General features: G+C 57.3%; 3 protein-coding genes across 4 annotated transcripts; all 3 read left to right on the plus strand.

Moving 5' to 3' along the window:
* Nucleotides 1-324: 324 nt before the first annotated feature.
* DTX2 (deltex E3 ubiquitin ligase 2) lies at nt 325-33,863 on the plus strand. Of its 2 annotated transcripts, XM_043455688.1 has the most exons (10): nt 325-475; nt 12,037-12,391; nt 14,869-15,505; nt 21,426-21,526; nt 26,035-26,175; nt 28,740-28,813; nt 30,004-30,162; nt 30,841-31,002; nt 32,214-32,303; nt 33,272-33,863. In XM_043455688.1, exons 2-10 carry the CDS (start codon nt 12,124-12,126, stop codon nt 33,497-33,499), a joined length of 1,860 nt encoding a protein of 619 aa, XP_043311623.1. In that variant the 5' UTR covers nt 325-475; nt 12,037-12,123; the 3' UTR covers nt 33,500-33,863. The 2 variants fall into 2 exon arrangements, with proteins under 2 accessions (XP_043311623.1, XP_043311624.1); XM_043455689.1 differs by lacking the exon at nt 26,035-26,175.
* Nucleotides 33,864-36,231: 2,368 nt separating this feature from the next.
* Nucleotides 36,232-41,731, plus strand: UPK3B (uroplakin 3B). The gene is made up of 6 exons (XM_043456420.1): nt 36,232-36,958; nt 37,118-37,267; nt 37,469-37,706; nt 38,816-38,895; nt 39,689-39,818; nt 40,267-41,731. The coding sequence occupies exons 1-6, from the start codon at nt 36,475-36,477 to the stop codon at nt 40,424-40,426; spliced, it is 1,242 nt and encodes a 413-aa protein (XP_043312355.1). The 5' UTR covers nt 36,232-36,474; the 3' UTR covers nt 40,427-41,731.
* Nucleotides 41,732-49,576: 7,845 nt separating this feature from the next.
* UPK3BL2 (uroplakin 3B like 2) lies at nt 49,577-56,232 on the plus strand. The gene is made up of 6 exons (XM_043456421.1): nt 49,577-52,031; nt 53,650-53,802; nt 53,920-54,139; nt 54,673-54,749; nt 54,999-55,119; nt 55,961-56,232. The coding sequence occupies exons 1-6, from the start codon at nt 51,950-51,952 to the stop codon at nt 56,067-56,069; spliced, it is 762 nt and encodes a 253-aa protein (XP_043312356.1). The 5' UTR covers nt 49,577-51,949; the 3' UTR covers nt 56,070-56,232.
* Nucleotides 56,233-63,315: the final 7,083 nt, after the last annotated feature.

A 63,315-nucleotide genomic window follows, 5' to 3' on the forward strand; every position in this document is an offset into this window, starting at 1 on the left:
AATACTCTGGCCACCTGATACGAAGAGCCGACTCATTGGAAAAGACACAGATGCTGGGAAAGATTGAGGACAGGAGAAGAGGCCGACAGAGGATGAGATGGTTGGATGGCATCACCGACTCGAAGGACATGTGTTTGAGCAAGCTTCGGGAGCAGGTGATGGACAGGGAAGCCTGGAGCGCTGCAGTCCGTGGAGTCGCCAAGAGTCGGACAGGACTGAACTGAACTGAACTGAACAGGTGCACGTCGGGCTGGGCCCCGCCCCCCTGCTGCCCCGCCGGAACTACGTTTCCCAGAAGGCTGAGCGTCTTGGGCACGCGCACTGGAATCCGAGGAAGCTGCGACGCCGAGTTTCACTCAGGCTGCCTCTTCGTTAGAGTGGGAGCTACAGCCGGAGCAGTGCCCAGGCCGAAGCGGAGCTGCAGTCTGAGCGCGGCGGTGTCCTCCGCCCGCCTGCCTCGCTCTCTTCAGTCTCGGTGAGAGGGGCGGGCCGGGCCACCTGCTCGTCGCCTAGGGCTGGGGTCCCGGGGACGCGGGGGAGACCGAGCCGAGCTGGGACCGGAAGGGGGCGGGCGTGGGCGTGAGGGAGGGTTGGGCCAGGCTGGAGGGGCGCTCCGGGGTGAGGTCCCGGGGGGATTGCGGGGACCGGCCTCCGGGTGGAGGTCCCCGGGGGCGGGAGTTGAGGGGATTGAGAGACACCCGCAGAGCTTTAGGACCGGACGGGTGGGGAGCGGGAACGCCGAGGTGGAAGCCGAAGGGCTGGCAAGGGAGGGGCGCAGACCCTGAGAGTTTGGCCCGTCGGGAGGAGAGTACCCTTTCCCACAGAACCCGGAGGCGGCGGCGGCGGCGGGGCCACCGGGCTGCCCTAGTGAGGGTGTGGGTCCTGCTGGGGTCTGCCTCCCGGTGGACGGCTCCTTGGAGTCGGGGGCTGTACTTCTGAGGAGTTCGCTTAACTAACTCCGCTTTCTTCTTCTCAAGAAAGGTCCGCCTTCCAGGAAGTGCCTCTTCTCTGGAACCCTGGCTCTCTTCTGCGGGGTGCCAGTAGCTTACGCTGTGAAGAGGACTTACAAGACTTCCCTCCCCCTTTGCCCCCGAAACTACCCTATCTCAAGTCAGCTACTGTCCTCCACACTGGTTCCTCTCCCCTAAGTGCCAGTAGCAGTGGAAATAGTGTGTGCATAGACGCTTGGCCGCTTAAAAAACTCGAAATATTTCTGCATGCCATCGTAGCTCGTCTAGAGTTCTGGAAAGTGGTCTTTCTGGTAATCAGGCTTTACTTAAACCATCAGGGTAACTGTAGCTAGGCGTCTTGTTCATTTAGTGTGCGACCTTGACAAACTTTTACGTTCTCTAGTTTGTTGATTCCTTGGATGCTCACAAAGCAAACTGGCTTACAAAATCCTTTCGGCCTTTCTGTGGAAGGGCTTTTTTTTTTCCCTTCCCCTAAGTAGCCCCTTGATTATTGAGTGGGCAGAGGGAGACTACTGTACCTTCTGCTCTGCCCAGGCTGTTGGAAAATAAATCTGGTGGTTTCCAGTCCCCAGCCGCAGCACACAGACCCAACATCTGTGCAGTCGTTTTCACTAACTGCTGTTTCCCAATTTAAAACCCGATCGTCGTCTTCCTTGTTGGCAAAGGTGCCTTGGAATTTGTGTCGCTGAGTCAGCAAGCCTTTCAGATTTGCCCGGTTTTTGTTTGCGTTTTCTATCGAGATGGGAATCTACACAAGTCATTCCTCCTAAGGATCTGGTATCTCCATCAAGAAGGCACCGTTTGTGCCAGCTCTCCACAGAGAAAAGATGAGAGCCACGGGAACTTCCCATCGCTGCCTTCCCAATCTGGTTTTCAGTAGAGAAAGTGCGAACTGGGGAGGGGGAAATTTGAGGTCCCCAGGATGAAAGTGAGCCTTGCGAGTAGATTGTTGATTGCCTCCTGTCTCAGATAAATTCAGGTGGCTTCTTGCCAACAGCTTCTCCTGTTTAACCAGTCTTAGAAACTACTTTCTGTTTTCACACATGCATTATGAGATGAAGGACACGAGTCAGGATTTCTGCATTGGAAATTTTAATTTCTTTGGTCACTTGAACCTTTACTGGGTGCTTCGTTTTTGTCAGGCCCCCTGCTCGGTGCTGAGGGTGCAGTGACCAGCCACGAAAACTCTGTTTTCCAGGAGCTCATCGTTTGGTGGGAAAGATAAACCATAGACAGTGACAAGGTGTTGTCGGTGTGATACATATCAAGGAGTGGGTAATCACAGGGCAGAGCCCACCCCACCCCACCCTTGCCCAGGAGGGAAGGTCTAGAAGGCTTCCAGAACGTGAGAGCCAAAGTGAATTGTGAAGAAGGTGTAGGAGCCAGGAAGTGGGGGACAAAGCCTGGCAGAGGAATCAGTAAATGCAAAGTTGTGAAGAGACCCGGCATGTCTGGGTCACTGTAAGTGTGGCTTCAGTGTGGCTGGGGCAACCAGATGGGCACAGGGCCGAGAAGCCTTGAAAGGTAGGCAGAGGGCTGAGTGTGGGGGCTTTTACATGTCATGCCAAGACTTGGGGGATTTTAGCAGGAGAATTCCAGGAAGGGCCTTATTAAATGAGCACCCTGGCTAGAAAGCGTGGAATGGATTGGATTGGGTCATTCTCCTTGTGACTGTTTCCTTACATCACGCCAGCTTCTAGTAGAGGGAGGTAGACAGGGAAGTTTGTACTCTGGCTGTTCCTGGGCTTGTTCAAGAGATAGAATGGCCGGAGAGAGCTGTGGAGGACCGATGCAGTGCCATAGAAGCTGATGAGAGGGGATTTTCTTGCAAGAGGGCACCTGGCAGCATCCCGGAGGTGTTTTAACTGATTGGCCAAGTGGGTGGGGTTCCAGGTAAAGTTGAAGCACAGAGTTGGGGAAACCAGATGTATATGGGGTAGTGGGTCATCACTTTCTGGAAGGAGTTGGGGAGGGGGAAGTGTAGACGGAAGAGGGGTACTGAAGAGAGGTGTGCCACAGATAGTGTTGATAGGGAGGGACCTGGCTGATGGACTTTCACCGTGAGCCACGGAATGTGAACAATGTTTCTAGACCTCAAAGGGAGGTGTGGAAGAGAGAGGGGGGCAGGACTGTACTCCAGGAAGCTCCGCCTTGCCCCTGTCTCTGAGGTGGGTGAGGAGGAGAGACAGTTGGAGAATCCAGGTGGGAGAGTGTGCTCCTCCAGGTGAGAGGCGGAAAGGTCCCAGCCTGGTGCTCACAGTGGGGGCTGAGGCAGCGAGAGAGCAAGCCAGGGCAGCTGCTGGGCTGTGGGGAGAAGCTGGCGGAGGGGCAGCCCAGAGCCAGGGAATCCAGGAGGAAAGGGAGAGAAGCAGGGAGGGTGAGTTTGCCTTCAGGCGTGTTGGAGGTACCTAAGAGATGGCAGGAATGGGGCCACGGGCGGAGCGCCCCTCCTTCATTCCGTGTGTGCCCCGGGAGTTGTGTGCTAGGGTTTGTGCTTAGCACTCGGAGGGGAATTAAACAGTCACCTCTGTGGGTTTGTTTTAATATTCATCTCAGATAAACAGAGAACTGGATTGCTCCACACTGATCACCTGTTTCACACATGGCCTACTTTTATTTGTTTCCTAAGTTTTTTTTAATGAGTGTTGTAAGTTCCTGCATTTCATCCATCCACAACAAAAGCCAGAATCTTGAGACAGAATACATATCCAGTTTTTGATCTTTCTTCCCGTTCCCATCCTGAGATATCCATTATCCCTTTGCTTTCATTTTTATCTATTTTATGGTTCCTGGGTATTCCTAAGGAACCTAAAAAATATTGCTACAATTTGTCCGTAGTATTGCATGTCACTTGGTTCATTTGTCTTGAATATTGAATAATAGTCCATGGTGTGAACAAACCAGTTTCTGCATCTGATCTTCCACTGATGGGCGCTTGGTTGTTTCCAGGTTTTTGCTGCTGAGAGAGGGCTGTTCTGAACACTTCTATACATGTTCCCTGTTGCACCTACTCAGGTTTTCTTGGGTGTGAACTGAGGGTTGGTGTTTTGCTGGATCATTGGGTAAATAAATATTCAATTTCCATAGCTGTTGCCAGACTCTCTGAAGTGGTTGTATGAGTTTGCCCTCGTACACTTCCACACTTGCTCCACACTCTTGCCAACACTTGATATAGGCTGATTTTTTTTTTTTTGCCAATGGAATGGATATAAAATGGGATCTTTGGGATCATGGTTTCTATGTCACCAAACCCTAATGTCAAGCATCTCTACATAAGTTTATTGGCATGTGTGTTTCTGTAAATTTTATATCTTCTGCCAATTTTTCTGTGGGGTTCTTGGCATTTTTTTTTTTAAAATTGATTTGTAAGAGTTTTCTTATGTATGCTTGATTTTAATCCTTTGTGCTTATTGCACATATCTTTTTCCAGCTTGTGACTTTCTGTTTTCTTTAAGGCACATTTTGTTGAACAACCATTCTTGATTTTAACACAGTGAAATGTATCTTTTCATTTATAGTCAGCGTTCTGTGTCTCCTTTGAAAAATCTTTTCCTAACCGTAATCCTTGCCTGTAAGGAGCCCATGCCCTGGTGGAGGGGGCAAGTAGATAATTGCACTGAGATGTCACATGGACATTGGCGGTTAGATGTGGCCACTTCTCCCTGCAGGGCAGGAGTGTGTATAGGAAAGATTTCACAGGGAATTAAGAGAGGAGTGAATGGACAGGTGGAGTGGACACTCTGGGTGGCGGGGGCGCGGGGCATGAAACAGCCTGATCGGTTCTGGGCCGTCCCTGGGGTTGCTGATGGCTGGACCAGTGATGCGGGCAGGGTATCTGAAGACAGATCTGGATGATCAACGTGCATGGGGTTACTGAAGCCGTGGGAACAGATAAGAGAGTCACTGGGGAGTGCAGAGAGGAGAGGCCGGCCGGGCCTGATGGCCCACTGCAGGAAAGCTGTGGCTCTGGGCAGCAGCTGGGCTTTCCCGGCCGGTCCGCACGACGCCTGCTGTGCTCTCGCGTGCTGTGTTCCATCCTCAGGTGTTGGGCGAAGACCGACGTGTCTGCAGAGTGCAGGCATGCCACGGGGGAGGCTCGCCGGAGCCGTAAGCACTCTCCCAGTTTTTAATAGAGAAATGGGTTCCGAGAAGTGCTTCTCAACTATCCGGACAGCGAGAGCACAGTGTGGCTGGCAAACCACAGCTCACGGGCCAAGTCAGCCCACAGCCTGTTTTTGTAAATAAAGTTTTATTGGGACACAACCACACGAGTTAGTTTACACGTGGCCCGTTACTGTTTTCACACTGCAGAGTTGAGTAGTTGCAACAGACACCCTATGTTCTGCCAAGTCTACAATAGGTACCTTCTGACCCTTTACAGAAAAGGTTTGCTGGCCCCGCCCTGGGGAGTCATGGTAACTGGGGTAGCCTTGAGAGCGGCAGCGGCCACCGCAGTGGTGCAGCTTGTTGTCGCTGGCTGGATGATGAATCTGGGTCAGGCCTGCAAATGTTGCCAGGTTTTCTGGTTTTCAAGAAAAGCTGGAAATCTGGATTGATTGATTTATCCTAATTTTAAAACATTGGCTCAATCTGTAAAATTTACAAACTGTGGTAGGCTGAGCAGACACATCTGGCAGGCTGATTTGCCCACATCAACTTCTCCCTCTGCAGACTAATTTGGGAAACCTGTGACTGGGTTTCCCACGTAGCTCAGCTGGTAAAGAATCCTCCTGCAATGCAGGAGACCCGGTTCGATTCCTGAGTTGGGAAGTTCCCCTGGAGAAGGGATCAGCTACCCACTCCAGTATTCTTGGGCTTCCCTGGTGGCTCGGATGGTAAAGAATCCACCTGCAATGCGAGAGACCTGGGATTGATCCCTGGGTTGGGAAGATCCCCTGGAGGAGGGCATGGCAACCCAGTCCAGTACTCTTGCCTGGAGAATCCCCATGGATGAAGGAGCCTTGTGGGCTACAGTCTATGGGGTCACAGAGTCGGATGCAACTGAGCTACTGAACACAGCACAGCACATACCTGTGACTTCTCAGGCAACTTGCTTATCGTTTGCCTGAGTTTTCTCATTTATAAAACAGAGATAATACCCTGTCCAGGATTGTAAAGATTAAGTGAGAACAGTTAGAAGATACTTAGCACTGTGCCCGGTAATACATAGTAAGCTCTTGTTGCTGGCCACTGTGCCTGCCATTGCTTCCTCGGCTCCCACATTCTGGCCTCAGGGTAGGCCTGGGAACCAGGGCTCAGCCCTCTGATGACCTGTGGGTGGTCAGTTTGCTCCTGGCCAAAGAAGGGGCAGCCGGTTCTTGGTGCTGGTAGAGGAGGTTGTCCATGGAGCAACTGTCGGTCACCAGGGCCCACCCCCTGGATACTGTGTGGCTTTCTGAACCCGAATTGGGATAGTCTGCTCTGACCTGCCCTTGGAGGCCCCAGACAGGCACCAGCCAGGACAGGAGTTGTCATTTCCTATCTTGCAGCCCCAGTGTGCAAGGGACAACTCAAGTGTTAGTCCTTCCATCCCTCAGAAGCGCAGTAAGGTCTGAGTGGCACTTGCTGGAGCCATCTCTTGTCTAAACCAAAGTCTTACCTTGTAGTGCTCCTGTTGTAATAATCCAGGCCCTTGGATGGTGTGTTTTTTGCACTTTCTGGTAACTCAGGGGTGGGGCGTGTGTCTCTTGGCAAGGAGGCACCATGGTGCTTTGACAGGCCTGTTAATGAAACCCCATTGGGATGGGAGTGGCTGTCTAAAATCAGGATGGTAGGCTACAGCGGTGGGGGTTTGGTTCCTATTTACGATCTTTTGAAAGTTGTGGGCGTTGTAGAGGTTTGTTTCTGATAACAGAAGTAAAACTTTCCCACTTTTAAAAATGGGAAAAGTTCAGAAGTTAAACAAAAGGTCTTCTGCAGTTTCTCTACTCAAAGGCGGCTGTTAGCACTTGGGTACATTGCTACTGAGTTTTCTCTCTGCTTCTCTTTTACCAGGTTAAAGTAGTGCTATTGGGAATAGCTTTATGTTGACATTTTCCTCTAATCTCCTTAGATAGATTTCTTAATGATTGGGTCAAAGCAAGTGAGTATATATATATATATTTTTTTCTTTTGGTTTGGCCTTGCCATGGGGCATCCAGGATTTTAGTTTCCTGATCAGGAATTGAATTTGCACTCTCTGCAGTGGAAGCATGGAGTCTTAACCACTGGACGCCAGGGAAGTCCCCTGAGTGAACATTTTTAAACCTCTTGATACATATTACCAGACTGTTTTCTGGAAGGGGTTTATCCCTTCCAGCAGTGTGACTTCTCACTGTACTCTTGCTGGACTGTGTATTGATATTAAGTTATTTTTATGGCTTTGAGAGGCAGAAAAATAATACTCTATTGTGTTAAAAACAACACGTCTAGCAAAGTAGCACATTTCTTTGATATGTCTCTGCACAGGATCTGACTTTCCCAGGTCCATGGGAACGCTTTCTGACAGTGCTCGGGTGGTCAGCTGCCCATAGCAGGTCTTTCAAGGTCATGCTCTGGTTACTGGTCATGCTTACCGTGTCAGCTGGTGGGGTGTGGAGTTGCAGGCCCGTGCTTCTGGGAAAGCACCCGAAAGAGAGGCAGCTTAGAAAATAGAGCTTAAGGTCACCCAGTCTCACTGGTCTCCAGCCCGTGCCCCTCAGACGCCTCTGTCCTGCATAGCAGCTTCCTGGGCCTCTTGGAGTCGGAAATGGAGGGTGCCCTCTGTGGCAGAGCACCCCACATTTTTACATTTTGCGTATCGATGGGAGGTGTACGATCACATTTGGAAAAGGGTTCTGCAGTTTAAGAGGCTCGAAAACCCATCCAACCCCCTGAGCAGTTGAGCCCGGGAGAGGGGCTGTGACTGTCCCAGGATCATTGTGTGTGAACCTAGGGGTGAACTGCCCAGCTCAGGCTTGGGCCAGGCCGCTTCATATTTCAGTGGGATTCAAGGGGGAGGAAATGGGTCCTCACGTGTTGGCACATTGATGGTCCTCAGTCTGGGCACCAGTTTAAAACCACGCTCGGGGACTTCTTCCTGGAGGCCTCAACTGTAAGGGGATCCACTTGTGTGGTTCCCCGACTTGGAGGCCCACAATTAGGCGGGATGAGTTTCACTGGATTCCTGTGTCAGCTCAGATCTTGTTCTAAAGCTTTCCTAAATCCCCTGGGAATAGAAGGACTCTCAGACACATGTAACTCTTTTGTGTCAAACACCTCTCTGGTGGAACAGCAAGGTCCCGCTGTGCCTTGGGGCCGGGGGCTGGGAAAGGGTTGGTTGTGGCTAAATCTGAGGGAAGAATGCAAGGGAAGGCAGGATGGTTTTTCTTGTGGTCAAGTTGTTGATACATTTTTTAGAGATAATTTTGGTCCGACCATCATAAGTAATATGATCTTGTAGAACATCTGCCAGTCTAGAGAGAAATAAAGAACGTATGTCCCGTACGTAACTCCACTGCCCCCAGTAACGTGTCAAGAGTTGTTCCTTCCAGCCTTTTAAAAATTCGCTTATATAAGGTAGAAAGAACCTGGGCTTCATGGTGTCACAGACCAGCCACCTGACCTTGAATAAACTTTTTACTTCTTTTGGCCTCAGTTCCTGCGTGTGTAGTTTGGGGATAATTTCTACCTTTGGGGGCGATTGAGGGTAGAGAGAGCAGGATGACAGGAGCGCTGGGCAGAGTGCCTGCCTCGTAGTAGACGTTCAGTAAGGGGCGCACCTGCCTACCTGAGAGCACGGCGTGTGTTTTTAATTTGTCCTGAGAATTATGCTAGGTCTGAGAGCCTTTTAAAGACTCACATTCCATCACAGGGATGTACCATAATTTACTTCAGAATCCCCTTATTCCATTATTATAAAGTATTTAGGTTGCCCCCAGACTGAGGCTTTTTTCCCATGGTCAATTAGAATAATAGTTTTCATAATTAAGAACACCCTAAATAGCCCCATCATTAAGAGCCAAAACAAATTAGGTTTTTGAACTGCGGCTTGGGGATGGTTGAGGCTGTAGCAGAGAATGGGTGCCTTGACTGGCTGCTGCGCGTGCGTAATTGCTGCCTTTGAGGGAGAACAGCAGTGGGCATTCTGGGCCTCGCCCCGGGCCTCTGGAGGGAAAGGTGCTCCTCCCCTGTCATGTGTGTTTCAGCCCCTCTGGGATTTGAGGCGTTTGAAGAACTGCAGCTCCAGCGTTGGGTCAGCCTCAGCTCTGCCCTCTGGGAGTTCCCGTTGTGGGGGGTGTGGGAGGGGGGACAGATGCTGAAACCAATAAATGTAGTCCGGTTCGGATAAGCGGGATATGCAGTGAGGACGCACAGGAGGGTGGAGTCAGCACTTTCTGGTGAGGGCCTGGTCAGAGGGCTCGGAAGGGATGCTCTGGCTGAGTCCGGAAAGATGGGCACATTTGCTGGGGGCTCAGATGCGGAGAGGATGGGAATCCGGACACGGGCAGCAGGATCCACGGCTGGGAGGTGGGAAACAGTGCCGAATGTTCTGGCACTTGCTAGGATTTGATGCAGCTGGACAAAAAGTGGAGGCCTTGGTATTAGTGGGGACAGTGGCCAGTCACGGAGGGGCTGTGTGCCGGGTCTTTCTCATCTCTGGGTCTCCAGGACCCTGGCAGCCTGGACCGTGGTGTGCCTGCAGTCTGCAGCTCTAGCTGAAGTTCTCAAGCGGAGTTCTCAGGCTGTTTGGCAGAGTTCTCCAAGTCGGTTCACCTGGGGATGTGTGGGCATGCTGGAGCGTACCACGTGTGCTGGTAACTGGGAGGCTCCCCCCTCCGGCTGAGAGATGAGTGATGCCTGTCAGGAGGTGCCGGGGGAAAGTCTGGGCTCAGGAGTAATTGGCCCCGAAACCAGTCCTGTGATTTGTACCTGGATGTCATTCCAGGGACCTCTAATTGCAGGCGCTGAGCTAATAAACCCTCCAGCCATCTCAAGGGCATCCCGGGCCTGGTTCTCCAGGGTGGGAGGCGTGCTTTTGTTGAAGTGGTTACAGCTCAGGGGCGGGCCTGGCTCCCCCGGGTGTGCTCAGAGTTATCTCGGCCTGACTCACCACCTGTGCTCTCAGGTAGCACGGAGCCGCCCTGGGCCACCGCTCCTCCCCCAGACTCGGGGGGAGGCAGGGGTGGGATGGAGGGGGCAGGGAGAGGGAGGGAGGCCCAGGTCTGCTGATGGCTGCTGCGTGCCTGACGCGGGTCTGAGTCCCCGAGGAGAGCACTGAGAGTCGAAGGTGACGTGGCCGTGTCCAAGTGAAGTCAGGCTGGGAGCGCCTGGCCACTTTCATCAGAAGACAGAGCGAGTTGAGCGCTGTGTGGACGCCGGAGCCCACGCCCCTTCCTTTTCACGTGCTGCTCCAGGTCTGCCTTCCTCGTGGGGCAGACGGTCTCAGCCTTCTTACGGAAACCCTGCTGGAGTGCAGTCTCAGGGACAGCAGCGAAAGCCCAGGGCACCGGCCTCATTAGTGGCCATGTTAGCAAGTCACTGAAACTTCCAGGGCCTCAGTTTCCTCGTCTGCAAAGTGGGAACAAAATTCGATGCCTGTGCTTAAGGGGGTTGTGTGGGAACTGGAGCAGGTGCCGTGACTGGGACCCTCTTGGCACCAGGGCCCTCCATGGACATCACAGCTCAGGGTGCTCACGGCTTGAGACGCAGGCTTCTCTTCCCTCCCCCTCTTGCCCCCTTCTCTCCCCGCTAAGCGGGGCCTGGAAGTGGAGCTCAAAGCAGAGCCCAGACCGAGCCTTCCCTGCTAAGAGAAAGCGCATGAGCTAGGGTTGACCTGGGTTTGCGCTCGTGCTGTCACTCAGCAGTGTGTGTGTGGCCTTCTGTAATGCCTTGACTTCTTGGAGCTTTGGTTTCCTGTCCATAAAGGGAGAAATACCGCCTGGACAGTCTGTTCCGCCTAACTGAGACAAGTCCCTCTGGTGTTTGTCACTGAACATCGGCCCGGTTCCCCTCGCACCCCCGGAGCTGGTGCTCTGGGCACTGTGTCCACAGCCCCCCTCTCTCCTTCAGACACTTGCAGGTGCTGGAATCGTCATCTGCTCCTGAATTCAGCCGTGCTCAGAGCTAATCCCTGTCAAACTCATGCTGCATGACATGGTCTGTGCTGAGGCTGGTGATGCGGCTGTAGACAAGGCTGACTTGTGGGGTGTCTGCCATCTGAAGGGGACAGAAAGAGAGGGACCGCCATCACCCCTGTATATGTTCCATGGTACTGGGGAGGAGAAGTTCATGTGACAGGTGGCCTGGGAACACCCTGAATGATGCCACTAGGCGGGGGTGACTGGGAGAGGAAGGTCTTGGGAGATGGGTATAAAGTCTCTGGAACTGGCCACTGGTCAGCGAGACCCAGGCCCTGGGAGTGGGGCTCAGAGAGGCTGGAGAGAGAGGACCTCAGCATCCAGGGGATTTGAATGTCCATCTCAGGCTCCATGCTCCGTGGTTAATGGTGCGGGAGGCCAAGGTGGCCTGGAGGCCTGGGTGGGGCTAGGAGCCACCCCAGCTTTGAGTCCCTGCCCTGCCGTTGACCCCCGGCTGCCCTTGAGCCCCGAGTCCTTCCTGAGACCCAGTTCTGTTTTTTCCAGTCTGTAACAGCACAGGTATTATTTTGTGTCTTACAAACCTACTTTGGAAACTGGCATCCTCACAGTCTCCTCACTTTATACCTCACAGAGGTATAAAGGGTCCTCATGGCCAGTCCATGAAGGATTTGAGGTGACTCGTGAAGATACACTGTAAAAAGATACACTTAGTAGCTGGGCCAGAGGGAAAGTATTGGTAAAAGGACAGAAGCAGGGCTGATGGTTAGCACCCAGAATTCAGTCACTGTGTCTTCCTGGACATTTGTAGAGGTAAGAGCGCTGCTTGATTGACGCTGAATTCTTGCTGGCTGCCTGAGCAAGGAGCCAGGATGAGGTATTTGGTTCACGAAGCTTTTAAGGTATTGGGGGAAAGTGACTGGAAAAGCATGATCTTTTTCGCTGCACCCAGACCGACTCCAGCAGTGCCACTGTGTGCGTGGGTAACCGCTTGTCTGTCTTGTTTGCAGGTCTCCTGGCAGCACTGGGCAATGAACCCGAGACTCCAGCCCAGCGTGGTCTGAAGCCGTTGGAGACGACAGGGCGTCCTGGGGAAGATGGCCATGGCGCCGAGCCCTTCCCTGGCTCAGGTGTATGCCAGCCCGGTGGCAGTGGCCGTGTGGGAGTGGCAGGACGGGCTGGGCACCTGGCACCCCTACAGCGCCGCCGTCTGCAGCTACATCGAGCAGCAGTTTGTGCAGCAGAAGGGCCAGCGCTTCGGGCTGGGGAGCCTGGCCCACAGCATCCCCTTAGGCCAAGCCGATCCCTCGCTGGCTCCTTACATCATCGACCTCCCCAGCTGGACGCAGTTCCGCCAGGACACTGGTAAGACCCTTCCTGCTTCTAGCGTGTGTCTAGGTGCCTCCTTCGGGCTGGGCATTGTGCTCTGTGTTCGGGTCAGAGAGTTGACTCTCGGCGTCATCCTGCCTCTGAAACACACAGGGTCAGGAGGCAGACGCTGAGGGATAGCAGGTACCACACTGTGTGAGGTACCACTTCGTGGTACAGGGTGCCTTGAAACACAGCGCGGAGGTCGTCCCAGCCCCTTCCCCTTGTCTCCCAAAGCAGAACTGCCTGCTTCCACCTGTAGAGATTCGAGGGTCTCGTGAGCAGCAGGCAAGCAGGCCAGCCAGCACGGGGGTGGCACGCCGTGCTAGTGAAGAGGGCCTGGTGGTGAGTTCTGGCTCCTGAAGGACAGTTGTGGCACCCGGGCCGGTTACTTCACTCTCCTGTGCACTCAGGTTTCTTTTGTATGTGCCTATCAATAGTGTGGGCTTCCCCGGTGGCTCAGTGGTAAGGAATCCATCTGCAGTGCAGGAGACCTGGGTGTGATCCCTGGGTCGGGAAGATCCCCGGGAGGAGGGCATGGCAACCCACTCCAGTGTCCTTGCGTGGAGAGTTCTATGAACAGAGGAGCCTGGCGGGCTACAGTCCATGGGGTTGCCAAGAGTTGGACACGGCTGAGTGACTGAGCAGCAGCAGCCTTGACCAGTGTTACCGAGAATGGGGCCACCAGCTTCTTCCCGGAGCTATGCCCTGTCCCTCCAGATCAGTGGTTCTCAGCCGAGGGTGACTGTCTCCTGGTACATTGGGCAACGTGTGGGGACATTTTTGACTGTCAGGACTGTGGGGTGGGTGCTACCGGCATCTAGTGGATAGAGGCCTGGGATGCTACAAAGTAAACATCCTACAGTGTACAGGACCGGCCCCACAACAAGGAACTGTCAGCCCCAAATGCACTGGTGCCCAGCCTGAAGAATCCAGCTCTGATCCCATAGCAGCCTCTTCGGGGGTGTGAGGACTCAGGCTTCCAGGCAGCGGATGCAGATAAAAGTCCCGGCCCTCATGACATTTGCAGTCACCGAGAAAGGCAGCGAGCAAGATAAATAACTCATGACCCATGTATGGTTGGGTCAGTGAGTGTTTATGAGGGTGTGTAAAGTGTAGGGAGAGGTTATTCTGAAGTTTGAGCTCGCGTGGCCTGGTCACCAGGAAGGACCAGGCACAGACCAGGGGAGGGGCAGCTGGTGCAGGGCTTTTCTGTCCCTTGAAGGGACTTCAGTTTTTCTTCTGAAAGGAGGAGGCCCTGGAGGGCTTGGGCAGAAGAGTGACATCATCTGATTTGGGGGTTAAGTGTATTGCTCTGGCTGCTGAGGTCAAGAGACCAGATAGAGGGTAATCGCAGTGATCATCTTTTGGCCAGTGCTGTTAGAAGCATGGCCCAAATTGATTTTTTCCTTTCTCCTTTCCTTAATCATGCGATTTGGTTTATTCATATAAACTAACCACAGATGTTTCCTAATAGTTGCTACCTGAGAAGTCCAAGGGAATCCAGGTACATCCATGTAAGAGAAGTCTGTAAAAGTTAATGAGTTTCTGGGACTTCTCTGGCCGTACAGTGGTTAAGACTCTGCGCTTCTACTTTGCCAGGGGTCACAGGTTTCATCCCTGGTTGGGGAACTAAGATCCCACATGCCATGGGGCCAAAAAAAAAAAATATATATATATATATAACAAAAAAAGTTAATGAGTTTCACAGAGTCTTAGACACCTAAAAACTACTTACGGCATCAGTTCAGTTCAGTTCAGTCACTCAGTCATGTCCGACTCTTTGCGACCATATGAATCGCAGCATGCCAGGCCTCCCTGTCCATCACCAACTCCCGGAGTTTACTCAAACTTATGTGCATCGAGAAGTGATGCCATCCAACCATCTCATCCTCTGTCGTCCCCTTCTCCTCCTGCCCCCAATCCCTCTTACTGCGTAGTATATGGAAATGGGAAAGGTTTTCATTATGATTGTCAGCTGCAGCTAAACATATGTGCTTAAACGACTGGATGGGTCGGAATATATTGCAGTATATGAAGTGTGCTTTCCGCTCAGTGGTTGGATTGTGGATGATTTCATCTCCTTCAGGCGTTTTTGTTTTGGTTCCTTCGGTAAGCCCACACAGGTTTCATCATTAGGAATATTTTGAGAAGCCTCATCAAGTCTGAGCCACAGCTGATCTTTGACCCAGTCCCCTAGTCCAGCTGAGAAAGGCCAGTTCCCCTCTGCCACTTCGTCCGTTGGGTCCACAGTTTCTCTGCACAGAGCGCACTCTACCTTTCATCCCAAATTTGGAGAGAGTCATTAGTGTCAGCCTTTAGGTCAAACAGCAGCATGACCCATGTGTATATACTGTGACCACATTATCTTATGTTGGTTGTAAGGGAAAAAAAGAATTTTAAACTCCCTTGGTTTGAGGGCGGTGAGGGGCCGGCAGATGAGCTGTTTACATGCATCCTTCCATTTAACACAGGCACCATGCGGGCCGTGCGGAGACACCTGTTCCCGCAGCACTCGGCCCCCGGCCGGGGCATCGTCTGGGAGTGGCTGGGTGACGACAACTCCTGGACGGCCTACGAGGCCAGCGTCTGCGACTACCTGGAGCAGCAGGTGGCCCGGGGCAACCAGCTCGTGGACTTGGCGCCCCTGGGGTACAACTACACCATCAACTACGCCACCCACACGCAGACCAACAAGACTTCCAACTTCTGCCGGAGCGTGCGGCGCCAGGCGGGGCCCCCGTACCCGGTGACCACCATCATTGCTCCGCCGGGCCACGCGGGGGTGGCCTGCTCTTGCCATCAGTGCCTCAGCGGTGGTACCACCGGCCCCGTGTCAGGCCGCTACCGCCACTCCATGACCAGCCTCCCTGCCTACCCCGTCCCCCAGCCCCCCCACAGGACCGCCATTGTTTGGGGGACCCACCAGGCCTTTGCTCCATACAACAAGCCCTCCCTCTCCGGGGCCAGGTCGGCGCCCAGGCTGAACACCACCAACCCCTGGGCCGGGGCGCCGTCCTCCCTGGGGAACCCGCCCCTCTACCGCTCCAGCCTCTCCCACCTGGCATCGCAGCACCAGTCCTCAGGACTGTCCGCCACCAGCACAGCCAGGTAGCTTGTGTTTCCAACAGCTGTTGTGTACAGCCGCGTGCCTTGTCAGGGCCTTGGGTTTCCGCCTTTGTTTAGCTGGGAAGGCTTCCCCAGGGCCTTGCAGACCCGGCACCTGCCTCCTTGGCGGTCCCTGCTACTTCGTCATCTCCTTTGCATGCGTCACGTGGTGCCAAGGGACCATGGCCATCCACAGCCTTGTGTCCCAGCGAGCCTCCGTGACCTCTGACACACGAGTGCTGGTAGTTGCCACGTGGGTTAAAAACCAGTGATCCGTTCATTTCCTCAGGAGAATCGGGCTCTCTGCGCAGTTAAAGGTTCTTTGGCTGTGCGTGTGTGTCCATAGCTGGGTACGTGAGGACGTTTCACTGACTCCCGCTATGTGCCCGGCCCTGAAATCAGACATGGAAGGTTCAGTCCTCTCCCTAAGCCCATGGCCTCGTCCAGGGGAAGGCTGGAGCCCAGTTTTGGTGTTTAACAGTTGGTTGAGGAAAGAGCAAAATGCTGAGCAGGTGGGGGTGGCAGCAGGTGGTGTGGGCTGACCGCTGTGCTGTCCCTCGGGCACCCTGGGAAAGTGATAAGATAGGCCCCATCTAAGTTAGGTGACACTTTAAAGTGGGAAAACCCTGGAGTGGCCAGTGGTGGATGCTTCCGGGGTGCTGACACCTGTTCCTGACCAGGGGCCTCGGTGTTGATCGTTATTGAGAGTCGGGCCTGCAGAACGTTTTGAGGATTCGTAGTGATGGCCGGGATGGGGGCAGATTTTTCTTTTCTGAGAGAGGGTGACCTGGGCGGGCGGTGACTGGACGTGGGAACCTGTGGCTGCCCTGTTTCCCAGAAAGTCGGCATCTTGGTTCCACCTTGCTCACCCAGACCATCCCAGCCCTCCTGACCACGAGGAGGGCTGAAGCTTCCTAGTATGGCTGAGACCTCCTTGGCAGCTTCTGGGGCCTCTAGTGTTCTCCGGAGGACCTGTCTGGCTTCAATAAGACAATGACGGCTTCACTCACTGAGCACCCATTACAACCAGGCTTGGTTTTCCCGGATCCTCCCAGTGGCCTGTAGTGGGTGGTGTCCCCAGATTCCAGGGGAGCATGTTGAGGCTGGCGGGATTAGCAGCACAGCCAGGACGTGGCAGAGCTGGGCTCAAACCCAGGCCCTTGCGGGCTGCGTGGGGCACGTGGAGCTCTGAAAGCCATCTGAAAGATGGAGTGAGAGGAAGACAGGGTGTCCTGGTGGGTGTGTGCAGAGGCCGCTGGCGCAGAGGAGAGGCTGGGCCCACTGGGTCCTGGCGTCTTCCTGCACGTCTTTTCCTTTCTGAAGCTGGGGCTCGTGGATCTGAGATCTTTCTGGGAATTGGAAGCAAGGGTAAGACTTGGGCCTTCCCCAGAGACATGAGCACGCTGGGCTCTGTGCCAACCCAGTCCCTCCCGGTGCCCTGCGAGGCCCCTTCCAGTACGTGGGTTAGTCTGTTTTAGAGAAAAACACGTCACATCTGCCAGCCCAGAAGGGTTATCAGTAAGGGTGAAGCCGCTTTTACGACTTGGTCAGCTTTGCCCAGCCTCCTGGGGCTTGCGTTCTGACGCATTAACTGAGGCAGGTTTCTTGAAGGTTCTAAAGCTGGGATTCTGGGAGGAGCCAGGTGACCACTTGGGCCTTGTTGCTTGCTTCTGGCATGGGGCTCCCATTGGTCTCCCCTGAGATTTCTCTGGAGTTTCCCCTCCCCAGCCTGAGGGCCCCGTCCAGGCAGGTTGCAGAAGGGGAGGCAGTGGGGCTGGATAGCCTCACGTCTGCTGCTTGGTCGTGCGTGTTGCTGCTTGCCTTGCCGCCCTGCCTTGTAAACCAGGTGGGAACTGGGCCAGTCCGGTCGGCTCTGGCAGGTGAGGCAGGGTCAGAGGGGCCTGCCTCCTGACGGGGGGCTCAGCTGCACCTCCTGGCCTGTCTCTCTAGGAGCAGGGAGGGGCGTCTTGCACAGGCAGGGGTCGGTCTTCCCACGTCTGACTTGGTGTGTGGCCCTCTGCAGTCAGTGTCTCTGACGGCTGTTGTAGAGCCAGAGGGGGTCTAATTAATCCCTGACCTCTTCACCCAGCCGGGCTGGGAGGACTTGAAAACACTTGGCACCTCGGTTCTCTCGCGGCCATGGTGTAGTTTCTCCAGGCCAAGTGAACGTCGGCAGCGTCAGGTGAGGTCACCAGGTGTGAGGAGGAGAAGGCGATGGGGTGGGCAGCGCCACGGACTGGGGAAACCTGGGAACCAGTAACGTTTACTGGTAGCCCCTGGGAAGGACCTGTGAATGAGCGAAATGAAAGTTTGCGGAGCCCCTGTGGGTTCTTTTTTTGGAACCCATGTAGTTTCAAATCCCTTCTTGCTCAATCCGGGTAAAACCTCGGCTGACGGATTCGCCTTGTGCCCCAGGAGCCTTTCTCTGAGTAAGTAATCCATCGGGACGATACGTGATTTGTCACTGAGCCGCTGGGTTTAAGTAAATTTCCTGGTAGCTGAAGTTTATCCCTTTAAGCACCAAAACTTGTGTTTTAATGATGTTGGATGGAAGACTTTCCAAAATGTGTCACGCACACGTTGTTTAATAGCGGGTGTGCCAGCCAGTTTAGTTCTCTGCTGACTCAGGGCAGTGATTACGAGCAGCCCTCTGTTGCAGCTTCGGTGTGGCGAGGCCTCGGGGGTCTTTGCCCCGCACTTACCCAGCCTAGGAAAACGGCTCTCATTTCTTCCATCTACTCTGTTCTGGTCGCTACTGTTCTCCCAGCCTCTGAAAGTTGCATGCTGCTCCCTCCTGCTATCAGTCAGGCTCTGTAAACTTGTGGGATTGAGGTCCTGGACTACAGTGGGATCTGACTCCTGACTCACTCGCTGTGAGCCCTCAGCTCAGCTCTGTTCTCTCTTTCCGTCTCTCTTTTCCCCTTGTAAGATTACTGGGTTGGCCGGGGCAGTTGCAGAAGTTTCCCTTTGCTCTGATAGGGCTGTGGTGGTCAGGATTTGGTAAGGGCCCCGCGGCTCTCCAGAACCGCCTCGTTCCACTGGGACCTGGGACACAGCGGGCGTTTGGATCGCACTGTGCAATGATCCTGGCAGCCACCCTGGGGGCCTTGGGGGATGATCCTCATCTTAGAGAGAAAGTAAAGCTCGGAAACGGGACTCGACGTGCCCCACAGTGGGCGCTGGCAGTGGGGTCCCCAGGCTCTGAATGCATCTTAAGCCCCTTGTACTGTGCATGCTCAGAGGGTCCCCCTTGGGGAGCTGGAGGGAGGCTTTGCATGCCTTGCTCTCCTGCCTCCTAGTTCTGCCCCTTGTTCAGGACTGTACAATCCTGTCCAAGTAGAAGATGAGAAATCTCTGTCTTGTGTTCTCAGCTCCACTTGGAAGCTCCTGGAGATGGTTTCTCAGTTGGGAAAGGCAGGGACGGCCTAGTAGGTAGACCCAGGAACCCAGCAGGCAGGCAGGAGGCTGGTAGGAAGGAATTCTCAGAAGGGCACTTCATGGGCAAATGGTGCCCACAGCAGGGAACATTCTGCCAGTCTGAGCTCCTAGTGGACAGTGCAGGGGGATCTGTGACCTCTGAGGCTCTGTCTGCCCCTCAGAGTTCCCGTCGTGGGAACCGCTGGATCCTTTCTCTGTCCCTTCTGATCACAGCAGAGAAATGTGTGGGGGAGGAGCTGGGGAAAGTTGCAGGGGAAGTGACACCATGAGACCCCTAGGCAGATGGAGCTTTCATGGTTCCTGGTCCCAGTTCCCAGGTGAGTGCCTGTTGGAAGCCTACTGCCTGTCTGCTTTCTGCTCTTGTTCCTGTGGTAGAACCTGAGCCTCGGCCTTCTCTCTCAGATATGGGCCTCTCACCAGCAAGGGAAGACCCCGCTGCCCAGCCCACTGGGTCGCCCCGTGGAGCAGCAGAGCCAGGCTTTGGCTTTCCCGCTTCCTGGCTCATTGCTCCCTGTTGAGTTGGCTTAGGAGATGAAGGACACCTCCAGGGACTGTATCTTCTCCAAGTCCTTCACTTCTAGAACCTGAGAATTGAAGAAACAGACTCAGGAAGGGGGTGGGGTGTGGCTTCACATTAAACAACTTAGTGGGGCCAAAGCCTTAGCCTGGATGACTGCATGCCCGCCCTTCCCCCACTGCCTCAGCAAAGCACCCAGGCCCAGTCCCATTGTCCTCTTGGGGCTGACGGTAGACATGGGCGGCAGGAAGCGTAACAGTCCAGAAGTGAAAACCAGTACCAGTCAGTATGAGATTTTCTGATGTGGACCAGAACCAGCCAGCTCCCTGTTGCGTCCACTGACGGCATCTGTGACACGAGGCTGGCGGTAGGCAGGGGCCTGGAAGAGCTCCCAGAAGCATTTGCCACCACTGGGCGGCTGCTGGGCTGCTGGCCGTCGCGAGGGTAGCACAGCAGGCTGGAGGCGTCCATCGTTTCCTGAGCACCTTCCCGGCTCCTGGCTGCAGGCTGAGCCCAGTGAACCCAGGCCCTGTCCTTGGGGAGCTCCAGTTAGGGACTGCGGACCCTTCCTACTGTATCATCTTGAACATGAGCAGGGCTGGAGGGACACAGTCACTGGGACGGGGGCGGGGCGGGGGGGAGTAGCAGGCATCTTGGGCCATCTGCATCAGCCGTCTCCAGTGTGGGGCTCCCCACAGGCAATGCTGGCATGGATTTATTACCACTTAAAAATATAATGGCTTCCCTGGTGGTCTAGTGGCTAAGACCCTGCGCCCCCAGTGCAAGGGTCCCGGGTTCAATCCCTGGCCAGGGAACTAGATCCCGCATGCTGCAACTAAGACCTAGTACAGCCAAATCAATCAACAAATATTTTAAAAATGAAAAAATAAAAATATAATCACACACATATATATAATGACTTAAAACCAAGTGAACAAGTTGGAATTAGTCACTGTGGGAAGCAAGACCATTTAAAAAATTTTTTTCCTTTATTTTAAACTAATTCTGGATTTATAACAAAGTTACAAAGATAGTGGAGTTTCCATATCTCTCTTACTTGACTTCTCGTGTTAACATCTTTCATGATAACCGTAGTGCAGTTGCCAAAACCAGCAGAGACTCACCGTTGGTGTGGGACTATTAGCTGAAGACTTTTCTGATTTTCATCAGTTTTTTCTGTGTTGTTCTCTTCCTGATCCATGAACCCACTCTGCATCCAGTTGTCCTTCCTCCTCTCCTCCTCCTCTGGATAAAACTGCTCCTCAGTCTTTCTTCATCTTCCATAACCTTGACACTTTGGAAGAGTTACTTTTGTCAAATGGCCTTAATTTGGTTTCATCAAATGTTTTCTCATGATTGGACTGAGGTTATGCTGTTTTGGCAGAAACCACAAAAAGGGTGTTAATTTCCTTCTCAGAATATCCTTTCTTGGAGTTCCTGATGATGTTTGGCCCATTACTGGTGGTATTGGTCTTGACCACTAGGAGTGGTTTCTGTTGGACTTCCACTCTGTGGGTACCACAGAGCCCTCATTTCGGTGAAGCAGGTGAGCTCATGGTTGTTTCAGGATTTGTCTTCAGAGTCTCAGGATTGTCCAGGAGAGCGTGTTTTGACAGCCAGCGCTTCATTCTCCACACCGTGTAAAAAGATGAGTCTCGTCCCCACCGTGTTCTTCCTGCCCACTGCTCCCTCCCCTCCCAGTGCCCCGCTTGGGGTCTGACTTTTGTTGCTTGATTTTCACGGAGGAAGTGCTTTCGAGAGTCATGACCATCAGACCTCTTTGCTTGTCCTTCGACATATTCTTCGTCAGGATCTTTCCTCTTAAAAACCAGAAGCCCTCCGCGCACAGAGGCCGCTGCGGGGAAGTGAAACCGCAAAGGAGCCTCAGCAGCACCAGTGTCTTCCTCACTGGCTGTTTCTGCCAAGTCAGCTCCTCACATTAAGCTCTGTCCCCTTCTTCTCCCCAAGTGCCTCCCTGCCCAGCGGTTCGGCGAGCAGCCCCCGGAGCGTCCCCGCCACGGTGCCCGTGCAGATGCCGAAGCCCAGCCGGGTCCAGCAAGCCCTCGCAGGTAGGCAGGTGGTCCCCGGTCCAGACGTGTCCACCGGGGGCGGGGAATGCGTGGGGCAGGGGGAGGAGATTGTGGGGAGGGCGTCTTCTGACCCTCTGTGTTCTTGTGGAAACCCACAGGGGCTTCTTGGGGGGCAGCGCCTCTTTTCAGTGATGGTGACCCCCCCGCCCCGTGAGTGAGCCTGGGTGCCCCCTCATTTGTCTCAGTGCTGGGGGGATCATACCTGATGATGGTGGATGCCCGGTGCGGACATTCTCCATCTTTTATGTTTTCACATCACCTTGAATCACTGTTCAGGAGTAGCTTTTCTGTCCCAACATGCTTTAGGCATTTCCCTACAGGGGCCCTTTGGGGAGCTCCTCCAGCTTTTTTGGCTGGAGTTCACATTTTGAGCAAGTGGCTTTTATGTCTCACTAGGTCGTTTGTTAACCCTGCCCCTTTGAACTGTGTTCAGAATTCCTTTTGTGGGTGTTGGGAAGCCACTGAGAGTTGTTTTTTAACTTAGGGGGAATGTAAACCATGGCATGAAGGTACACCGAGGCGTCTGGTGAACCGCCATCATTTAGAGGCAGCGGCAGGGGAGGGAGCTAGCCAGTCCGTGTGCTAGCACAGGGCGTGTTGGAGGGGCCCAGGCTGGAGGCAGAGAGGCCCTGTGGACCCAGGCTTCGTGCCCCAGGCCGGCTGACCACTGACTAGGGCTGTGGCAGTGGATGGAGGTACAGGCTTCTGATTCAGCGATTGGACTGGTTGTGAGACGGAAGGAATAGAATGGGGCCTGGTGTGCGCTGCCGACAGAGAAGTCCTCGTGATTAAGGAGGAAGGACTCGGGGCTTTACTTACGTGGCGACTCATTTCATCCCAATAGCAGCTCTGTGGGGGAGGAACTTTGTCCCATTTTACATCTGAGGAAACTGATGCGCTGAGAATTCCAGAAACCTCCCAAGGCCAGGCAGCCAGTCCTGGACAGAGCTGGGATTCAGCCCCAGGTGTTCTTGGCCTCAGAATCTGGGCTCTTCGCTATGATACTGTCCTGCTCCGAGTCTGGTGGGTCCATGGCTGTGGCCAGTGGAGCTGTCCTGGAGGCAGAGGAGTTTGGATGGGCGGCTCAGAAGAGCCGCATGGGGTGTGTGCCTGCCCAGGAGTGTGTGAGGTTACAGAGACTGGGTGGACCACCAGGAAGAAGGAACACTTGAAGGACATGGAAGGACCAGTCAAAGATGTAGTGGAGACAAGAGAGTGGGGCCAGGAAAGGCCGAGGACATGCCGCCCAGCAGGCACTCTGGAACACACTCACCTGCTCAGCCATCAGCCCTCTGCTGGGGCAGAGAGGACAGTGAGCAAAGATGTAACTAGATAGTTCCTGCCCAGTTTGGGTCTTCCCGTGGCATCACATAGCCCAGGTAATTCAGATTGTGTGTGTGTGTGTGTGTGTGTGTGCGCGCGCGTGTGTGTGTACATGTACTGCTGGAGAGAGATTGCGGGAGCAAGCCCAGCCTGCAAGTGCCCGGCTCCGTTCAGCTCTGCGGTCTCTGGGCCTCATACCAGTGTGGTCACCTCTTCCCGCAGCTCGGCAGTAGTCTGGGCGCTGAGGAGCTCTCGAGGCTGGGACCCTCTCCTGGCCTGTTCTCTGTGTCCCTTGCCACCTTTGCTCTCAGAGAGATCCTGGAGGTATTTTAACCTCCAATTTGCTTGTCAGGGAGACAGACCCCGAAGCTCAGGAATTGGGTCCTGGCGAGGAAAGAGTAGACAAGTCGGTGGCCAAACACCGCCTCCCCTGAACGCAGGGCTGTAGCTCATCCCTGTTGCTGGGGCCGCTGTGTGGGGTGCCAGGGAACCAGGGACCCTGGGCCCACGCCAGGGAGCAGGGTCTGGAGAGAGGTCTCAGCTGGGCAGTGGTTGTGGATTTGGTCGTGGATCTGGGAGCACGCCTACCGCACTGAGGTGAGCACGCCTACCACACTGAGGTGAGCACCTGGACACAGGGGTTCTCAGGTAGGCTCCCAGCCACGGCCGTGCCGCGGAAGGGCTGCGTGCGCCCCTGCGCTGGAGGAGGGGCCGCCTCCCCATCCACCAGGAGCCTCGGGTGATGGCTTCACTGCCTGCAGCCTGGCCAGGGCCCCTCCTTCATGGGCATGGGGAAGAGTGGGCCCCCCAGGCCGGGCCAGGCTCCTACCCAGCAAGGGAGGAGGAGTGTCTGCATTTTACACTGCCAGGACCTGCCCAAGGCCGATCAGCCCCGGGGGAGTGGTACCGGTGTCAAAGCCAGGTTAGTAAGGCCAGGGCAGGAGGAGGGTAGGCTGGCACCTGAGCCCACTAGACTAAAGGACAGCTCTGGGCATCAGAAAGGGGGTGTTCACGTGTCTGACCGGGTGTGGGACCTGCCGGGGGCTCTGGCAGACCAAGATGAGAGCAGGAAAAGCCATGCTTGTCCGCACTGTTAAGAGTTGTTTGGGGATGTTAGGAGTTTGGGGGGGGGGGTGCATTCCTGAGCCCTTGATCTTGGAGAAGTTGTGATGGCCCCTCGTGTCCTTCCCCCCATCCTCTCCACTGGATGCCGCTTTTGTGAAGTGTTGGCTGCGGGATGACCTTCACACTTTCTCACAAGAAGGCAGACCGGCCGAGCCAGGGGCTGCTTCCCTGCAGGTGTGTAAATTGAGACTCACTGTCTGTGGCTGGAGTGAGGAGGAGCGTGTCCTTCGTTGGGAACAGCAGCAGCACTGGGCACGCCGCCGTCTCTCGGGGCTGCTGGTGTGGCCTCCGGGATGTCTGCCCCCCGCAGGCGGAGACTAGGTCCCCCGTGACAGGCCCTGCCCCGTGTGCCCCGTCACGTCTGGCGGTGAGCACGGAGCCGAGTGAAGGCGATGAGCTGATGGGGAACGCGGCCGTTTTAGATGGGCGGTCAGGGAGGGGCTGCCGGTCAGGGAGGGCAGACGTGAGGAGGGGTCTGGTTGATGGGCAGGGTCCGGTGGCTTCTGGGGGAATAAGTCACGGTCAGCACACACAACTCCTGGGTTCCCGTCAGGAATTGTTCCCTTCGCATCTATCTGCACCCTGTGCCTGCTTGTCATCCAGTCCACCCGATGTTTAGTTCCCGAGGGAACCCACGTTTGAGCCCAGGAGCAACCTTGGGAAGCTGTGGCATTGCATTACCTGCTGCAGGAGTGCCCAGTGTCCAGCCTCGGTCTTCTCATGGGCACTTTGGCGTCTCCTGTGGAGCCGCCACCATAGTGCACCCAGCACTGCCCAGGCCTCTGGCCTCTGCTGCTGTCCTGCGCTGGGCGCGGGTGCTCTGCTGAGAACCTCTGTTCTCTGGCGGAGGAGGCGGTGGGGCCTGATGGAGCCCAGGGCCGGCTCTGCCCTGGCCGCTCTGGATCACCTCTGGAGTGGGCAGCAGATCCGCCTGGCCTGTCCACAGTGCCCAGACCCCAGGCCAGATTCTGAACAGCTGTTAGCTCCCTAAGGGAGGTGCCGGAGGGGAAGCCCAGAGCCCCTCTCAGGGGAGGAGGTGCTTCAGGGATGGGAAAGGGTGGGTGGAGGCTACTGTGGACCACAGGGTAGCTGAGAGCATGGCAGGAACGGTGCCTCCAGGAGGAGGCCGTGCTCAGTTCCAGGTCTTCAGGGAGCACGGGTTAGGGTCAGCTAGGGCACGGTTGGAGCCCCAGGCTGAGGAGTGGGGCATCCGCCCTGCAGGCGTCGGGGAAGGAGTGACAGGATTGGACAGTCCATTCGGGGTGGCCACCTGCTGCCCCTCCTCCCGCTGTGGGCTACCCCTGTGCTCCCACCACGGCCAGAGGAGCTGTCTGAACCTCTGCCGAGGGGACCGGAGAAGGAAGCCACGGCCTGGGGCCTCAGCTGCTCCTGAGGAGCGGTCCTGGGGGCCGTGGGGACACCTCGGTGAGGTGGCAGGCCCTGGGGCAGGATTCCTGCCTGTTTCCCCCAGTGACAGCTCTGAAGGCACCTAGACAGGCCAGGTGGTGCATGGAGAACAGGCCCCCCACGGGGGGCTGGGCGACTGGGGGCCGCGGGGGCCCGGCCGAGGGGGCGCAGAGCCGTGCGCTCCCGACCGTCCGCGTTTCCATGGCTTGGCTGCGCCCTGCTGTGTTGCCCTCTGCTCTCCTTCCTCGCGCTGTCATGGAGAGGCGGCCCCCCGCCCCGAACCGCTCTGGACATGTCTTGGGGTGGCATTCTGCCCTCTGCCCTCCTGAAGCCATGGCCTCCCCCCCTGCATGCTCCAGGCACAGGCTGGTGGGGTGCTTGTTCAGATCCTCCTGCAACTTGGGGCTGGGGCTCCCACGAGCCGGCATTTCACTGGTTGCTGAGCTCAGCCCTGCTGGTCTGGGTGGGCCCTGGCAGCCTCGCGCAGCTGGATCCCCCGGGGAGATGGGCGAGCCCTGACGGCTGTCGACAGCGCCACCTGGGCGCAGCAGGGGTTCGTGGCGGTCACCAGCCAGACGGCTCCTTCTAACGTTTCTCCCCTCTCTGCATGTCTGATCTCGCACCCCGTGTAGGCATGACGAGTATTCTGATGTCAGCCATTGGACTCCCTGTGTGTCTTAGCCGCGCACCCCAGCCCGCCAGCCCTCCCGCCTCCTGTCTGGCCTCTAAAAGTCACAGCTCAGTTAAGAGATTGAGGAAAATGTCCATGAAAGGTAGTTCCTGCTCACAAATATACTCTCTGGCCTCTGCTCAGCCTCCTCCGAGTCTCGCTGCCTCTGACTCTCCCACACCGGCCGCTCTCCTCTGACCACCTCGACCCTTCGCCCTCCCCTCGCCGGCGGGGGTGGTGATGGGCTCAGTGGCCCGCCCTGCCCTCAGCAAGCAGGCCTGGCCCCCTGGGAATCCACTCCCCTCTGAGACCCAGAGTTCAGTGCTGTCTTCCCAGTGCAGTGGAAGTGTGAGGGGCCTGTGCTTGAAACTCAGTGACTCTGTAAACACAGATTCAAGGCAAGACATGGCTCAGGAGCAGGGGACAACTCTGTCCCTTCCGCTGGGGCCACCGTGTGTCTTAGGAAGGGCCAGCTCACGTGGGGCTGCTTCAGAGGGGTCCCCAACAACCATGCCATTCCCGTCACATGGCTAGGGGAGAAGAGGTTTCAGAACTGTTAGAAGGTGCTGTGTGAGTCTAAAGAAAATTTGAGAGGAGGAGCTGCTCTACGCCTGTCATTTCTAAAACTGTGGCTCTGCTGCCATCACTGGGCCAGAGAAGTGACTGCTTCGAGGACCTTCAGGATGGCGTGAGCAGGGCTTTGGCCCTGCCAGTCCGGGGTTTGCAGTGCTCGCTCACCAGCTTTGTGGTCTCATGCCAGCTTCCCCATTCATGAGCAGAGGGCCTCCTAGCCGGCAGACCGGTTGTGGGAGGAATAGGAAGTAAACACAGGGGCAGTGCCTGGCACGTGGTGACGGTCGCCCTGATCGAGTTCACTGCCTGTCCAACCATCGGGGGAGGAGGGAGGCCAGGGAAGGGCGACCCTAAGTGCTCAGCTCCCATCACCACCCCAGCCTTGCTCCCTCTTACTCTGCCTCAGGGCTGGATCTGTGGGCAGTGCCGCTTCCTGAGACACTCGGGGTTTGCTCTGAAAACACACGGCGTTCAGCAGACCGTCTGGCCTTCCTGGGCTCAGATGTACTTTCATGGGGTAGGAGGTCACCTGGCTGGCCCTCTTTTGAGAAAAGTGGATCATGGAGAGTTACCATCAGTTCCGAAAGGCTACCTGGACGCGGGAGGTGGGAGAGGAAGGGGTGCTGAGACAGGCCTTGCCGGAGGAGTTCTGGGGTTCAGCTGGAGACTGGCCTGTCACCAAAGTGGCCTTCTAGACCAGTCTTTTCTAGAAGGTCTCTCCCCTCAGAGTAGAGTCCCAGGTACTAGGCTGGCCACCCGGTGCTGGTGGGGACTGTGCTTTGGTCTGGCTTTCTCTCCAATGACCAGAGTCAGGGTTCTCAAGGTCTGTGTCTGGGGATGTGTGTGCATGTGGATGGGAGTGCCTGTACATGTGTGGTTGGGGGTGCATGGTCTCCCTTGGCTTTTAGCTGCCTTTCAGGTCATAGCAGCTAATGCCTTTCCAGTGCTCACCCCTTGGGTTGGTGTCAGGTCCACTTTTTAGATGAGTGACCTGAGACTCAGAGGTGACCTGATTCTGTCCCAGCCCAAGAGCCAGACTCCATCCTGACTTCACCCAGCCCCGACCCCTCTGCTCCCTCCAGCCTGTCACTGGGCCATCTCTGGTCTAGAGGGGACTCCTGCTGTTGAGCCCTTAGACTTCTAAGTCTCTGCAGCCACACGCTGATGGCTGGGAGCTTGGGCTTATGCCAGAGCCCCTCTGGTCTCAGGCTGGGACCAGGAGCTCCCCTGGACTTGAGACAGGCAGGCCTCCTGGCGTCGCCCTCCCAAACTGGGCTGGTCTCCCGGTCCCTCCCTCTCCTGCTTTGCCACCACTCTGACTCTGCTGATTGACTAGCTGCAGGGGGGAGAGGGGAGGGGGTGCTTGTCCTTGGGGTGGGGCCTTGTTCGGTGCAGGGCCTCCCCCTCCCAGCTTCTTGTCCAGGCGCACACCTCCCAGGGGTGGGAGGTTTCGAGAGGAGGAGGCGGGGGGATAGAGCTGTGGGCAGCTGAGAGATCGAGGAGGCGGGTCACGGACACCCTGGAGTCCAGGGACAAGCCCAAGAACACCGTGGTTGGCCGGGGCCGTGTGGCCGTTCTCTGCCGTCAGTGTGCACGCAGCTGTCCCCACAGGGCAGGCCTGCACCATGCACGTGACTCAGGACACTTACTTCTCTTACCCAGACTTTCTTCTGAGAATAACGAAAGTTGAGTAAAATAACCTGGCCAGAACACACTCCAGAGCATTTGTTTAGAAGCTACTCTTTGACCCTCCTGCATGGTCTCTGAAGCCTGGGTCTGGGTTCCTGAGTGAAGGTGCGCGGGGCCGTGGCTGAGGCCCTGCCTGTGGCTCCTGGAGGCCGTGGCCAGCTGCTGTCTCTGCTTCTCTTCCTCCAGGGCTCCCGGGGCTGCCCCCCCCCGCCCGCCCCGCCCCCGGTGGAGCTCTGGACTGTTCTGCGCCTGGCCTGTTTTCTCCTCTCCTGCACACTAACCTTCCCATCTGAGCCATCCTAACCTCCCTCCCGGCAGCTTGGACTGCTCCCTGTCCTCCTCTCTCATCCCAGTGTCTCTAGTCCGTTCTCCTCAGGACACCATTTATGTTCTTCTCTCTCCTAGGAGGGTCCCCAAAGCCAGAGCCAGAGCAGGTGATCAGAAACTACACCGAAGAGCTGAAGACAGCCCCAGAGGAGGTGTGTGTCACGGGGCCCGTGCTGCTTTTGCTTTTGTTTGGTAATGGGGTGGCTCAGATGAGGCCTCTAGCCTGTCCTCTGCCAGGAGGTGCCTCATCCATAGACCAGTCTTGCCCCCCTGGCTGTGGGGAGGGCCAGCCAGGGTTCCTGCTTTTAACCCCATCGCGGCTTCACCTGACCCGGCTCTGCTGAGTCTCATTTCGGGGCTGTGATGCCACTGTTCTCCAGTTTGAATGAAGAGCCCTGGAGAGTCCTGAGGGGTGGGTTCAGAGCTGGGGACTCTCTGGCTACCTTCTCCTGCAAGTCGAGAACACAGGAAGCATCTGGTTGGTAAGGGTTTGGACAGAGGCTTGCAAGTCCTTCTCACCTTGGGCCTCCCCTTCAGCCTGCCCCCTTCACAGGAGTCTGTCCATCTGTCCACCTCTCTGCCCTTGCGCTCACCCGACAGAGCTGGGCTGTTTGGCCCCCGGCTGCCTCCCCGCCAGCTGCTGGTCACACAGCCAGCATGTGGCCACGATGGCTTAGTACCCGCTGCTCTTACCACCTCCCTGTTGCCATGTTGCTGTGCTTATGGAAGCAAAGAGGTGGCCCCAGCCTTTTCTTGAACCAGGGAGGGCTTCGTGGAGGTGGAGGCATCTTTTACTGGGCAGAAGGCCCACAGGAGTCTAAGCAGGAGGAACACTTCTGCTTACCTTGATGTGTAAGACAAAGCCCCAACCCCCGATGATGGCCTTCAGGGCCTTCCAGGACCTGGTCTCCTGCCCCCAGGTCACCCCTGTCCTGCAGGTGCACCGCCCCCCAGCAGAAGCGCTGGCTCCTGCTTCAGAAGGCTCTCCTCTCTCCTGCCTGCCTGTTGTCGTGCATGTGCTTCTGACAGGTTCCCTTTCCCCTGGAAAGCCCAGCGCCGCGGGCCCCTCCCGTCCTTTCCTCTCTGCTGGGCTCTTCTGCCGTCCTCTCAGCCCAGGCTCCACGCATCACAGCAGCTCCCAGACTCGGTGCCACCTGCCATCCCCTCCTCTGAGGGTGCAGATACCAGTGACCCCTCGGTGCTCCCAGCCTCCAGCACGGAGAGCTGTGGGGCTGACTTAGGTTGGGGTCCGGCATTTCCGCAGATGACGGCTGGTCCTCAGGACTCGCCCCTGTGGCGCAGGGGCCGTGGGTGAGCCTCCCCATGTGGGGTCTCCCTCCAGGACTGCATCATCTGTATGGAGAAGCTGTCCGTGGTGTCTGGGTACAGCGACGTGACTGACAGCAAGACCATCGGGCCCATGGCCGTGGGCCGCTTGGCCAAGTGCAGCCACACCTTCCACCTGCTCTGCCTGCTGGCCATGTACTGCAACGGGAACAAGGTACCCATGGCCCCCGGGCCGAGGGGGCGTTGGGGTCACCTGCCGGCAGCCCGTCCCAGTTGTGCTGCACCTGAGCAGGTGACTGGGGCTGCTCGGTGAGGGGCCCGGGGCCTGCCCAGAGACCACCTTGAGATGTCCACAGTCCTGGCCCTGCAGCGGAAGGGGGCTGGGGGTGGCTGGTGACGCTGGCTGCCCGGCCTTTGGTGTAATTTAGCCAGAGGAGCAGAGAGAGCCAAGGCCAGTGGGGGGCCTTCGTGCCTGGGCTGTCTTCTCTGAGCCGTGTCCCTCAGCCACACGTACTGGCCAGGGCGCCAGCGTCAGCAGTCCTTCCATCACAGGATTTTCTGCTCCATTTTAAATATGACTCAACTGTGTAGACTTTGGTTCATAAACCTAATTTTTCTACCTGATGCCAGTCTCTTGGTACTTTGTCCCTTTAATGAAAATTGCTTAATGAGTTTCTGGGGTAAAACTTATCTTTCCGAGGAAATTGCCAAAATTGAGTTTCTTTGCAAGGAGTCTGCCTGGGAGCTTGGCGACGTGCCCGGGACCCACTGGTGACCAGGGAACCAAACCCGTGTCCCTGCAGGCGTCTTTCCCATCTAGTCAGCAGGGTGGCTGGCCTGGGTGCCCTCTTGGGGCCACTGGCTCAGTCCACGACCTTCTGCCCTGTCCCAGGATGGAAGCTTGCAGTGTCCCTCCTGCAAAACGATCTATGGGGAGAAGACTGGGACCCAGCCCCGGGGGAAGATGGAGGTGTTCACGTTTCAGATGTCTCTCCCCGGCCACGAGGACTGCGGGACGATCCTCATAGTCTACAACATTCCCCACGGCATTCAGGTGAGGGGCACGGCACAAGAGGAGCCTCCTTGGATCTTTCTGGAATTGGCCTCTGAGGCTCTTCCTGTCCCACTCTGTCCTCCGGGGTCACTGAAGGTGCCCAGCTGCCCAGTCAGGCTCCCAGAAAATAGGAGGCACTCATGCTGGGGGCTCCAGCCAGCCCTTAGAGTTGTGGAAGCAAAGAGATGGCCCCTGCCTTTTCCTGAACCAGGGAGGGCTTCCTGGAGGTGGAGGCATCTTAGCTGGACTTTTACTAGGCAGAAGGCTCACAGGAGTATAAGCAGGAGGAACAAGCACTTCTGTTGGGCTAGCTGGCTGGCTGGGGAGCCCACAAGCAGGAACCCTCCCAAGGGGCAGAGCGCAGGGCAGAGAGGTGCCTGCAGTGAGGCTTGACCACTCTTGAGGGACCGGCTCAGCGGGCTGATCCAGACCTGTGTGGGGTGTGTAGGAGCAGGAACCTCAGCTGCAGGTCCCAGTGGAGACCCAGACGAGAGTCAGGGCTCCTTAGGTTTCTGCCTTGGACTGGGGGATCTCAGCGTGCCCCCAGAGCCTCGCTGGCTTGGGAAGATACAGGGTGACAGAGACCAGGAGGACAGGATGTCCCTTGGTTTTGTCCAATTACGTGCTTTCCCCTGGTTGTCCTCCAAAGTGACATTGCGCTCAAAGTGAAACTGGGAAAATCAGAAACATCTAGACAGCAGTAGAGCCACAAAGCAGGCGGGGAATTTGGAGTTGTACGTGGTGTGTCACCAGGGGCTGAGGGCAGAGCAGGGGCCGTGCGTGCTCCAGCCCCCGCCCTCTGTCTCGCCTGCTGCCATGGTCTCAGGGGCCCTGCTCCGGAGGGAGCCGTGGAGGCGCTGTGCGCCCCAGTGATGGTGAAGCAGGCCCTGCCGTCCAGTCCAGAGAGCCCTGTGCCCAGAGGGTTGCCAGCGAAGTAGGAGCTTCGGCCTGACCTCTGACAGGTCCGGTTTCCTCAGGGACGTGGAGGCTGTTAGGGTGTGTGGCGCCCCTCAGAGGCAGGCACGGGCAGGCGGTGTGCATGGTGGGTCTTTAGAGAGAGAGGAGACAGCAGTTGATTTGGTCACTTCCTGCAGGAAGAGCCCCGCCTGGAAGGTGACGGGGTGAGGCTGGGGAGAGGGGCCCTGTCCCAGCAGCTGTGCAGCCCGCGAGCCCCTTGGCTCCCACTCTCACCGTCTGTGTTCCTCCTGCAGGGCCCTGAACACCCCAACCCTGGAAAGCCCTTCACTGCCAGAGGGTTTCCCCGCCAGTGCTACCTTCCCGACAACGCCCAGGGCCGCAAGGTAAAGGCCCGGCTGCCACCCGGGAAGCAGCCTCCATCCTCCTCCCCACAGCTGGCAGGTCCCTGAGTGGCGGGTGGCTGTCGGGCTGGGAGGGCCAGCTCGGTGCCATCCCGGCCCTGCCTCTGCCCACCTTACTGCGACAGGAGGGGGGATGAAGCCTGTGAGCTGGTAGGGTGTGGGCTGCCCCTTCCTGGGGACCTGCTGCAGGTTAGGCGTCTGGGTATGGGGCATCCAGGCAGAGACGAGCTGACCACAGGTGCTCTTCAGGGAGGACAGGGGTCTTCCTGCGGCCTAGTGTGATGGGATGGGGCGGAACCGGGCCGCTTCACCCTGGGTGATGGGGGTGGCCTGTGGAGCCGCCTCTGCGCTGAGCCCTGACTTGGGCCTTCCCAGCTCAGAGACGGGGCTTCCCAGGTGCCTCAGCGGCAGAGAATCCGCCTGCTAATGCAGGAGACATGGGTTCAATCCTTGGGTCGGGAAATTCTCCTAGAGAAGGAAGTGGCGCCCCTTTCCAATATTCTTGCTTGGAAATCTCATGGACAGAGGAGCCTGGGGGGCTACCGTCTGTGGGTTCACAAAGAGTCGGAAACGACCAAACAGCTGTGAGAAGGCTGGGGAAGAGCATTCCAGGCAGACAGAACAGCCAGGATGGTGGCTTTGGGGTGGGGACAGCCCCAAGGGCGCGAAGAGGCTGAGGGAGGTGAGGGGGGTGTCAGGAGTGTCTGCCCTCCAGGCCAGCCCCTGCAGCCAGGGTTTGTTCTGAGCACTCCTTCACTGCCTTCTCCTTGCCCCCTTCCCCACCGCTCCTCCCCCTCCTCATCCCCTTCCCTCCCCCCTCCTCATCCCCTCCCCCTCCTCATCCCCTCCCCCCTCCTCATCCCCTCCCCCCTCCTCATCCCCTCCCCCCTCCTCATCCCCTCCCCCCACCATGCCCTCCCCTCCCCTGTCTATCCCCTCTCCTCTGGCAGGTCCTGGAGCTGCTGAAGGTGGCCTGGAAGAGGCGCCTTATCTTCACAGTAGGGACGTCCAGCACCACCGGGGAGACGGACACGGTGGTGTGGAACGAGATCCACCACAAGACTGAGATGGACCGCAACGTGACAGGCCACGGCTACCCCGACCCCAACTACCTGCAGAACGTGCTGGCCGAGCTGGCCGCCCAGGGGGTGACCGAGGACTGCCTGGAGCAGCAGTGACCCGCGGCCTGGCCAGCCCGGCTTCGCCCACCACAACGGCAGGCGGGAAGGTGCCTTTCCTCAGAGGCTGGGATGTTTGTCAGGGACACCAGCGGGCTCCCCATGCCCGCCTGTCCCCTTCTCTGTGCCCGCCGGGCCTGGGTCTCTGTGGGAACCGGGCGAGCCTGGGAGTCATATGTGTGGGGGCTTCGGATGCCGCTACCTCAGTGTGTGGGCCCCTCCGTCCTCGGCGGGCTGCATGGGGCCCTCAGTGTCCGGGGTGAGGAGAGGCTGCCTACTGTGCGTGCCACCGGGGCGGGCCTGGGTCTGGGTCAGCTTCTTATACCTCAGATGTTCTGTTTGCAATAAATGCCCTAAAGCCAAAGACTGTGGGCCCCGTGGGTTTGCCATTGGAGAGGCTGCGTGTGTGCACGTGTGTGTATGAAGGTCGGATGTGTGAAAGCCAGCCCACACATGTCTTGCTGCATCAGAGAAGGAATGGACCTGACAGGCTTCCTGTCCAACCCTTTGTTTCTTCCTAAATGAGACTCAGGCTGCGGGGAGGCCAGGAGCTGGGCGCTGACCGAGCGGCTCCCCGGTCCCCACCCCAGTTCTCCGTGCAGTGGACCTTCAGCAGCCCTGCCAGGGTGCACCCCCCGCAGCTCCTCCCGTTTACTTCCCTGGGGGTTCTGACTCTCTCAGTGCTGCTCCTATGGGGCATGTACCGCTGTGTCCACTTTACAGATGAGGAAACAGAGGCCCGAGGGTGCAGCAGTGTAGCTGGGACTGAATCCCAGCCAGGTCTAGTCTGACCCCACCCTGAAGGTTTCCATTCTTCCCAGTCTTCTTAGAAATAGGATCCAATATTCCTAGGCTTCCTGAGGGCGGGGCATGGGGGTGGGGATGTGTGCTTGTGGCCTTCACAAGCCCTTTTCTCTCTAAGAAAGAAACTTAAATTCTGTTTTATGATTTGTTGTTACAAAGATCAGTGTATGTTAGAGCATTTACTTTCACTTAGAAGTTCCTTTTTTCCCCTTCTGATTGTGAAAAGAAACTAAGGCAGCTTTGTGAGCCCCTGGCATCGTGCCCCCTGCCCTGTGGAGACGTTGGTCTGGGGAGGGCCAGGAGGCCGTGATGGAGAAGCTGGACCCCAACTCTGTTAGGTTCCACAGTGAGACTCCCCCAGTGCTCCCAGGGCAGGGGAGTTGTGTGGGTACCTGAGTGTCCCCCCTCACCCTCGGCTCCCACCCTCACAGCGCAGTGAGAGAACAGGAACAAAATGTTTGCACATCTTATGCCTGATGAGAGTCTTGTATCCACAGTATATCAAGAACTGTCACAACTCAACAGTAAAAAAAATCTTCAATTTTAAAAAAACGGGCAAAGGACTTGAACACACATTTCTCTGAAAAAGCTATACAGATGGCTGACGAGCAATGTCATTAGGGAAATGCAAATCAAAACCACAAAGTGATACCGCTTCATACCCATTAGGGTGGTTATTATAAAAAAATATATAGGAAATAAATATTGGTGAGGATGTGGAGAGATTGGAACCCTTGTCCACTGCTTGTGGGAATGTAAAAATGCAGCTGCTTTGGAAAGCTGGTGACCAGTGCTGCAAAAAGCAGTTACCATATGACTCAGCAGTTAAACTGCTAGATAAATATCCGAGAACTGGAAACACGGCCACGGTAGCGTTCATCATAGCCAAGAAGTGGGGACGACCCAAATAGCCATCAGCCGATGAATGGATGAACAGAATACGATCTGCTCATGCAATGGGATGCTATCCAGTTAGAAGAAAGAATGAAACAGTAACACATACAGCATGGATGAGCCTTAACATTATATCAAGTGAAAGAAGCCAGGCAGAAAATGACACATTGTGTGATTCTGTTTATATGAAATATCAAAAAAAGGCAAATCCACTGAGACAAAAAGTACATCAGTGGTTGTCAGGGGGGAAGGGGAATGGGAAGTGACTGTTTTAATGGGTACAGTGTTTCTTTTTGAGGTGATAAAGTTCTAGAATCTGGAGATTTATGGCAGTGAAGTTTAAAAGGAAGTCTACAGGGCTTATGTTATATGGAAAGCATAAGCTTTTCTGATAGATTGAGCAACACCTGCCTGCCCTCCCTTCTTCCTAGCTTGAGAGAGAACATGATGCCTGGAGCCACAGCAGCCATCTTGCTGCAATGAGAAAAAACACCAAGAGAGGGAGTTCCCTTGTTGCCTAATGGTTAGGACTCTGTGCTTTTACTGCCCTGGCCGGGGTTCAGTCCCTGGTCGGGAACGGGAATCCTGCAAGCTGCAAGGTATGGCAAAAAAAAAAAAGGTCAAGAGAATCTGAGAGACATGGACCCTAATGTCATTTGACGAAACGCATACCAGCAGCCATCCTTCTCCAGAATTCCCGTAAATAAAAAACCCTTCTTGTTTAAAACAAAAACAACCTTCCCAAAAAACAACCCCACCAAAACAAAACTCCCTAAACTGCACATTTTAAAGGGACATCTTAGGTTATGTGAATTATATCTTAATTTAAAAAATACATATAGGGAATTATCTGGAGAAGGAAATGGCAACCCACTCCAGTGTTCTTGCCTGGAGAATTCCGTGGACGGAGGAGCCTGGTGGGCTGTGGTCCATGGGGTCGCAAAGAGTTGGACACGACTGAGCAACTAACCCACTGTAGGGAATTCCCTGGTGGACCTGTGGTTAGGACTTAGCACTTTCACTGCCTGCGTTCAATCCCTAGTCAGGGAACTAAAATTCCTAGGCTGAGTAGTGTGGCCAAAAAAATTAATGAAAAATTTTAAAAGAATTAAAAAAAAAAAACAACATATTAGTGAGAACCCAAAGGAGCGATGTAAGCAGGGCCCTTGCCAGCTCTAGGATCAAAGGAACTAAGGGAGGAAGTGGCCTTGTGAAGGGAGGGCAGGACCACTGGGCCCTGAGGAGCTAGAGCTGCCCCCTTCCTTTCCAGGGTGGGGATGGAAGGCCAGAGGGAGGCTCCTGGTACACGGGGTGCAGGAATCTCTGGCATGTGGCCCTCCTCCCCACTCCTCCCCAAGGCTGGGGGTCTGGGTGGGACCCAAACTCAGACACGGGCCTCTGGGGTGACCTGGCTGGCATCCCGGGGGTCCAGGGGCCTCTCTCAGCCCCGGCCTGCCCCTGCCCAGAGCCCTGCCCAGCCCCCTCCCCGGGGTGGGCTGGGAGGCGGAGTGGGGGTGCTTCTACATTTTCAGGTCTTTCCAGCCCTTGGCCAGCGGGGCAGCCTGACTAACCAGCTCCTCCAGGCCCGCAGTGTGTGGGGAGGGGAGCGGCCCGAGGCGGCCAAACTGGCCCCAGGCTGTGGGTGTGGAAGCAGGCCGGTGGGAGCGCTGCAGGCTGTCATGGGGCTCCCCGCCAGGCAGCCTCGCCCCTGGCTGCTGCTCTTGGTGGTGCTGGGCTGGCCCCAGCCCTGCCTCAGCCTGGGTAAGTGGGGGTCCCAGGAGGGGTGCACCCCGCCAAACTCTAGGGGCTGGGGCACCTGCTGGAGTGATTAGACCTGGGAGCACCCCCCCCCACCAACCGGGAGAGGCAGCCCCAGGGACAGTGGGCCCTGGACCCTCACGCCTGTCTCCATGGCCCCAGAGCTCATCCCCTACACGCCGCGGATAACCGCCTGGGACCTGGAAGGGAAGGTCACGGCCACCACGTTCTCCCTGGAGCAGCCGCGCTGTGTGCTGGACGGGCACTCTGGTGCCGCCGACACCGTCTGGCTGGTGGTGGCCTTCAGCAACGGTAGGTCCCGGGGCAGGTCTGGGGCCTGGGGTCTGAATGGGGAGTTTGGGCTTTATCCTGCGGGGGATCTGAGAGGTGACGTCTGGTTTGTGTTTGGAGGGGTCCTCTGGGCTCTGAGGCATGGAGGGCGCGGGGCTATGGAGTGGACGGCCTGTCTCCTACTGCGCCCCGGCCCCAGCTGTCTGTGCCTCCCTCCTGCAGCCTCTAGGGTCTTCCAGAACCCTCAGACACTGGCTGAGATCCCAGCCTCCCCACGGCTGCTGACCGATGGCCACTACATGACGCTGCCCCTGACCATGGACCAGCTGCCCTGTGAGGACCCTGCGGGCGGCAGCGGGCGCGCCCCCGTGCTTAGGGTGGGCAATGACGCCGGCTGCGTTGCTGACCTCCATCAGCCTCGCTACTGCAACGCCCCTCTCCCGGGCCCCGGACCTTACAGGTGAGTCGCCTGACCTGAAACCTGGAAGGGAGCTGTACTGGGAGAGGGCGGATGGGGGTGGGGCTCTGGGACCATGGCTGCCCCCCAGCCCCCACCCCCGCCCCAGTCTCCGCCCAGGCCTCTGCCCTGGCCCCGCCCCTTCCTGGCTGCAGGCCAAGCAAGCCCCTCCCCTTCTCTAGCCTTGGTTTCTTCCTGTGTGGGCTCCGACCTCCTGGAGGGGCAGGTGGCCTCCACGAGGAGGTGGGCATCACAGAGCCGGTGGGGGATGGGAAGGGATCTGCAGGCCCCAGCATGGGGGGGGGGAGGCGGTGGAATGCTGCAGACCGCCCCTCCCACAGGTGGGTCTGGCAGGAAAGTCAGCCTGGGGCTGAGGGTGGAACCGGGGTGGGAGAGCAGGGGTCCAGGGAGCGAGGGGACAAGGCCAGACATCCTCAGGGTGACCGAGTGCGGCTGGGGGAACCGGCAGGGGCCACAGGGAGGGCGGGGCAGGGTGTAGCCGCCTTCCACACCCGCACCCCTCACCCTCTCACCCAGTGGCCACTCCCGCCCGTCCTAGTGGCCACAGGAGCCGGCTCCCATCAATGCCAGGTGCAAGCCTGCCAGAGCTCCCCACCCCGAACACAGATACAACTCGAGTTCTGTGCGGTGCCCTCGGAGCTCAGCCTGCCCGCTCCCCTGATCCTGGTCTCTGAGCACGCCCTGAGCGCACCTCTCCCTCCTGGCCTTTGTCTGGGGTGCCTGCCCCTATCGGGGGGCCTTCCAAGGCCTCACAGACTCCACACAGCCAGCAGTTCTCCTCCGGAGAACAGGGGCTGAGGCCTCACGCGCCCTTGTGAGCCACCCTGAGGCCCCCTGTATGCGGCATTTAGTCACGGGGACCCCTGAACCAGAGAGAGTGTCAGAAGAGCGGCTGTTCAGACGGTTGAGGGCTGGTGGCAGAGATTGCTGTGGCCAGAGAGGTCTCGGGGCACTTAGCACAGGGTCCCCCCTCCCCTGAACATGAAAGACCCACAGCCTGGCCGTCAAGAGCTGCCTGGGGCCTGGCCGAGGCAGGGGCCTTGCCCAGAGCAGTCGAAGTGCGGAGCCTCACCCCTGGTCCTCTTCCCCAGGGTGAAGTTCCTGCTGATGAACTCCAGGGGCTCACCCCAGGCTGAGACGAGGTGGTCCGACCCCATCACTCTCCACCAAGGTAGCGCGGAGGGCCGGGCCCTCCGACTGCAGTGTGCCCTGTGGACCGGCCAACATCGGCACCCTGCTCGTGCTCAGCCGGCCCCTCCCCCGGCTGCCACGGGACAGGGGCCGCCGAGTCAGAGTCCAAGTCCAGGCCACCCCCTAAATAGAACCTCCCGTTAGAGGGTGGGGTACTGGGTCAGCCCCATGGGCAGAGACACTGGCTCTGTCCACCCCAAAATGTTTGCCAACCCTTGGGTGCCCTAGGCTGTAGCCCCACCATGGACAGAAATAGTCTGCCCCTCTTTCAGGGAGCCAACCCCGTGCCGGGTGGAGGAGAGGGGCCAGGGCAAGAAGGAGGCTGGGCTGTGGTCCTGGGAAGCCTGCTCTCAGCAGAGCGCCAAGGACCAGCGAGCGGTTCAGCAGACCAAGAAAACTGCATGTCAAAGGCTGAGTGTCCCATAAGGGGGTGCCTGGGAGACAGGCTGAAGAGGCTGGGGTTGGGGTGGGGGGCACCCTGTCACGTGAAGGCCTTGGATGCCAGGCTCCAGGGGGCAGGGCAGCTGCCCCGGTCAGTCCTGAGCTCTGCTGCCGCCCTGCCTGCCGCAGGTGGTGAAAACAGTCCGGTAGGTGAGACCAAGGCAGAGGCTGGCGTGACGGGTGGTCCGTGCTGGCAGAGCACAAGTGCCCCGGTGGCGAGGGACGGATGATCGGGCTCAGGAGGCCGGCTGGGGAAGTGAGGCAGTCAGCATGGCGGGGAGGTGACCGCCCTGGGGTCCGAGGGCAGCCTCTGAAAGCCGCTGTGTGTGCAGGGAAGTCCCCGGGCTCCATCGACACGTGGCCTGGGCGGCGGAGTGGAGACATGATCGTCATCACCTCCTTCCTGTCTTCTCTGGCCGGCCTCCTGCTCCTGGCCTTCCTGGCAGCCTCCAGCGTGCGCTTGTGAGTGGCGACCCCAGACTGCCCCTCGCCCACCTGGAGCCCCTGCTCTCTCTCTGGCCCAGCACCTTCTGGAAGCCCTTCGGGAGCCCTGTGGTTTTGAGTTGGGTGGTGCCCCTTCCAGTGATGTGCAGTGGATTTCCGCCCTGAGTGTCTTTCGTCTAGGAGCTCAGGGAGGTGGTCTAGCAGGTCCTCTGATGACAGGTTCACAGACGGGGCCACCTCACTCTGCCTGGGCCCTTCTCCCTGACCGGCTTTCTCTCCAGTGAGCCCTCGGCTGTTTCATGAACTCATACCCAGGGAGCCAGGGTGGCCACCTGGAGGAGGCAGGCCTCCAGCTGGCCCTCCCAGGGAGGAAAGGGACATCAGAGACTGCAGGAGGAGGGCTGTGGGAGCTCGGCAGCCCGCTCCACCCAGCAGGGACACAGCCCGTCTCCCTGTCCCTGTCCAGCTCCAGCCTGTGGTGGCCGGAGGAGGCCCCGGAGCAGCTGCGGTTCGGCTCCTTCATGGGGAAGCGCTACATGACCCACCACATCCCGCCCAGCGAGGCGGCCACCCTGCCGGTGGGCTGTGAGCCCAGCCTGGAACGCTTCCCCAGCCTCAGCCCCTAGCTCAGCCCACCTGGCTGGGGCTGGGGCAGTGGGGGCCTGCGGGGTGAGTGCACATGTATGTGCGTGCGTGTGTGTGTGTGTGTGTGTGTGTGTGTCCCGCATTGCACCTCTGGCCCTGCCTGAAATCCCACCGCTAGCAGCCCTGCCTTGGGCTTTCTCATTTCCCCCACCTCTAGACTATTGGGGGAAGGCTGTGGTCAGGCCGGGCATCCAGCCCCCAATGCCATCTGCCTCAAGCGAGGCTGGAGGTCATGTGGACACACTGCCTGAAAGGAGGCTTCCAGACCCCAGGAGGAGGCCTTCAGTGGGGCTGGGCTGGACCGAGCCCATCATGGGGTACATGAGGCCTCCATCTGTCCCTCTGTCCTATCCACCTGCGGCCAGGGCTGCAGTGAGGCCTTCAGAGGTGCCTCCATCATCCCTGGACGTGGACCACCTTTCTGAGGGTGGCCCTCACTGGCTGAAAGGTCAGACAGTATAGATCGCTGTGACGATCCGGCTACCACTTCTAACCTCCTTGCACATGCAGATAGCACACACACTCATGCACTCACTCCCATTCCACAAGCATTTATTGAGCGCCTGCTGCATGCCACACACACAGTGTTAGACATGGGCCCCCACGCAGGGCCCGCTGCTGTTCTTGGGGCACTCACTGCTCTGGGCCTCAGATGACCACATGTCCTGATGCGACCTGTTACTCTTGGGGGGGCTATCACCCCCTCCGACTGTCACGCACCCTCGGGCTCACACTCTTGAGACGCTCTTCCCCCGATGGACTCTTGGGTCCAGTAGCCAGCCAGCCCCTCATCACCCAGGAGGAGCTACTTGACTAACCAGCGTCTGTCCGCCAGCAAGGCCGGTGATTCCCACCGTGGACACAAGGGGGCGCTGTGGCGCCGCAGCTGCCGAGTCCCGCGCGTGCGCACGTCTGTGCACAGCGGAGCATCCCGCCGCTGGACCCGGCGTCTCACAGCGGCCGCCACGCAGCTGGGTCTCTGGAGGTCACGGCTCCAGTTTCCACCTCAGCCAAGCCAGAGGATGAGCAGTCACACTGTCATTTGAGGATCAACGGTGTGTCGTCCAACTACACAGCTGTCATCGTTTTCTGGATGGAAAAACAGGCTCAGTGGTTTGCCCACGATCCACTGTCCCCGCACCCCGTGTCCCCCGGCCGCTCCCAGGCCCTTCTAAGCCTGACCGCGGCTCCCAGCATACAGGCCGCCCAGAGGAGGGCGCCAAGCGGGGAACTCTACCCCCGCTCCCCTGACTTTGGAGACGAATAAATGCAGTCTGGCTCCTCCATCCCAGTGGTGCCCGCGCTGGATCTGGAAGAGGAGCGGTTACACGCGTTGCCCAGCCTGGCTCCGCCCTGTGCAGCCTGCCCCCCCCCCGGCACGAGCTCGGGCGCTGCCCCGAGCCTGTCCTCTTGATTGCTAACCCTAACCATGCATCAGGATGCCCCCATCTCCTGATGGCCCCAGGGAAATCCACCCCCAATGGGGCCAGGAAACCCACCACTATCGCAGGTGGATTTAGCAGTACTCCTTCCCAGGTAAACGCTTCAGGGGAGTTTGCTTTCAAAACCCATGCACCCCTGGTCCCCGTGGTCCCTCTCCCACCCTGCCTGCATCCTCATCAGCCACAAGACCTGCTCTCGGTGCAGTTGGGAGCTCAGGCCCTGGTGTCCTGGGTGACACCTGGCCATGAGAGCCAACCCCTTCAGACTGCCACTTTTGGAATTCTGCTGCCGTAGAGCCCAGGATCCTCTTGGATTCTTGGAATTGTTGTTTAGTCATTCAGTTGTGTCTGACTCTTTGCAACTCCATGGACTATAGCCCGCCAGGCTCCTTCGTCCATGGGATTCTCCAGGCAAGAATACTAGAGTGGGTTGCCATTTCCCTCTCCAGGGGATCTTCCCAACTCGGGGATTGAATCCGTGTCTCCTACTTTGGCAGCCGATTCTTCGCCTCCGAGCCATCTGAGAGGCTCATTCTTAGAATTGGAGGAGGGTTAAAAGTTGGGCCTGCGCCATGCCAGCTATCGTCAGTGGAGCCCAACTCCCACGGTCCCTCCCAGGCCTGGCCCCAATATCAGACAACAAGGCCCTTAAGACCCAGGATGCCTGGCTTGGGGCCTGCCCAGGAAGGAAGTGATAGTGAGAAAGAGGGATCCACTGGTGTTTGCTGAGTGAAAAGATGAACAAACCTGCCCAAAGATGGAGGATCAGCCAGGAGCAGGAATTACCCCTGGCTCTTGCGTGTCCCGGGGTCCTTTGGTGGCTGGTTAGTGCCATAATCTTGGCGGATTCAGAGTCCTGTGATGTCCCGTGCATCCCTGGGGCCGCCACTCACTTCCAAACAGCGTCTCTGAGCCCCTCTGAGGAGCTGCTCTCATCGAGGCCACTTGGGGCTTGACGGTGGAGACGAGCTCTAAACAGACATTGCAACGTGGTGAGTGAAGACTGGGCAGGGGAGGCAACTGACCCCACCTGATGGTCAAGGGGACTAACTAGGGTGAGACGCTTCTCAGGAGGCAAATGGAAGTCAAGACAGAGGAAAGGAGGAGGGAAGGAGAAAGAGTGGAACAAGGGGAGATCAGGTGTAAATAGTCGTGCCTTGTGGTGGCACAGGTGGTTCCTGGGGCCACGGCAGCAGGGCCGGGGGGCCGGGAGCCAGGTAAGAGGGAGGGTGACCTGGTCTTCCAGGCATATGGAATCAGCCCTGAGCCAGGGCAGACGAAACAGGTTGGAGAGGAAGAGGTGGATTCTAGAAATATCTGGGAGGTGATTGGAGGAATCCGGCACTTCTTAGACATGGGAGACAAGCCATAGGGAGAGGCTGTGCTTGGGTATCTTTCCTTCATTAAAAAAAAAAAAATTATTTATCTGGCTGTGTCAGGCCTTAGCTGTGGCTTCGTTGCCCCACAGCACGTGGAATCTTACTTAGTTCCTCAACCAGGGTTCAAACACATGTCCCCTGCATTAGAAGGCAGATTCTTTTTTTTTTTAAATCTTTCTTTTTTAATTTTAAAACTATGAAAATATAGTAACACATTTACAGGAGGCATGGAAAATACAGAACAAAGTTACATATAGTTCCACTTAATTACAGTTGTTTCAGGTATATAAATTAAGATATTTAGTTGGAATGTCAATATCAAACTCTCAGAAATTAATAGAATGAAAGTACAAAGAAGCAGAAGCATATAGCAGACCTGAAAAGCACTGTGAACCAATTCGACATAATTAAAGTTTATACAAGAAGGCAGATTCTTTTTTTTTTTTTTTTTAAGAAGGCAGATTCTTAACCACTGGACCACCAGGGAAGTCCCTCCTGTGCCCAGGTTTCTGATCTGGGAATGGGTATGAATGCAAAATGGGGCCCCTTATGTTCTGAAAATGGACCTGTCACCCCAGCCTTAGAGCCGATCCCCTGGAAAAGGGGGTTCTGAGAATGTCATTGTAGGTGAGTGAATCCACAAGAACACTAATCAAATCATTAGTATTTTACAAAAATGGAAGCCAGCCCTGGTCAGCAGAAGGCCACCGAGTGAGCCTACTGGGCTGTGGGCATGCTGCCCCAGAGCAGGCGTGCCCGGGCATCACGGAGTCCACACGGAGTTGGGGCGGCGGGCCTGGTCATCACCAGCCCAGGCACCATCACGCTAGGCCCTGGGGAGCTGTGCTGGGGCCTTCTGCCTCAGAGTCACGCTCGAGAGGGTCACCAGCTAGACCGCCAGGGCCAGCTCGTGACAGCCTGGAGCAGGGAGCCTGGTGAGAACCGCATTGTGGAGAATCTCTTTATTAAATGATGTTTTCCATTTTCTCCAGGGCTGTACTTGGGGAAGTACCTCCAAATCCATTGGCCCATCACATAATGGCTCAGTGGTTAAAAACAAGTTCATTGTGAAAAAGGAAAAAACAGCAGTGATTGTGGGGGCGATGACTCACAGATGACTCATTGGGCCAAAAATCAAAGGCAACAGAATGACAGCAGGTAGAAACCGGCCAGCACCCCTCCCTCCCTCTCACCCTTGGGGTTCACTTTATTCCTCTCACCTCTGAAGCATCCGTTTCTCTCCATCTGGGAGTTCCCAGAACTCCCTGCAGTCCCCCAGGCCCACCACCCCGGTTTCTTGATGGGTGTCAGCAGCCGCCCCTTTGCTGGTCTCCCCACGTCTGCACCCCTGCTCCCCAGCCCCGTTTTCCTCCCGGCATCCAGAGGAACTCGATGATACCCTTAATGGTGTCACACCTTTGCTCCCCCGTCAGAGGTTTCCTCCCTGTGTGAGCAGGTCTTCTCATTCGCGAGGCCCCAGGTCCATCCCTTGCTCCCTGAATTTATGCCTCTGTTAGCCCCTCCTCCCATCCTGCCACGGGGCCTTTGCACTTGCTTTTCCCTCGATGGAGACCATGCCTCCACTCCAGGCCCCTTTCTCTAGATCGCTTCTCAGCTCCATTCACGCTTCCTCAGGGAAGCCCTTCCTGACCCCTCAGCTCTCCTAGAGCCGTGTTCTTTTCCTCCTCCACATCTTTTCTTTCCATTTTGTAATCAAACATTTAAAACAGTGAGTTTTTGTGTCTCCTCCGCTAAACCCTCAACTCCAGGATGGCAGGGACCACATGTGCTTTGCTCACCAGGGCGCCCCCTAGAGCTAGCACAGTGCCCGGCTCCCAGTAGGTATGTAATACATATTTTGTTGCCTGAATGTTTTATAAAAGACAAATAGCCCTTCACACCGGCCAGAATGGGCTGGCCAGGGCACCCACTTCTTTGTCTGGTGTGGGTGCCCTGGCCGCCTGGCACGTCCCACCCTCTGGGTGCTGCAGGGGGAGGTGCAGATACAGGTTCTGCCCCCCCAACTATGGGGGGCTTCCAGAGTGGGGGTGAGGGGGCCGAGTTCGAGCAGAGACGTCATTTGGGTAGTGCTGGCTGGTGGGGGTCACATAGCAGTAGGAAAGCCGTGTCCTGGATGTAAGAAGGGCGTTGCATGCCCGGGAAGGTGCCAGGCCCCAGGCACTGGGGGAACACTGGGGGAACACGAGGAGCTCCTGTTTGCTTCACTTGTGTCCGAATTTTTGTGATCCCATGGACTGTAGCCTGTCAGGCTCCTCTGTCCATGGGAATTCTCCAGGCAAGAATGCTGGAGTCGGTTACCATGCCCTCCTCCAGGGGATCTTCCTGACCCAGGGATCGAACCCATGTCTCCAGCGGCTCCTACAGGCGGATTTTTTACCACTGAGCCACCGGGGAAGCCTGTTCTTGTTTGGCTTTGCGCTCACGGAAATGAAAGAATTTCCCTTCATGTTGGAGCACCTCGGAGCCTTGTTGGGGTTTGTGACTCTCTGCCTCCTAGGAAGGGCCCTAGGGCTGGTATCCCATCCTAAGGGCCGGTTCACTGGTGCCTCTGGAGGATGGCGACTCAAGCACTTTCTGCAGAGCGCTGCCCCCCTGCCCCCACCCCGCCCCGCCGTCCTAAGGAGGAAGCTGGAAGGCAGGAAGGGCATGTCCAGCTCTGGGCCTGCCCAGCCCGCTGCCTCCTGGGTTCCCTGGGGCCCCTCCCGTCCTGCCCACAGCAGCCTGGGGAGCTGCCAGGGCCCTGGTAGAGGGCAGGGCAGGCACCACCTTCTCGGGATGGGCCAACGTGAAACAGGAGCAGATGGACAGAGCCACACCCCGCTGCTCACTCTGCAGCCCGGCCACCCCACCCACCCCCACCCGTCCCCTCGGAAGGGGGGAGGGGCAGCTGCTGGGCGGGACAACAGGTCCAGGGACCCAGCCCAGAGGCCCTCCAGGCCACGCAGAGGGAGGGTCAGATCCAGTCCCACTCACGGTGGGGGCCGGGGAGCGGACCACTACAGATGGAACCGTGTTCCTCCAAATTCCTACGTTGAAGCCTCAGCGTGTGGCTGTTTAGTTAGTTCCCTTGACTGGCATGGAACCTGTGCCCCCTGCAGTGAAAGTGCCCAGTCCTAACCGCTGGGCCTCCAGGGGGCTTCCAGAGTGTGGCCGTATTTGGAGAGAGGGTCTTTAAAGAGATAATGAAGTTAAGAGGTAATTAAGTCCTTGAGGGTGGGGACGTGACCCCCATCAGACTGGTGCCTTTATAAGAAGAGATTAGGACACAGAGACACCGGGGTTCCGCAGGGGACAGACCAGGTGAGGAGGCAGGAAGGGGATGAGCCAAGGAGAGAGGTCCAGAAGACTCCAGCCCTGCCCATGTGATCTTGGCCTTCCGGCCTCCAGAACCAGGAGAATGTAAAGGTCTTCTGTTAAGCTACCTGGTCTGGGGCGTTCTGCCCTGGCGGCTGGAGCAGACTGATCCACCCACCCTCACAGTGTTGGGGACGTGAGCCAGGCAGGGGGCCGTGGTGAGAGCTGCAGACACAGCGTGTGCAGAGGCTAGGAGGCAGGAAGGGCCGGGCTCACGCGGGCCCCTTGACCCAGCTTTCCTGGCCTCCTCCTCTCCTCCCCAGGGCCTGCTGCAGCCGTGTCCTGGCCCTCTCTCCACCGACCACCACTGCTCCCAGCCTGGACCTCTAGGGACAGGAGCCCAGGGGTCACCCTTGATTCCTCCTCCTCTGGGTGAGCCCCGCAGGCAGCCCTGCCCCCCTCTGTTGGCCTCAGTCTCCCTTCCCCCATCAGATGAGTGAGCATCTCTAAGCTCCTTCGGCACAGACACTCCAGTCCCCACCTCCCCGAAACCCCACTCCCTGTGGGGTGATGCAGGCTGAAGTTATCCCCGGGAAGAATGTGTCGCCCTTGGCAACCATTCTTCTCCCCGACTTGGACCTCTCCCCTCTGAGGGACAGAGAGGAATGCCCCATTAGTCATCCTGGCCTCTCCCTCCAAGCCCTCGGCCCCCGTTGCTCCGCTCCCCAGTGGAGGTGGCCCAAGGCCTCCACGCGTTGTTTCATGGAAGCGTCAGGCTCAGCTTCGCCCTCCAGTCCCTGCGCCTTGTCCGAGCCCTGAATCCAGGCAGCCAGGGCGGTGGGGGCAGGGGGTGGGAGGGTGCTGGGGGCTGGGGCTGGGGAATGGGCTGAGGGTGGGCTCGGGTCATCAGACATCTCTGGGAGCCCCACCCTGTCCCATGAGTCACCCCAAAGGTACATGGCCAGGTAGGTCCTTGGGAACAGACTATTCCCCAGGGCTAGGTGTGTCCTACCTCCCCCCAGCCCTCCTGGCTCCCCCAGGCATTCTGGTCCCCATCCCCTTCACACCGGCTCGCCTGCAGCAGCCCCAGTTTGAATGCAGGGCCAAGGGGACTCCTCAGGCCCTGTGGGTCTGGGAAGGAGGACTGGGCCTGGGGGACAGATGGAGCTGGCTGGTGCCCCGGAGTGGGCTGTGGGGAGGATCGCCCCGGGTACATATGCGAACTTGACCTGGATCAAGTGAAAAGGGGCATTGAGGGTTGCCCATGTCTGTGGCTTGTGATTAAAAATAACATTTCAGGGACTTCCCTGCTGGTCCAGGGGTTAAGAATCCGCCTTGCAATGCAGGAGCCGTGGGTTTGATCCCTGGTTGGAAAACTAAAGTCCTACAGGCTGTGGAGCAGCTAAGCCCGCACACTGCAGCTAAAGCCCGTGTGTCTCAACTACTGAGCCCACGAGCCACAGCTAGAGAGTCTCTGGGATGCAATGGAAGATCCCGCTTGATTCAGTGAAGACCCGACACAGCTAAACAGATAAAATTTTTTGAAAATAGCATTTCAAATCAGTAGAAATAGGACTGATTTTTCAGTACTTTTTTTCAATATTTGCGATTTTGTTTTTGAGGTTTCATTACATAGGCATGATTGGTTAAACCATTGGCAGTTGATGATTAATCTAACCTCCAGCCCCTCTTCCCTCTCCAGAGGTCGGGGGATGAAGCTGCAAATTCTATTCCTCTAATCACGTGGCTGGTTCCCTTGGCAACCAGCCCCCATCCTGTGATTAGCTAGGGGCTTTCCAAAATCATAGCAACATAAAGTCAGGTGTGTTTGAAAGGGGCTTGTTATAGAAAAACAAACACACACCCATTTCACCTTTATCACTCCAGCGCTCTTTCAGGGAACCAAGGATGCTGCTTTATGAGCTGCGCGCTGGGGACCACAGACCACCTTAATACACATCACTGCAGCCACAGGTAACGGACGCAAAGACACATACCAAACTGAGGACAGTTGATGCCTTGGGGAGTGCAGAAATAGGATAGAGAAGGGCCGGAAGAGATTAGAAAAACAAAAACCAAGACCTTGTGCAGAGCAGTAATGCGGGGGACACAGACTGAGAGAGATGCATGGTCCTTTGCTCCTATGGCCCCTGGCTTAAACAGAGATGAAAAGGGGGCCGGTTTCCAACCCCACCACTGCCCGTCCACAGGGCCGAGAAGTCTCCTCTCCCTGCGGGGGCCCGGCGTTCTCATCTGTGTGATGAGATTAATAATCAGGCCTGCCTGCCTGCCTGCTTCTGGGATCTGAGAAGATGAGTGGATGGGCAAGAATGTACTTTCGAACGGTTGAAGCCGGCTCCTCCCGTGTTATGATGGCCGCTTTCAGCGACCTTTCAGAAGAGTAAAAAAAGAGGAAAAATCTATATACTTTTATTACTGTACATTATATTAAAATACATTACACGTAAGTGTAATATATATAGTATAAAAGTATATATTTATACATGCTTTTTGTAAGTATACATATATATGTAAGTATAAGTTTTATATACATATAGGTATATATTATATATATATAGGTATATATTGATGTATAGAGAGTAACTTAGTGTATATATATATATATATATATATATATACTGTGCTTAGTCGCTTTAGTCATGTCCGACTCTTTGCAACCCCATGGACTGCAACCCCAAGCCCGCCAGGCTCCTCTATCTATGGGGATTCTCCAGGCAAGAATACTGGAGTGGGTTGCCCGTTCCTCCTCCAGGGGATCTTCGCAACCCAGGGATTGAACCTGAATCTCCCACACCTCCTGCATTGCAGGCAGATTCTTTGCCACTGAGCAACCAGAGAAGCATATATGTGTATACTATACACACATATATACTATACTCTCCCATAGTGTATACACACACACACAAACACACAGAGGAGAGTCTTGAGAGCAAGTATAGCAAAATGTTAACAATTGTTGGATCTGGGTGGGGACTGTATGTAAGGGCATTCTTTGTTCTGTATACTTCCAACTTTCCTAGGTGTGACCTGTTCTGTAATAACAGGCTGGCAAGATAAAGAAGCTTTTCCAGGGCTGGGTCTGCCCGGGACTTGCCGGCTGGGCCCCCTCTGGACCGGCCTGTGCCCCCCTCTCTTCTGCCTCCGGACCAGCAGCACTGGTCATGTCCTCTGAGAGGCCCACACCTCTGCTTCAAAGTACGTGCGTGACCTCCGTGTCCCACGGCTAAACATCAGCCACAGGATGACCTGCATCTGAAGCCCATGCGTGTAACCGGCAACACGCTGAAGTGGTGCTTTGTGGAGGGCCCCCCTGTGCCAGAGCCAGGAGCCCACCCCCTCCACCGCGCCATCCTGTGGGGAGGGAGAGGAGGTTCCTGCCTCCAGGAGCTTCCAGCGGGTGGAGGGCCAGGTCCAGAGATACACTTGATGTAACAATACATTTTATTGCAACGGTTATATAATAAGATGGAGGTACATGTCAGGTGCTGTGGAGGGCATTAAGAAGAGGCACCAAGGCCAATCAGGGGAGTTTCTGGTGATGCCAGACCCTGGGGTAGGTAGGGCTGAAGGACAAGAGCTCGCTGGGTACGCAAGGCAGCGAGGGCCCTCCAGGAAGAGCCTGGCCTGAGCCAAGACATAGAGGCGAGAGGCCTTGGGAGAGGGTGTCTCAGCAACTTTTGATTGAGGCTCCCCATGAACGCCTGGACTCCCCCAACCTTGTCTGCCTCCCCTCCCCCTTTAAATATTTTTTAAAATATTTATTCATTTATTTGGCTGTGCCAGGTCTTACTTGTAGCATTCAGGATCTTTACTTGCCACATGGTACCTAGCTCCTGGACCAGAGATCAAACCCAGGCCCCTGCATTGGGAGCACAGAGTCCTAGCCACTGGGCCACCTGGGAAATCCTGCTCCCTGAGTTTTCCACTCTGGTTTTGGCCCCCAGTTCCCCGGGAGCTGGGCTTCCCTGGTGGTTGAGATGGTAAAGAATCTGCCTGCTAATGCAGCAGACCCAGGTTCAATCCCTGGGTCAGGAAGATTCCCTAGAGGAGGAAATGGTAACTCACTCAGGTATTCTTGCCTGGAGAATCCCACGGACAGAGGAGCCTGGAGAGCTACAGTTCATGGGGTCGCAAAGAGTCAGACATGACTGAGCAACACTCCCTTGAGGCCGAGTCAATCACTGGTGAAATACAGTAATGTTCAATCCTGCAAAGTCTAGAACCATTTACTAGCAAGTCCAAGTAAACAGCTGGTCGAAAAAAGTCTACCAGGTAATATACTGTGGGTAGGAATAGTTCCCTTTTTTGAAGTTCACTGCAATAAACAATTTGCACACTCTAAGTATTTTGGGAAAGAAAGATAGTTCAGGTGGGCTGGCAATCAAAGAGATTATATATTTGATTATATAGAGATATAAATCAAATGCTTTACAATGACTAAAGAATATAATTAATTGTTTTTTAAAATTCAAGTGTCCCCCAAAGGAGTTTGAGTTTTAAGAGGGTGTCTCTGGTCAGGTGTGGAGCTGGACCGAGGGGGGTGCCCGTGCTTGGAGCAGAGAACCCCGTGAGGGGCTGCTCCTCCAGTCCAGGTGAGAAGTGATCGGTACATGCTCTGCCCACTGGCCCTGGGCCCCAGCCTAGAACCTTCTGTCTGGAGGAGGGATTGTCCTGCTCTAGCAGTGGCCAGGGATGGAGGAAGGAGAGAGAAGGTCACCTGGATAAGGAGAGGAGGGTGATGTGGGGGAGCCCCCTCCCGGGGCCAGGCAGCAGGGGTGCAGCAGAGAGTGCCCTAAGTGCCCCCAGGCTTGCCTTGGGGGTGATCCTCCAATTCTGGGGTCTGCCCCGGCTGGCTGGGTGATCTCGGACAAGCCCCCCTCCCCTTTCTGTGCCTCGTCCAGGGCGTGAGGATTACTCCCTTCCGCACAGGGTGGCCATGGGGAGCCCTGTGTGCCAGGTTGGAGGACTGTTTGGACGAGGAGATGCCACGGGGCCTGGCAGGACTGCCCCTGGGGCCGCCTGGACCCCAGGGCTGCCGCCCCCTCCCGGGGCCCCTCGCTGTCTAGGCCCTCCTGGAGTGGGGGTGGGGTGTCCCGGCTGGTCTGGCAGCACAGCAGCTAATTATTCTGTTCAGACCCCTCCCTGGCGATGCCAAATCCTCACGGCCAACAGATTCAGCCCCTAAACCCGTCTGACCAGTTGTCTGGGAGAAGGGGGCGCCTGGGAGGGGCAGCAGGAGGTGCCAGAAGCAGCCACCCCATCCCAGCACAGGGAGCGGAGCCTCTGGGGCTCTGGATGCTGCGGACAGACCTTCGGACGGACAGACGGTTGGACGCTTGTTCTGGCCATGGGGCTTGGCAGGGGACAGTCTCCACTGCTGATGGCACTGTTGCCGCTGCTGACCTGCCTCCAGACGGGGATGAGCCTGGGTGAGTGAGGGTCGGGGCAGGGCAGGGGTGGGATGGGGAGGGGGTGGTGCCCACCCCGCTTCAGGCTTCCGGAGGACAGAGCCCACCTCCCCCAGCTGCCTCCTGAGTCTGAGTTCTGAGTCCTGAGTCTGGGGCTGGGTCCCAGGTGGGTCAGGGGAGACAGCCCACCAGAAGAGATCACACGGCAGACACCTGTCCCCCCGCCCCCCAAGACAGGGGAGCTTCCTCCCTCTCTTTGGGCTCCTCATCCCTGTGTCTCCTAAGTCCAGCTGTCACCGAGTGGCTTCCCTCCTTCCCCTCCTCCCTGTCCCCAGGAAAGCTTTAAAGAAGACTTCAGGGGACTTGCCTGATGGTTCAGTGGTTAAGACTCTGTGTTTCCACTGCAGAGGCTGCAGTTTGACCCCTGGTTGGGGAACTAAGATCCTGCATAGCATGGCCAAAAAAAATTTTTTTTAATTAAAAAAAATTAAAAGAAGTCTTTAAGGATAACACTCCAAAAGGAAGCTCTGCAAGGGAGTGACTGGCATTGTTCACTGTCAGGCTCTTAAACTAGAAGAAGTTAGAGACACAGCCCCTGACCCCCATTTCTGCCGCTATGTGCCTTTCCCCAAGCACGAACATTAAGTACCTGCTGTATGCAGGTGCCCTGGGCCTCAGTGTTAGAGCCGGGAGCTCTGAGAGGGGAAGGTTCTAGCCCTGAACCTTTGGGGCTGAACTGAATGTAATAGAAATGAATCATATTGAACTAAACTGAACCAAAAGAGGAAGAGGGTTTGGAAACTTCCCTAAAGCCCATCTCATCTTTCTGCAGCTCAGGGGGAGCTCTGGCCATAGGGGGCCCGGAGAGGAATTAGGGGTTCTGAGCTCTCCACCGCCTGAAGGGTGGACAGGGCTGTTGGGGGCTGAGAAGGGGCCAAGTTCCCGAAGGGGAGGGAGTCTTGAGGGGGGCGGGAGGTGCAGAGCTCTAGGTGAGGAGGAGAGGTCACCCTGCGCTCTGAGCCAGGACCCGTCCCCACGTCTGGGCCTGGGGTCTTCCTGTGTCACCACCACCCCACCCCCCCACCAAGCCATTCACTCCTCCCATCAAACAAACCACCCTGGACCATGTGGGTGGAGCTGGGGAGACTGGAGAGGTGGGTAAACTGAGGCCTGGAGAGTGTCAGAGCTCAAGGTCACTGGGCTCTGCCAGAGCCCAGCCTAGGGTTCAGGCTCGGGCTCCCCCATAGCTGAGTCTCACTCCAGCAAGACCTAAGATGCCTTTCCCAGAACTGACTATGCAGCTGGGGGAGGGGCCTCCTGAGCCTCCCCTGCCCTGCGCTTCACTGATACCCCAGTGACCCAAGGGGGCAAGGCCTCCCCCGGACCTCCCACAGTGCCCACCCCTAATAGGTTCCCAAGGCAGGGGCCAGGGGCTGGATACAGAGTTGCCAAGAAGCCCTCCTGATTATTGCCTCATTAGAACTCCCAGGAAAAGCCCTAACTCCCCCCTCAGACTGGGGCTTCCAGGACCATGCCTCCCCCATCAGACTGGGGCTTCCAGGACCATGAGCCCCCAGACGAGGCTGTGGGGAGTTGGTCATCGTGTTGAGCCTCTTTTCTCTGCCCCCACCCGGCCCAGAGAGCATCGGCTACGTGCCCCAGCTCTCGAGCGCCACCCTGGGCGGGAGGCTCACCCAGTCCACCTTCACGCTGGAGCAGCCGCGGGGCCAGTTCAGCCACCCCAGCATCTCCGACTCTGACGCCATCTGGCTGGTGGTGGCCCACAGCAACGGTGGGTGCTGCCGGGGCCTCGCTTTTCCCTCTGTGAAATGGGCAGGCGGGCCTGGGGGGAGCAGGGGGTAGGTGGATGTGGCCGCCCCCACCGTCTGACCCTCATTGCCACCCTCAGCCACCCAGAAGTTCACGGCCCCACAGAAGGTGGAGGACACCCCGGTCCCTGCCGACTTCCCCCAGGGGGGCTACTACCTCACGCTGAGGGCCAGCCGGGCTCTCTACCCGGGCGGCCAGCCCAGCAACCAGCTCCGGGTCCTGCGCGTCGGCAATGATACCCGCTGCTCCCCAAGGACAAGAGGCTGCAACCACCCGCTGCCGGGCCCCGGCCCCTACCGGTGAGCAGCCGGGCCGGGGCGGGGGTGGACGGCTCCTGCCTGTGTCCAGACCTGAGCCCGGGTGCCTGGGAGCCTGGCTCCAGTTCTGCCAATGGCAGGAGGGGACCAGGCAGGCTGCGGTGAATTGTCCCGTCTTCTTGAGCAGAGACCCCCACACACACACTTGAGCCCCCACCCCATGGGTCACCTGGACCACATGGGCAGGGTCTCCCCATCCAGGCCTCTGGGCCCCAACTCATCTCATTCAGGACTTGATTCACTGATGTTCTGTGCTGGGGGACTTAGCCCACTCCACACAGTCCCAAGTGAGGACAGAGGGTCCCAGAAAGGGCAGGCCACGCACCCAAGGCCACACAGCGGAGACGGTCACAACTGGGATCAGAGCCCCTTCCGGCCGACTCTAAGGCCGTGCTTTCAGCTCCAGGCTGTTCCCCCCAGGTCCTGGGAATCAGGGAGACAGACTGACAGGCACCAGGGTGGGAGGGTTTCAGGTCCCAGGGACTCCCCCCCTCAGCGCTGGATCTCCTGTTCAGAGTGAAGTTCCTGGTGATGAGTGACAGAGGACCCATGGCTGAGACAGAGTGGTCCAGTGAGACCCACCTGCAGCAAGGTATGCGGCCAGGTGTGGAGGTCCAACACGAGGCCTGGGGGCTCTTGCGGACTTGGGGTGGGCTGGGAGAAATGGGCCAGCCCCTAGTCCGTCAGAGCCCCTCTCCCAGCCTGTGCCCCCGCCCCATCCTTTCCCGGCTGGGCTGGGAGACTGTTGGTCTGGGGGCTGTTTCAGGTCCCCCTTCTCAGGTCAGATCTCTTTCCTCCCTTCCTGCCCTACCCGCCTGTGGCACCCGCCTTGCGCCCTCAGCCGAGGTGCTCCAGGCTGCCCCAGGGCCCCAGACCGCGGGCACTGTGGTCATCATTGCCATCCTGTCCGTCCTGCTGGCCATCCTCCTGGCTGCCCTCCTCACCCTGCTCATCTTCACCTGGTACGTGAACAGGGTCGAGACTCCCCTGGGAGGGTGGGGTCCCTGACCTGGGCCGCCTCTTCCCTTCCCCTTGATCCAGGCCTCCAACCCTGCTCCACATTGCTAGCTGTGCTGGAGAGGTTTTCCCTGAAGCCCAAACAGGGGTAACAGTTATTGATCAGGGGATCCCCAGTGTTCTAGAGCCGGTGCGCGCATTGACCCCTGCCTCCCTCCTCCCTCTGCCTGCCTGACACCCGCTGATGGGTGGGGCCGGTGGGTGGGGCCACATTTTCTGAGCGGACACCATCTTCCCCCTGGTGGCAAGAGCTGGAATTGCATGTGGGGGCTCAGAGCAGACGGTCCGGGTGGATGGAAGTGAATTGTTTTTCCTCTAAACGCTGAGCTTTGACTTGAACGCTCAAGGCTTCACTGAGAACTCAGATGCTGGGACCTGGTGGAGAAAGCGGTGTCCACAAGGCTTCCTAGAGGAGAGGGACATCTGGTCCCTAAAGAGAATTTGGAGAGGAGGGGGAGGGAAGCAGGTGGGGAGGGTCTGGGGGCCGAAGAGTTGCCACCAAGGCCTGGGCCTTGATTCAAGGCTGAGCTGTATCCTGAAGGCCAGAGAGAGCCAGTGGCCGGCTTTGATCAGGGGAAACGCAGATGCTGTTGTGGAGGCATCCTGAGTGTGGGGAGTGGAGGAGACCATGGGGGCGGGGCCGTGACAAAGAGCGGGAAGACAGAGCTGCGTTTTCTGAGATTTAGGGGCACAGCGCTCCAGGCTGTAAGCCATGGCCATCAGATTCCAATCGGGCTGTCCATTCACCATCCTCTCCCTCTCTCCTCTCTCCTCCACGCCCCCCAGGTACGACACCTGCGGGAGCACGCCCATCTCTGGCCCAGGGGAGCTGATGTTCGTGAGAAAATATGATACCCACCACATGTCCAGGCCTTCAGCCGTGGGGGGCTCCTGAGGGCCTCCGGGGGGCCCCTGGTGCAGGCTGGGGGCCCACCCTGCTGCTTCAGAGCCCGAGGAGAGAGTGTTTCTAACTAAGGGGCGGGGTATCCTTAGCCCAAAGCTTGGGCCTGTCCCTGTCAGGAATAAATGTCCCCAGCAGCCCCCTGAGTGGCTGGGTCGTGGTACACCTCGGTGGTCTCCCTGCGTGCCTGTCCCAGCCCCTCTCAGGAGGACACAGCGTCAGGGGGGAGCCCAGGGGTCCTAGGCCGGCCGAGCCATCCGGGCAGTGAGGATGCCTCCTCTGACCCGTTAGGCCTCGTGAGGCTCACCTGCCCTACTGGGGGCCTCCTCTCTGTGGCCTGTCCTCCTGGCTGGAGGACTTGGAGCTTCTAGACTTCACCCCCACTCCTGCGCTCGCTCCTTGGAGATGCCTGGGTTCAGACTGGGGCCCCAAACCCCATGCAGGGCGCCGAGCGTCTGTCGTCATCCACTCCACTCCGGGTCCAGATGACCCAGGCGGAGCTCTGTCCTCACGTCGCCCGGCGCTGTGGGGGACAGCGGAGGGCAGCCAGCCAGCACAAGAGGTGGAGGGAATGCAGAGGAGAGGGCTTCCTGGAAAAGGGGCCGCACTGTGCCAGGTGGCCCCAAGAAAGTGACCCAGGCGGGAGCAACCGAGCGTACAAAGGCCTGGAAGCCACAGTGACTGCTGGGTGGGCAGGGTGGGCACAGCTGGAGGGTGCGGTGAGGGACAGCGAGGAGGCCAGGAGACGCCCCTTGCTACGTGGAGGACCTCACCCTCTGGGACACCGAGCAGGGAAGAGGGCGCTGGCTGGGTGCCCAGGTGTCTGTGTCCGGGTGGTGCAAACAGCCCTAATGGGTTTATTAAGCCACTGCAGACACGTCCGGCTCCTGGTGTGGAGGAAATGCTCATGTGACCAGCCTGGGAGGGTCAGGGAGGGGAGGGGGCATGCGGAATTCCAGCCTCCGCCCAGCGAAGCCTTGGCCTTTCCAGAGCAGCCGTGAGCCCCGACCCTGGGGCTGGCTGACCCCGGACGAATCACTTACCCTCTCTGGGCCTCCATTTCCCCCTTATGTAAAAGCAAGGGTTGGTAAGGCCCTGCTCTCCACCAGCACCCGGCATGGGTCGGCCACCGGCAGGAAACAGATGGCGCACTGTCTAATGGGGCAATCGAGAGCGTTTACAAAGGTGTGGGCAGCGTACCAAGGGGACCCAGGGCACCGATGAGGCCATAAACACTCCTGTCCCTGAAGGGCTGGTGGGGTTTCCAGAGCCAGTGAGCAGGAGCCATGGGAGGGGTCTGCCCGGCAGGGGCAGGGGGCGGTAGGCAGACGGATTAAATACCCTGGCCTTTCCCCTCTGGCCTTCTAATCATGCGGCTGGAGGGCAGGGGGTTCTGGATGATGTGGTCCATGGGGGGTAGGGCTGAAACTTCCAGCCCTTTAGGCACGTGGTTGCTTCCATCTTAAAGCCATCTAGGGGGGCTTCCCTGGTGGTCTAGTGCCGGACGTGTGCTCCGTTGCTCAGCCGTGTCCGACTCTTTGTGACCCATGGACTGTAGCCCACCAGGCTTCTCTGTCCATGGGGATTCTCCAGGCAAGAATACTGGAGTGGGTTGCCATGCCCTCCTCCAGGGGATCTTGCCAACCCAGGGATCGAACCCAGGTCTCCCGCATTGCAGGCGAATTCTTTCCAGTCTGAGTCACCAAGGAAACCCAGTGGTTAGGACTCTGTGATTTCACGGCTGAGGGTGCAGGTTGGATGCCTGGTCTGAGGACTAAGATCCTGCAAGCTCCAAGATAAAAAAAAAATTTTTTTTAAAGCACTCTAGGGGCCCACCCAGAGTCACCTCATTAGCATAAACTGAGGTATGGTTGACAGGGGCTCCTTATGAATAACAAAATATGCTTCTCTCACCCTGGCACTCAGAAAATTCCAAAGTTTTAAGAGCTCTGTCCCAGGAACCAGGACAAAGACCAAGTCAGTTCAGTTCAGTCGCTCAGTAGTGTCCGACTCTTTGCGACCCCATGAATCGCAGCACGCCAGGCCTCCCTGTCCATCACCAGCTCCTGGAGTTCACTCAAACTCATGTCTATTGAGTCTGTGATGCCATCCAGCCATCTCACATTCTGTCATCCCCTTCTCCTCCTGCCTTCAATCTTGCCCGGCATCAGGGTCTTTTCAAATGAGTCAGTTCTTCACATCAGGTGGCCAAAGTATTGGAGTTTCAGCTTCAGCATCAGTCCTTCCAATGAACACACAGGACTGATCTTCTTTAGGATGGACTGGTTGGATCTCCTTGCAGTCCAAGAGTCTTCTCCAACACCACAGTTCAAAAGCATCAATTCTTTGGCGCTCAGCTTTCTTCACAGTCCAACTCTCACATCCATACATGACCACTGGAAAAACCATAGCCTTGACTAGACAGACCTTTGTTGGCAAAGACCAAGTATACAGTTCTTCTTATATCACAACATCACAGAGTGGGCACAGACCAACTTTGTGCCAATCCTGTGGAATCAGACCCGGCCCCATCTTTGTGGTCTCCAGACTGGAGAAAGGGGCCACAACCTGTCCTAGATGGAGGGCTGCCTGAGGTCAGGGTGAGGGGCATTCGGAAAGGGATCTGCAGGAGGTGACCCCTAAGTCGGGGAGGTCAGGGGTCCTGGCTGCCTCTGACCGGATGGATGTCCCAGAGGACCTCAGGCCACCATGTTACCCCACAGCCAAACCTAGAGCTGTCCCCTGGCCCCCAACCCCCTCATGGTTCCCTGGGCCTCCAGCCCCCAAGTTGAGTTCTGGAGAAGACCCCAATCAACCCCTGTCCCAGACCACAGGCCCCCACGGGGGACAGGCACCACTCTCTGTGACAGACACAGCCCGGCCATGAAGCCTCAGCCAGCTCCTGAGCCCAGAGCCCAGCTGTGGGTGGCTGAGAGCCCAACACGGTGTGGGTAGGGCGTCCTCCCACGCCCCTCCCCGAACCCCACCCCAGGCTCTCACCTGGGGTGGCTTTCCTGGGCTGGCTTTCCTGGGCTCTACTGGGGCCTAGGAGTCCAGGACTGGGCTGGAGGGGAAGGCCTCACGACCCAGGGTGGTTGGCCCATAGAGCTGCTGACCGGGATCCTGATGGAGCAGAGAGGGACAGTGAGCCCCAGAGCCGTGTTTTGAGACCTGCCCTCAGGGAGAGCCATTCGGGGCGGTGCTGTGGAGCTCCCAGGGCCCGAGGAGTGTCCTGTCCCAGCCCCAGCCCTGGCGCCCAGTCTGACCCCCCTCAGTTCTCTCGTGCGTGTAAAGGATGGAAGAGATGAGCGGTAAGGTCCTCGGGTCACTCATTCATCATTCATTCATTCATTCATTCCCTCCTACACTCGGCAGACAGTCACTGGCTCCTGTCCTGGCCCTCAAGGCCAGTCCTGCATCAGCAGGGGCTCGACTTGCGCAGAGGCCGTCACTGTTGCCGGGAGCAGGGGCGGTGGGTGACAGTGACCACTCCAGCCCACTCAGCGCCCCAGCTCTCAGGAGCACAAACCTGGGAAAACAGACTCAGGGCCAATGACCTTGAGCCGTGAAGCGACACCCAGCGGGGCACACGGCCTCTGATGTCAGCCTGATGGACGGACGAACAGGTGAGGGCAGAGGACCTGCTGTTTCCCGCTGCCCTTCTGTCCATTTTTCTGTCTCTCTCTCTCCCTGTATCCCCTACTCTTACCTTTCTCTGCCTCTCACTGCGTCACTTGTCTCTATTTTTAACTCTGACAAGCCATGGGAACTCTCTCGCTTCCTGGGGGGAAGCTGTCTGAGCTGGCCCGGAGATGGGCACGACCATTTCCCAATAAACACAAGATAAAATCAGAAAATGGGCTTCTGTTCCAGGTCTGGGCTCAGTAGGGGAAAGGGGCAAAACTGAAGCCAAAAGGAGTGAGAAAGAGAAGGTGTGTCAGGGGCGGGGATGGTTCATGACCCATAACTCCAACCGGCAGGTATGCGGGGGTCCCCAGGGGCCCTCCCTGACACCCTTTGCAACCTCCCAGCCCCCCATCTCCGCGCCTGGCTCCTCTCCCGACACCCAGCTCTCCTCTGCAGCAGGAGCCCAAGTGGCCCCGCTGGACTATTGTGCCCCCTTTTCCCCACAAGTGTGTATGTGCCCCCCACTCTTTGGCATGGATCAGGGGCTCCACTGGGAATGCTGGTTCACACGGAAGGGTCTGAAGACCTCCATCAGCCTAAGCTCCCCGGGAGACATTTCCACCCGGAGCACAAAGATGCAACGGTGTGACCTGAGAGTTCTCTTCAGGGTTCTGTTGGGTGGTCCCTTCTCGGAAGGTAGTCCAGGCTGAGGGCGTGGTCCTCCCAGGACCCTCTGATTGGCCCCAGGCCGAGATGCAGGCTGCCCCCCGGTGGCCCTGGGGACTTTTGCAGAGCTGCTGGGGACATGGTGTTGCCTGCCGTGTGGGTTTGGGCTGCCCAGAGTCGCCCCGAGGTTCCGTGTCATTCTGGCAGCTTGAGGGCTCACAAATGCTGTTCCTTTCACCCTCCTGCTGCTGTTCCCATCTTCCCACCCCTCTACCTGGAGCTGAAATCCCCCTGGTCCTTCAAGCCCACCTCAAATGTCACCTTCTCCTTGTGGCCACCCCTGTGACTTCCTTCCATGGCAAGTTCACTGTCCCCTCTGAACCTCAAGGACTCCAAGAATATCTCCTGGCCGCCCTCAAAACCGCCTCTCCACACATCCCTGGTAGGATAGAGGCTGAGAGGCCGAGGGCAGCAGAGACAGAGGCCGGGAGACTCAGACCGCCCCCTCTGTCCCTCCACCCCACCCAGTCACTCCAGCCCAACCCAGCGGGGGCCACAGGCAGAGGGCACAGCGATGCCAAGGATCCTTGTCCAGCACCTACTGGACACCAGAAACTGGACTGAACGATTCACGTACATGAACCTCACATCCTTGGGGCCATCCCATGATTAGCGTCATTTTACAGATGAACAGACAAGGGTGTGGTAAGTGCCACCAGCTGGCGGTGGGACCTGGAGGGCTCTTAGAACTTCGCTGGAGGGGAGGGGAGGGGGCCGCGGGGCCCTGGGTGGGGAGCGCGGGGTGCCCAGCCCCCGGACCCCTGCCTCTGATCTGGGCTGCAGCCAGAGTGGTCGCCTGCCCTTCTCCCACTCCCACCCCCGGCTTCCTCAGTAGGAGGATGTTTCCACTCCTTTCTGGAAGGTTCAGGAGGTTAATGGGGCCAAAGCACGTATCACCACTCAAGGGGATGAAGTTCTGGGAAGAGAGGAACCTGGGTCTGGGCTCAGGGCCAAGGGCGGGGCAGGCAGTAGCACCTCTGCTCGCAGAGCCTGACCACGCACTGTCCCAGGGCTGCAGCTTACCCCTCCCCTGGTCCAGCCACAGCCCCCTGAGGAGTCTCCAAGAATGTCAGAGAAGGGCCTCGACAGGGCAGGAGACCCCTTCTCTTCCCACCATGGACGTGGTCCAGCCTGAGCTGTTTGGGACGTGGACCCCTGGGACCTGGGGCGGCTGGCCGATGTTGCTGTGGTTGTCCCCAGCTGGCCTGCCTAGAGTCTAAGTCTTAGTTGGCGGGGATGAAGGGAAGGGCAGGTTCTCAATCCCGCCTGGACTCCAGAGGGACGCCAAGGCCGCAGCAAGGCCCCCGGAAGTTCAAAGCTGCAGGCAGACTGGACCTTTCGCCTACATCCCCAGGCTCAGTGCCCGGGGCAGGGACATTTATCTCGGGCTGACCCCGCATCCCACCTTTCTGTGCATCCTCGCCCGCCGTCATCCTCCCGGGGCTGTGTGCTGAGCACAGGGGACAGGAACAGCGTGGCCACAGCCCCTGTCCTGTGGAACAAAGTGGCCAAGATGGAGGGACACATCCCAAGCAGATGGCCCCGCAGTGCCATGGGAAGCGCTCCCAGTGCAGGAAGAAAGTTCCGTGCTCTCGTGGGGGAAAGGGCTCTCGGCTTGCTGACCAACCCGATGGGCCCTTCTGCTGTGAGAGGGGCCCCTGGGCCCACAGGAGTGGGGGCAGTGAGGTCAGGACAGCTGACCAGCTCTCCCAAATAAGACTGAAGGGTCTGGAGTTTCAGCTACTGGGCTGCTGGAGGGAGGTGGGGGAGCCACCCCGTGTGTCCACTGGGGAGAGGGTGGGGACAGGTGTGACATGCCCGCGGAGGGACGGCAAGGGCTGACCAGGCTAGGACCTAGTGTTCTGATGTCTCCCCTAGGACCCAGCAGTTCTGCTCACGGTATTTCCTCTGTAGAGAGAAACACTCGCCCTCCTCCAACAGAAGTCAGGTCCGAGAACACTCCCGGCAGTCTTGTTCGTGCCAGGTCCAAACTGGACACAGTGCAGAGGGCAGATGTCTATCCCCGGGGCAAAGGGCATGTGGGAGCTCGGCCTGCACCGAGGAAGGCTATTCAGCAATGATGGAGCGTGGATGGTTGACCCAGGCAAACCCGTGGGTGACTGTCCTGAATGTTACCACACTGAGCAAGAGAAGCCTGAGGCAGAGGAATCCACACTATGTGATCCCCTCCGTAGGGAGATGAGAAGCAGGCAAGAATAGCCTAGGGTGATCGACTTGGGGTAGAGGTTGTCCCTGGACTGGGGCACGAGCAAGCTTGCTGGGGGTGCAAGTGACCTAGCTCTCCAACTGCATGATGCAGGTGTCGTTGTTGTTTAGTCACTCAGCCGTGTCCGACTGTTTGTGACCCCATGGACTGTAGCCCGCCAGGCTTCCCTGTCCACGGGATTCTCCAGGCAAGAATACTGGAGTGGGTTGCCATGCCCTCCTCCAGGGGATCTTCCCCACCCAGGGATAAAATCGATGTCTCTTATGTCTTTTGCATTGGCAGGTGGATTCTTAACCACTGAGACACCAAGGAAGCCCTATTCAGGTGTACGCCTGTGTAAAACTCCATCAAGCTGTTCACTTAAAATGTGTGCATTTTACTATAAGAAAAGGAATCCGCGTTTATTCTGCAGGCATCTGCCACTGTGTGTCATCATGGCCGCAGCAGGGAACAGACAGAGGCCTCTGCCCCCAAGGAGCTGGGGAGGCCTGGTCCCCCAGTGCTGGGCTCACTGTCAGCCTGGCGACCCCTCACTCAGGCCCAGTCCAGAGAGACACGGGTGGAGTCAGGCAGGTAAGGGAGTGGTCAGCCACATAGAATGTACCAGACTGAGCAGAAGTGGAGAGGCTAGGAGGGACAGTGGGGGTCCTGCTGGGGGGC

This window comes from Cervus canadensis, chromosome 32 (genome assembly GCF_019320065.1).
Source record: "Cervus canadensis isolate Bull #8, Minnesota chromosome 32, ASM1932006v1, whole genome shotgun sequence".
Taxonomy (NCBI): Eukaryota; Metazoa; Chordata; class Mammalia; order Artiodactyla; family Cervidae; genus Cervus; species Cervus canadensis.

Bases quoted from the DNA above. Each gene is read 5' to 3' on its own strand.
- DTX2 (XM_043455688.1), top strand. From the start codon at position 12,124: ATGGCCATGGCGCCGAGCCCTTCCCTGGCTCAGGTGTATGCCAGCCCG. The intron at 21,527-26,034 runs GTAGGCAGGTGG...CACCCCGTGTAG, and splicing joins GGTCCAGCAAGCCCTCGCAG to GCATGACGAGTATTCTGATG. The intron at 32,304-33,271 runs GTAAAGGCCCGG...CTCCTCTGGCAG, and splicing joins ACAACGCCCAGGGCCGCAAG to GTCCTGGAGCTGCTGAAGGT.
- UPK3B (XM_043456420.1), top strand. From the start codon at position 36,475: ATGGAAGGCCAGAGGGAGGCTCCTGGTACACGGGGTGCAGGAATCTCT. The intron at 37,268-37,468 runs GTAGGTCCCGGG...TCCCTCCTGCAG, and splicing joins GGTGGTGGCCTTCAGCAACG to CCTCTAGGGTCTTCCAGAAC. The intron at 37,707-38,815 runs GTGAGTCGCCTG...CCTCTTCCCCAG, and splicing joins CCGGGCCCCGGACCTTACAG to GGTGAAGTTCCTGCTGATGA.
- UPK3BL2 (XM_043456421.1), top strand. From the start codon at position 51,950: ATGGGGCTTGGCAGGGGACAGTCTCCACTGCTGATGGCACTGTTGCCG. The intron at 54,750-54,998 runs GTATGCGGCCAG...TTGCGCCCTCAG, and splicing joins TGAGACCCACCTGCAGCAAG to CCGAGGTGCTCCAGGCTGCC. The intron at 55,120-55,960 runs GTACGTGAACAG...CACGCCCCCCAG, and splicing joins ACCCTGCTCATCTTCACCTG to GTACGACACCTGCGGGAGCA.